A 72,089-nucleotide genomic window follows, 5' to 3' on the forward strand; every position below is an offset into this window, starting at 1 on the left:
TTAGATTAATTTAATAAAAAATCAAAAGAAAAGGTTCTGAATGTTGTGCAGGATAGACCGTTGAAGGTACGATGGTCCGTCATAAGGTCCATCGACGGACACTTAGATTAATTTTATTAAAAATCAGAAATAAAGGTTCTGACAGTGTCGACGGTTGTGTAGGACGGATCGTCGAAGGCACGATGGTCCGTCATAAGGGCCTGTCGACGGACACTTAGAAGTTATTATAAAAACATCAAAAACAAAGGTTCTGACACTGTCGACGGTTGTGTAGGACAGACCATCGTCCCTATGACGGTCCGTCATAAGATTCCGTCGTAGTACACTTGGAAGAAATTATAAAAACGTCAGAAATAAAGGTTTTGACACTGTCGATGGTTTCGCAGGACAGACCGTCGAAGGGATGATGGTCCGTCATAAGGGTCCGTCGATGGACACTTAGATTAATTTTATGAAAAATAAGAAGCAAAGGTTCTGACACCGTCAACTGTTGTGCAGGACGAACCGTCAAAGGGATGATGGTCCGTCATAAGGGTCCGTCGATGTATACTTAGAGTAAACTCGAGAAATTTGGGTTGATGGACCCTAACAATGGACCACCGCGGGACCGACTGTCCATCCCGGGACCGAGTGTCCATCGACAGGGTCTCATAGACCTTCAAGGAACACAGTTTTGCAGCCTCTTTTGTACCCAATCATACTAATTTGAAGTATTCTTAGAAGCCTAAGTTTACTAAACATTTACCCAGCATTCCATCATTCGTAGGGCATGAATTTTCCTAGTTTTAACATGCATTTTAGACAGCCTGTCAAACCCTAGGTCAGGAACACAATCATGCAGACACACACTATTTTTTTAACAATACACTCCTTTCCCTTTCAATTTCAGTGTTCTAAGGGACTTGGGACTTTTGTGTGTAAGTTTTAGCAGGCAAAATGGTCCAAAATTAAGTACCCAAAGAGTTAGACATCACATTAATTAGGAATATTAACAAAAGTTAATCTTGCAGCTCAGAATACAACCTGACAACTATAGTAGAGGAGAAAGAGTATGAACACGAGTAGTTGATCATCAGCAAAAACCACCATGAACACCGATTGACAAAGGAATTGAAGAAAATGGGAGATTTTGGGAGAGAATGGATTTTGTGGAAGTGGGGAAGTGTTGGAATCTGGTGATGGAATGGAAGTGAATGGGTCAGGAAGTGGGGGAAAATGAGAGGAATAGGGAGGGAAACGGTTATGGGAGTTATGTGAAGAGGTGGGTAACTGAAGAGTTCAAAAACTTTTAATATGTAGTCGGACGGGTCGGGCCGGGTTGGTGGGTGAGGGATCGACAAGTCCCTGTCAACGGACCGTAAGCCTGTTGACGGTCCATAGATCCTTCCGTCGATAGTTCCCTAACTTGGAAAATTTTAAAGAACATACCTGGGCACGACGGATCCTACCGATGGTCCGTCGAAGGGACAACTGTGTGTCGATGGGTCCGTCGATGGGTGCACCAGACCAATTTTGTGCAGATTTCTGTTGATTTGGTCCCTGCACATTTAACACCCATTAAGCTAATCTTTTTGTGTTTTCTGAACACTTTTTGGACACGGACCCTACTCTACGCTCTAACCAACACTTCTAAAGAAAAATAAAGGAACATTCAGACGTGACATAAGTAATAAAAGCAAAAATAATGCAACTATGCCTAGAAAATCATGAAAAACCTATAGTTGGCTAGAGGATACATATTGGGTTGCCTCCCAATCAGCGCTTGATTTAACGTTGCGGCACGATGGAGGAATCTTGATTACTCAGACTTCATCAAGATGGTATGCCTCGATCACTTCCTTCGCTGTTTCAGTATGACCTAGATAGATTTTAAGTCATTGCCCGTACACCTTGAACCTCATACCCTCCTTGTTCTCCAAATCAACCGCACCATGAAGGAATAGTTGGGTGATCAAATAGGGACCAGTCCATTTGGACTTGAGTTTGCCCAGAAACAAACGCAAACTAGAATTGAACAAAAACACCAAATCCCCACCAAAAAATCGCGCTTCTCAATCTTTTGGTCATGCTACTTCTTCATCTTTTCTTTGTAGAGGGCTGAACTTTCATATGCCTCCAAGCGAAATTGATCAAGCTCATTCAACCCGTTTAACCTCTGATCCGCAGCCTTATTCCAATCCATTTTCAACTTCTTCATTGCCCACATGGCCTTATGCTCTAATTCAACCGGTGAGTGACAAGCCTTCCCATACACAAGTTGGTGTGGGGACATACCTATGGGAGTCCTGTATGTTGTCCTGTAGGCTCAAAGAGCATCATCAAGCCTCCTTGACCAATACTTTCTCCTAGCATTCACCGTTTTTGCCAAAATCTGCTTAATTCCCTGTTTGACACTCAACTTGCCCACTATAGTTTGAGGATGGTAAGGAGTGGCCACATTATGGCGAACCCCATATTTTTCCAATAATCCCTTAAACAGCTTGTTGCAAAAGTGGGATCCCCCATCACTGATAATAGCCCTTGGGGTGCCAAATCTAGAAAATATGTTCTATTTCAAGAACGTGGTGACACTCTTCCCTTTATTATTCAAAAATGCGATAACTTCTACCCATTTTGACATTCAATCGACTGCCAGAAGAATGTACTTCATCCCATGAGAACTCACAAAAGGGCCCATAAATTCAATGCCCCACACATCAAACAATTCAATCACAGGAATGGGATTTAAAGAGAGCTCTTGCTTTCTCAAAATACAACCATCTCCTTGGCATCTATCACATGCCTTGGCGAACTCATGAGCATCTTGGTGGATGGTTGGCCAATAGAAGCCACATTTCAAGAACTTGTGAGCTGTCCGGATACCACTATGATGCTCACGTACAGGAAAAGAATGGCATGCCTCCAAAACACTCAACATCTCAACTTCTGGCACACAACGCCGAATAAGCCCATCGGCGTAACTCCTATATAAGTATAGCTCATCCCAAAATAAATTTTTCACATAATGCATGAACTTTTTCCTTTGATAAAAGAACAAGTCCGGTGGGACGATTTCACTAGCCATATAATTTGCAAAATGTGCGAACCCATGGAATCAAGTCTTGGGAGGCAGCCACTACATGCTCATCAGGGTAAGTATAATAAACTTAAGAATTTTCACCTAACTCCCTCATTGCTTCATCTTATAATCGAGACAAGTGATCAACAACTTGATTTTCGGTCCTTTTTCTATCTTTCACCTCAAAGTCAAATTCTTGCAATAGTAATACCCAACAAATTAACCTCGGTTTCGCATTCTTCTTTGCAATCAAATATCTCAAAGCAGAATGATCAGTATGCAAAATTTCTCGAAAGCAAAGACTACTACAAGGAGCTCTGGTTCAGTCACGGTGTAGTTCTTTTTGGGATTCATTAAGGGCTTTACTAGCATAGTAAATGGGATGAAGGATTTTGTCCCTTCTTTGTCCCAATACCGCACCAAGAGCAACCCCACTAGCATCACACATTACCTCAAAAGGCTTGCTCCAATCCAGATAAATGATGATAGGTGAAGACACCAACTTTTCCTTCAACTTACCAAATGCCTTAAGACAAGATTCATCAAAATGAAACTTAAACAACTTGCACAAAGTATGTGCTATCTTTGAAAAATCCTTGATGAACCTCCGGTAAAAGCCTGCATGCCCAAGAAAACTTCTCACACCTTTTACAGAGATAGGTGGAGGAAGTCTCTCTATCACCTCAACTTTAGCTTGATAAACCTATATACCCTTGTCTGAAATGTGATGACCCAAATACAGTACCTTCTTTCACCATGAAGTGACATTTTTCTCAATTTAGCACAAGGTTGCAATCTTCACACCTCTTAAGAACCTCGGACAAATTACTCAAACACCGCTCAAAGGAGTCACCAACCACTGAAAAATCATGCATAAACACCTCAATAATATCCTCCACCATATCGGAGAATATTGACATCATACATCTCTGAAATGTGGTTGGTGCATTTCATAACCCAAACGACATTCTCTTGAATGTGAAGGTCCTATAAGAAAAAATTAAAGGTGGTTTTCTCTTGATCTTCCAGTGCAATAGAAATCTGATTATAACTTGAATAGCCATAAAGAAAACAGTACCACCCCTTTCCTGCAAATCTATCCAACATTTGATCCATGAAGGGCATAGGAAAATGGTCCTTCTCGGTCCATGCATTTAATTTCCAGTAACCTATACGTACCCTCCATCCAGTCACCGGCCTCATCGGAAAAAGCTCATTTTTCTCATTGGGGACCACAGTCATTCCCTTTCTCTTAGGTACACGCTGAACAGGGCAACTACTATCGGCTATTGGATATATCACTCCAGCATACAACCACTTAATGATTTCCTTCTTCACCACCTCTTGCATAGGTGGATTTAAAAGTCTCTGGTGCTCAATACTTGGCTTATGATCGAGCATGAGTTAGATTTTATGTGAACGAATCTCGGAAGGGATCCCAATAATGTCCGCAATAGTCCACCCAATAGCTCTTTTGGACCTTTTCAACACCTCTACCAAACTCTCAACTTGATGCACATTCAAATCTGATGCAATAATTACCGGCAAAGTGTCACCTTTTCCCAAGAATACATACCTCATATGAGGTGGTAGAGCCTTAATTTCTACTTTTGGAGCCTCATCAATAGATGGTTTTGCAGGTGGAGACTCGTGATGCTTCATATCTAACTCCAACTTCTTTGATTTAAATCGAACATCACCTTGATCAAGTGTCACGACCAATGACCCATACTCTTCAATGCAATCACTACCAAAATTCATGATCACTGCCACTAGTGCTTCTACACCCAGACGCTCTTCTATTTGTACCTCAAGTGACTTTTCAACCCTGTAAGATATGGCAGATACCAATTGGTTCTCACCACTCTGCCTCATGGACCTACAAATGTTGAAAGTCACTTCTTCATTATTCAACCAAAATTTCATTTGCCCTTTCTCCATATCAACCAAGGCTCTACCCGTAGCAAGGAATGACCTCCCAAGAATAATAGGAACCTCAAAATCAACCTTACAATCCAGAATCACAAAATTGTCTAGAAATATGAATGACTCCACCTTAACTAACACATCGTGGAGCATTCCAATAGGCCTCTTCACCGTTTGATCAGCCATCAGTAGCCGCATCGCATTGGGCTTTGGGTCACCCGAACCCAACTTCTTGCAAACTAGAGAGGAATGAGATTTATGCTTACCCCAAGATCACATAATGCTTTTGCAAAGTGTAATAACCCGATTGTACATGGAATAGTGAAGGCACCTGGATCTTCTTTCTTTTGCACTAGAGACCTTGTAGAAATAGCATTACAATGCTGCATTCTATCATCATCCTCAAAACTGACTGATCTTTTTTTAGTGACCATATCTTTTATGAATATGGAATAACAGGGCATTTGTTCAAAAGCTTCTATCAAAGGGACATTGATGTAAAGTTGTTTGAGCATAGTGATAAAACGCTGATATTTACCATCCTCGGTCTTTTCCACTAACCTCTGTGGGAATGGACATGATGGTCTAGGAATGGGGGTCACCTTTTGGGTTACCTCAACTTCTTTCCCCGTTTATCATCTAACTCACCACTAACCTCCACTACCTTATGTCGCGCCCCATTTTTCGCAAAAACGGGTTTTGTGCACGACCTAACAACTCCTTTGGGATTTTGAGTTTAAGGAGTTGCCACCTAACGAATTAAGGCGCGTTAGGGCACCTATATCTGTCACGCCCCATTTTTCACAAAAATGGATTTTGTGCACGACCTAACAACTCCTTTGGGATTTTGAGTTTAAGGAGTCGCCACCTAACGAATTAAGGCGCGTTAGGGCACCTATCTAACCTAACAAAGTCTAGCTAAGGTCAACGAATAAGAGATCGGGGTAAGGGTTCAAATTACCTCGAGGGGAAGGTTTTAGGCATCCCTCGAGGTCCACAAATGTGGGTCCCGTCCATATCTCATGCAATCTATGTGAGGGTTACAAGTAGCAACTAAGGTCACTTCATTTATTAATTTTTTAAGTAGCATGCTTGCTAGATGATAATAAATATGAAATAAATAAGACCATTTTATTTTTAATTAATTAATTAATAAAGGCTAGGTGATAGCAAATATTAACAACTAAAATCATTTTTATTAAATCTAGCATGTAAGACTAGGTGATATATCAACAAGTTGAATCAAATAGCTCATTATTATCTTAATTAATATTTAAACATGCGAGTCTAAGTGATAAAATATTAAACAATTGAGAAATAAATTAATTATTTAAGCATGCAAAACTAAGTGATAATAATAAATGAACAATGAATAAAAATTTAAAAATAACCGAAGGGATAGAAAATAAAAAGGCAAATAAATAAGCAATAAGTTTTATTATTTTTATTTTAATCTTCCCCAAATAAATTACTAAACAATTAAAACTACTTCAATTATTTATTATTTGAGCATACGATCAACGTGATAAACAAACATTGCAAATATTAAGCAATTAATAGAGAGATAAACAAAAGACATAATATGCGCAAAACATATAGAAGATAGTTCGATTTTATTATGCTACACCAAACAAGAATAATATGTGCAAAAGTAAAGTTTTGATAAATTGAGCAAGTTTGCATAGAAAATTTTATTTAAAATAAATGTTTGTTTCTTTATAGGGATGATGCCACGATATTGTTAATCGCGCTACTCCACCATAAAAATCATTTTGTTTTGAGGTCGGTCTTAGAAAAAATAATAAAAGTTTATGTTTTTGAAAATGATTTAAAAGATTCAGTTTGCATATAGGCACATAAATATTTACATATAAATACACATAATTCCTTTTGAAATTCATGGGTAGGTGGTACTTCCGGGGACGCGTCGGTTTAATTTAAAAATTGGAACTAGACCTCGTAGTTCCTTTGACTTTCTCACTAACGATAGGTTAGGAGATAGTGCTTATAATATTTTTAAAAGTAAACAATGTCATAATCAATCCAAAGTTTTAAAGGAGGATTGAACAATGAATTTTAAAAAAATGTTGCAAAACTTTGTAAAGAAAAAAAGAAAAAAACTAGTAGAACATTAATGTAGTAAATTTATTAAAATGCAAAGATTTTACTATGAAATATATTCAAAAGCCAAGTAATTTGTTAAATGCATCAAACGATTTTATTTTATTATTATTATTATTATTTTAAGAAAAAACAACATATTGCATCATAAATGCGGAAAACTTCAAGAGTACAAATAAGATTACTAATTAATAATATTAGCTAATTTAAAAGGGGACAAAAATATGCACAACAAATTTTATTGGAGTTATTGATATGCTGAAAATTTACAAACCTATTGACATGATCTCTAGGTGTTTAACATACTAAAATGACAAAGTAAAGAAACAAATCAATTATGAACATGCTAAAATTAGTTAAACATGATTTCTAAGTGATATAATAATCAACACATTTAAATAAGACCTATAGGCATGATTTCTAACTCCAAATGACATATGAATGCAATAAATTCTATAGACATGATTTATTCAATGAGTAACTAAAATGCACACAAATTATTTACTTAAGATTTTAGTGAGTTTGACACGCTAAATTGAATAATATTAACTTCAAACATAAATTGGTCAAAATTAGCTAAATGATTGAGCGAATATGATTTGGTTTATTTTTATTTTTTATTTCATTTGGTTAGATCTAAATTTATTTCATCACACAAACATTTACAACCCAAATTATGCATTTAAGCATACTTTTAAACACAAAACAAGTTTGCAAATAAAAATGATTTAACACATAATTCACCCTCTAGGCGATCCCCAAATTGCTTCATATATAAGAGTTGATTTAGAGTTATACATATATTGCAATAAAAATAACAGATGAAAATATACACAAAGTTAAAATAAACGAAGCTTTGTCCGAAAATTCTTCTAGGTCACTCTTCATCATCTTGAACTTTAAGTCCAAAACCTGCTAGAATAAGTGAGGTAACACGTATACAATGGAAGAATAATTGTAATGTAAAATATTCATAGTAACAAATTTCTCGTACATCATATATAAACAATGCACAAAAGAAATAAAAAGGACAAAACATAGGCATAGACATATCAACACACATAGGGAAAAAGATAAGGAGTGTTTCATTTTATTCCCAACACACAACAATAATAATAAATGCAAAACAAAAATAAAAAAATAGAAGGCTGGCCAATAGTAAAATGCTAATCAAGAATACTAACTGATTAAGTAGAAAATAGTAGCAACGAGAACAAGTTGATTCAACCTTTACTCAAACAAAAGCAAAGTAGCAAAGTAGCACTTAAATTCAATTAATATAACATTTTTCTTATAACGAGAAACTAAATCAACAAAATTATTCTTAGCTCAATCAAATATTTTTTACTAAAATACAACAAGTAAGAATTAATTTAGCGTTAATTAAGGTTATTATAATCTATAGACAAATAGTAATAAAATAATAGACAAGATTTACCTTATCAAGGCATAAAGTCTGTCCGAATTCACTTTATTAACAAATTAATCAATACCATATAAAATTAGCACACCAAAATTATCATTTAGAGAAGAAGATAATCAGGATGACAAGATTAGGCGAATAACTTAAATCATGTCCGAATCTTATCGAACTCAATCAATGAACAAGCAATACATATTAACCTATTAAAATCTGTTTTAACAGAAGAATCAGACCCAGATCATTAGTTAAATAACTAGGAATACTAAATCACCCACAAATCAAGTTAGAGCATGAACATGATAATATTTTACACTAGCACTAATAGAATTGGAATTTAAAATCACCAAAAGTAGTAGCACAAACAGCAAACAAGAGATAATCACATATTTCAAAAAATCAACATAATAAATAAAGGATAAAAAATCAAATCAAGTGAACATACCCAGATGGAGCTGAAAAAATTCGTCTTCCAATAGATTGAAAATTTTTAAATCGGAGTTCTTGTTGTTCGATGCTTATTCTTGTTTCCAACTGCTGCCAGAGACAATTGGAGAATAGAGGAGGAGGAGGATAGCGGAGAGGGGAGGCGCGATGGCTGCCAGCGGCTGCTGGCTTCGCCGGAGGTGCGTTGGTCGCTGGTTGGAGCTCGCGGCAGCTTGCTGTCTCTGAAAACTGTTGTTGCTTTCTCGTCGAGCTGGAGAGAGGGGGAGAGGAGATATGGGAAGGGGATAGGGAAGCAGAAAAAGAGGGAGAGAGGGTAGAGAAAGGAGGAGAAGAGAGATAGAGCGACGGGAGAAGGGGCAAGCGGGGGGAGAGGGACGGCTGAAGAGGGAGAAGAAAGGGGGGCTGGCGGATGCCAAGGAGAGGGGAGGGAGAAGAGAATGACATTTTTTAGGGATTAGTCTTTTTTAGGGTATTAGAAAATAGGAAGAATAAGAGATTAGATCTTGACCGTAGAATTAGTTTAGATGAGTGGTTAGGATTTAATCTAGGATTTAACTTAAAGAGTTGAGATTAAAAGATGGAGTCTTAAAATCAAATTGGATTGGATGTGGAATGGCTAAAATTCTAATGAAAGAGGGGCTATGATTGAAATAAAATTGACTTAGAGTGGCTAGAATTGGAAGAAATTATAATAGAATAGGCTAGAATTTAAATGATTTTAAGGAAGTGTAGGAGTTGATATTTAATTAAAATATTTTTATATAATTGAAAATCATTTAAATTTTTAAAACATTTGAAATTCATTAATGATTTTAAAATATTTAATAATATTTACAATAATTTTATTAAGTGAACATACTAGAATATATAAAAAAAAATTAAAGCAAAAATTGATTAAAATTCTAAACTTTAAATAGATTTTTAAAATACATATTTAATCGAATAGTAATTCTAAAAAGGTCAAAGGTCGGTCAAAATTGGGTGTCAACACCTTATCATCGCCTCTTATCACATTTTCTATGCCAGACGGCATCGGTGGGTCAATAGTTTGCTTACCACCTCGAGTTGTGACTGTCATTCAATGTCCATCATTATTTCGATTTTGGACAGTATCGCTAGGAAGAGTGCCCAGTTGGCGTGGGTTCATAGTCAAAGACAATTGGGTCATTTGCAACTCAAGATGCTTGATCGAGATTGCATGTGCATCAACTTTTTGCCCAATACTCGCTAAGTCACTCCTAAACTCTTTAGTGTGCTCATCACTAGTATCAAACCTCCTCATCATTTTTGCAAGATATCCTCAACTCGCGCCATACTACCTCCACCATCCCTAGGAGCAACTTCACAATTTTGAGGTGGAACATAGGGCCCACTCCTATCATTTCTGTTACCATAGTAACCCTAGTTGAAGTTGTTGTTGCGGTTGTAATTCCCATCTCGAATATAATGACCCTCTCGATTGTAATTACCATAGTTTCGACCTTGATTTCCTTGACCTTTGCGCCAATTCTCTTGAGTGGAGCCTTGGGCATTTGGTCAGAAACCCCCTGTCTGCTCATTTAGCGCATAAGAATCCTCCTCATAGTAATACTCATCAGTCGGCGGTGATAGTTTAGACAAGTAGTTCAGCGCATTTACCTTTTTTGCACCCCAAGTGACGTGTTTCAACACCAAACTAAGATCAGTTCTCATTTGATCCATTTCTTCATGAATCTCATATGTGGTTGGGTTGTGTGCGGATTGCACTGCATAAGTGTTTCTCCCAGTATCTAACTTTCTAGTGCTCCAAGATTTTTTGGGGGACCCGCTATCATATCCAGTACTAATTCATTATTATCATTTTGTCCTCGATAGAAGTACTCTTTCAGTGACTCATCATCGATGCGGTGATTGGAGACACTTCTCAAGAACGAAGTGAACTGTTCCAAAAACTACTAACTGATTCTCCCGGTAGTGCCACAAAGTTGTTCACCCTATCTTTGTGTTTTAGTTTCTTAGACACCGGGTAGTAACGTGCTAAGAACACATCCCTCAATTGATTCCAAGTGTAGATTGAGTTACAGGGCATCTCGGTAAACCATATAATGGCCTCTTCCGTCAGTGAGGAGAGGAAACACTCTCAACCCAATTACATCCATATTCAAATCAGTCCTCCCTATACAACTCTTACACACCGACCTCACCTTGGCGATGTGAGCATGTGGATCCTCAGAAGGTAGCCCCAAAAAAAAACCTCTAGCGGTGAGCATTTGCATTAGACTACTAGTTACCACAAAAGTATGGTCGTGTGGTAGGGGAGGCAAGACAAGTGGCCCGTTAGAGTCAGTAATATTATAATATCCCCTATGATACTCTTGAAAGCGTGGAGCAGGAGGTTGCCTATGTATTTCACCTTCCTCATGATTTTCAGGTAATAATTGATCATGAGCATCAATCGGTGGTGGAATTTTTGGGTTGTGATCATCATCGAGAATGTCCAAATTTCGGTTCATTCTGCATAGTGTACGCTCTAATTCGGGGTCGGGTGAGAGTATGGGTTCTCCTCTACTCCGCGTACTTGGCATACACGGAAGTTACATCTGCAAAAGACAAAAACAAAGAGAAAAAGTAAAATTAGGAAAATGTTGACTAAACTTTGGTAATAAGCTTAAAGTTAATCTAAAAGCCACTTCCCCCGGCAGCGGCGCCAAAATTTGATACGCTCAAATTTACTTCTCGAAAAGAAGTATAAGCAATTGTATCAAGTAATGAACCCAACTATGAGGTTAGGGTCGATCCCACGATGAAAATGATTTAGACTTAACTTTAATCTACTATTACTTTTATTTAGTTAAGTCCTTTCCGAAAACAAGTAACAAAAAGGGGGTTTTAAGTAATGAATGTAATTAGTTATGTCTAAGTAAACAAGTGGCAAGTTCAAAGATTTGATTTTTATCAAGTAATGAAAGTAACTAGGGCTTAAGTGTTCCCCACAGGCTCATAACGCGGTGATTCTAGCAGAACAATCCTTTCCTAGTATCTTGCATGCAAAGTGATAAGCTATGTATCCCTAATTCCTTGGTCCAGCAACTAGGGAATTTCACTTCGCACCTTGGTCTTGCTATGTTTGTATGCTTTACTAAACCTTAACTTTACCTCATATTAAGCATCATAATCGATGTATGGATTAGTTGTTACTTCGCACAAATTGACACTAGCCTATTAGATAGTATATACTAAATCTACATTGGTAATTCTTTTCTTATTATCTACCTCCTTGATTTGGCAAGTAGCAACAAGGCGAGTTCTAACGCGTGCACTCGTTAAAAAGACTTCTAAATGAAAGAATTATCAATACATACAAGACACTATTTTAGGATTATTATTTCAACTAGTTTTTACCTTGTTAATTACCCATGGTTCCCACAGCCCTAGCTATGGATTTAGTTACCCATGTTAATAATCACACAATTCATATTAGTTTGATAATAATTCATGCACTTACTTTGATGAGATTGAAGAAAACCCAGAAAATTACTTGAATTAATCAATAAGCTTGCAATAAACGATTTCTGGAAAATAGAATAATTTCCCAAAATCACAAGTTCACAACTAGAACAATAAAATCTAAAAAATACCCAAGACTATTACCTCAAAAATGAGGTTTTTACAAGTATTTATAATACTAGAGTCCTAACAAAAGAGGGAAATATATTTAAGAAAAATCTGCCCAAAAACCGCGTTTGAGTCAAAAACCTAGATGACGGACGTCAAGGCCACGACGAACCGTCGTGGTCCATTGTCGTGGTCATCCGTCGTTCCAAACTTAGCTTCTTTTCAAGATGGGTATTGGGGCTACTTTTTGTTGACGATGATGGATGTGCAACACGATCCGTAGTGGAGATGACGGTCCGTCGAGAGCCTCCGTAGCCCCACACTTAGTCAGAATTCCCCAATCTTCATTCAATTCTTTTCCTTCATACGATGGTGGCCACTAACGGACCGTCGATAGCTCCATTGGTAGTCACTTCTGCAGTTTCAGCATAATTCTTTAGAGAATTCATTCTGGACAGATTTCCTGCAAACAAAGAGAAAGTACATTAAAACTAATACAAAAAAAGCTTTAGACACACACGAAACCTAAGGAAAAAGCATTAAAATTACCGTAAAACTACGGTACATCGAATTCTTCTTCATAATATTTAAGTTCTAATAATAGTGACGGAGAGGGATCCTGGGATCCTCTACTACTGAAGACCTAAAAGTTCATCATGAACAAGACTACATGTCCTCATCTGAGGAAGAATGTACGTCTTGCCAGACTGGCCAACCTTTTGATAAAGATAAGGATGAATTCTATCAGTTATACTCTCAGTTAAAGGACTTAAACATCGATGTTATAAGTAATGACAATTGAATATAAATTCTTAGGATGATTGATGACCCAACATTAAGGTCCCAAATTATCGACAAAATTGGTAATACGAGCACCTCTACTAGTAATACTAGAATTCCTAAAGAAAATCCTATTCATAATAATGTTTATACCATGGTAGAGGTAAGAAGACAACTAAAACTGAGGTCTCAAAGGGATCACATTCCTACTACAATCCAAGACTTGGTTGAGGAGATAAATAATCTCAAAAAAAAAAGAAATATCTTTTCTCAAAAATCATAATATGATTCTTGATGAAAGAATTACTTATATAGAAAGTAAGGACAAAAATCATCATAGAAAACATGTCATAGCTTAAGATGATCCTCCTATAATGTTCCAAAAAGTAATCTTCCTGACATCTCTAATGAGTCTATTGATAATGAGAATTTATTTTTAGAAACTATTGAGCTAATTACAGCACATAAACCTTTAGCAAAAATAACTCTTTTTATTGATTATAACCTAAAAATGGATTTTATTGCTCTAATTGATAGTGGAGCTGATTTAAATTGCATTCAAGAAGGATTAATTTCATCAAGATATTTTAAAAAGACTACACATAGTCTTCGTAATGCTAGTGGTCATAAAATGGATATTGAATATAAAATTCCTAACGCATATATATGTACAAATAATATATGTATACCTCAAAGCTTTGTTTTAATTAAAAAATATTTCTAACGAAATCATTTTAGGAATGAATTTTTACTGGCATATATATCCTACAACTTCATGGAATGAGACGGAATTACTGGTACTTTCGAAGGAAGAAAAATAAGAATAGATTTGATATCTCAACCATTTTCAAAATTCGTTAATGAGGTTAAAGATATGATCTCTTTACAAAATAAACAAATTGATTTTCTTTAAAATGCGATTTGTAATCTTACAATTGAAGAGATTTTACAAAATCCTAAAATCCAAGGAAACATTGAAATTTTGAAGAGTCAATCCTCTCTACAAATATGTGGAGACCACCCAAATGTATTTTGGGAAAGTAAGAGGCATGTGATGAGTCTTCCTTATGAAGAAGAATTTTTTAAAGATAATATTCCCACTAAGGCAAGACCATGCCAAATAAATTCAAAATATCTAAATTTATGTAAAAAAAAAATTGATAATCTTCTCCAAAAGGGTTTAATAAAACCCTCAAAATCTCCATGGTCTTGTACTGCTTTTTATGTTAATAAACAAGCAGAACAAGAGAAAGGAGTACCTAGACTTGTCATAAATTATAAAGCGCTAATTAAAATGTTTTAAAATGGATCAGATATCCTGTCCCCAACAAAAAAGATTTATTGGATCGACTTCATGAAGCTATCATATTTTCAAATTTTGATTTAAAATCAGGTTATTGGCAAATTCAAATTTATGAAGAAGATAAATATAAGACATCCTTTAACGTCCCAATGGGATAATATGAATGAAATATTATGCCTTTTGAATTAAGAAATGCTCCTTCGGAATTTCAAAAAATTATGAATGATATTTTTAATCCCTTTAGCAATTTTATCATCGTATGTATAGATGATATTTTGGTATTTCCAAAAACCATATAAATGCATTTTAAACATCTTGATCTATTTAAGAAAATTATTATTCAAAATGATTTGGTTATATCTAGACCAAAAATGCATATTTTCCAAACTAATGTTAGATTCTTAGGTCATAATATTGAAAAAGGAAAAATTATTCCCATCTAAAGAAGTATAGAGTTTGCATCAAAATTCCCAGATGTTATTACTAATAAAACTTAGATCCAATGAATCTTTGTAATTTTAAATTACATCTCTCTTTTTATAAAAGATTTGTCAAAAGACACAACTATACTATATGATAGACTTAGAAAAAATCCTAAAGCTTGGACTGATAATCATACTAAAGCAGTCAAAAACATTAAGACAAATGTTAATAACCTACCATGCCTCACTTTAGCCAATCCGAATTGGCAAAAGTTAGTGAAACAGATGCTCTGATATTGGCTACGGGAGAATTTTAAAACAAATTTCTCCTAATGAAAAAACAAGAATACCTCACACACTTCTATTCTGGAAAATGGAATAATATTTAAAAAAAAAATCTAATATAGCTAAAGAAATTTTGGCTATAGTTAAAAGTGTTCTAAAATTCCAAGGAGATTTATATTATCAAAAATTTATCATAAGTGTCAAGCAGAGAAATTCATCTTTAATAAATATGTAAACCATGATGTTTCAAAAGAAACGTTTGTAAGATGGCAAGCTTTGTTAGCACCTTTTGATTTTGAAATACATTATAAAAAGGGAACATATAATAGTATTCCCGATTTTTTTACTAGAGAATATTTAAGTTAATAAATCTTTATCTATTAATACCAGGAGCGATGCGACCATCGGGAAATTTTTCCTCTAATAGAGGAAGGAAGAGGAAAAGCACTCATGGGAAGAAATAATATCTTGGACTAAATACGAAACCAGAAGCTAACAGCTTCAAACATTGCAGGAGCATATATGAGCACATTGGGAATTAACACTGAACATCAAATGTACAAAGAATTCATGAATTTTATACAATCCAAACAAGCTCAGGGTAATAATCCACCATCCTATTCTTCAGCTGTAACTGACGAAGGAAATGAAAATATTGAAGTATATGATAAAAATGAGAAAGATAAAGTAATACTTCTTCTTGAGCCCATATATTTACAATGGAAAGACGATCCATGACAAATAATGACCAGGTATTTTGATACAACATCATATGTTGTCCCAACTTATAAATACAGAATATATTATGAGATAATACTCTCATCTATTAGGTCAGCTGAATTTGAGAACTTTTACCTAGCCAATACTAAAAATGTTTATAACTTTTCAAAATTCATTATAAAAATGATATTTACCCCAGAAGAATGGGGAATAAGCACGATGAAAGAAAGAGAATGCACCCATCCATAACAAAAAAATTGCACTCAAGTTTAATTACTGGGATTATATTGAGAACTTTAATAATACCTTGTTATATGAAAACTCTGATAGAAAACATTCATAGTTTATAAAAATATGCTCTCACGTTTATAAGCAGACTATACCAAATTGGTTTTGCCAATGGTGGATTTTATATGGTCCATCTATAAATATATTGTCAGAGGAATACAAAATATTATATGTTGAATGGGTTGACGTATCACCCAAATTGATAAAATTACAAAAAGATGATATCATTTTTAAAGAGATGCCATTGATGTAATTTTTTATATAATTCTCTATTCCGTGGATAATGAAATAGACAGGAGATTATAAACTTCATTAAAGACTCTATCGAGATGAACAAGCGTTAATCAAAAGTCATACAAGGTCGTGATGATATCAGTTCTTTCAAATAAATAACCAGAAGGCTGCATATGAAGAAAGGAGCCATCTCAAAATCGGAACTTCTTACTTCATACATGGAAGAAGTCAAAAAAGATCTAATAAAAAATATGGGCATGAAATTTTATATATCTATGGCTACCTCAAATGAAGAAGAAGATACATTTATAGCTGGAGAATCCCAAAGCATTCATAGCACAGAAGAGATGGACATTGAAACATTTCTTCAATAGTCCAGGAATCAGATAGAAGAATCTTCTAGTTCGGACACGCTAAAGGGGAAGGAGACTAGAAAAGACTAGTTGATAAGACTCTAACTTTTACAAAAGTTAAGATAATTGTAAGCTTTTATAAAGTTAGGACCCCAATGTCGGTTCAATAATGTAACATGACGTAAGCACTTACGTCATAAATTTTAGACTTTTCTTCAGGTCCATCCTATATAAGGAACTTTTAGTAGAAGGTAGAGGGCAGACTTTGGTCAACCTCTCTGTATTACTACTCTTGTATTTCCACTACCATATAAATAAAATTGTTATTGTTTCTACTTAGAACATTTATTGTTGAGAGTCTACTCTAATTAAGGTATTATATTTCTCTCTTTTATTATTAATTTAAATATTTTTAATATTTAAAAGCCTAAATGATAGGCTAAATACTTTGTGTTGGACTAACAACAACTTGAACTATAACTACATGATAAGTAAAGGAATTTTCCGATGTATTTTAGGTCAAAGTAATGTAGTCCGGTAATAGGAAGATCTTGACTTAGTCCGGTGTTCCTGGTAAGACCCATGTTACCTGTGAATAAGGCGTTGTTAGGACCGTGTTGGAACCGTAAAAGTTCTTTCCATCCTTAGGTGTCATGAACTTTATTATTATTATTAATTGTTAAAACCCAGAAGAAACTATCACTGTGGATTCTGATCATGGCACCTTCAGATTATTATCTGAAAATGATTTTGCCCCTTATAGGGATAATTATAAATTTATGCATATTGGCCTGGTTCAAGTTGCTTTTAAACCTCTTACTTTAAGAGGTCTACCGGAAAGCTTTATAGCAGCTTTAAGAGATGGTAGAAATCAAAATTGGAAGAAGTCTCTAATAGGGACTGTGCAAACCAGCTTGGCCTATGGCCCTGTATATTTTAATGCTTATCCTAATTTGCAGATATCTTTAAATGATGAAAATTCTTTAAATACTTTAATATTAAGTATTAAATTACATGGCTATGATTATTTACCTGGAACTGAAGTTATATATATTTGTTATAGAATCTATTATAAACCACTCTATACTTTGAATCCTATGTGTAAAATTATGGATCTAAAAAATGAGACTATTTTAATAGAAACTAATTTTAGTAGATCTAAAGTTATTACTAGACGACCTATTAAATGGGATGAAATTGATTTTCCTAAAGAATGGATTATAGAAGAAGCCGTTGCTCCTAGAAATAATATGAATTTTGATATTTCTGATATTGAACAGGCTCCTGATGGAACGGTAAAAATAAAATTTACGGATCAAAACCTGTTAATGAGCTATACCGATAATATCGGACTGCCGACAAGAATGCCTAGATCAAATTATTCTTATATTTCTCCAGCTGATTATGTGGTTAATATATCCTCTAGAGCCTCTACATCTCAAATAAGAGATGAAGAAAACTCTAGATCTTCTATCTTTGATATAAAGGAAAATGAACGAATTGATAATATCAAAATAGAAAATCATATTGTTACTCCTGATATGGATGAACCTACTCTCTCTGAGATGAATTTTCCAAATGGTTTTGATGGATCAAGAAGACAGACTTGATTTTAGACCGGGATCTCCGGTAAGAGAAAAGATTTCAAATGAATTCTTTGAACCTAAATGGAAACTTTTTAGAGAATGGTTCTTTAAAAATTTTGATAAAAACCAAAGGACCATTTTACAAGATGAGTTTTATAAAGATCTTTCGCAAACTAATAAAATTATTGCTTTTATTCCTTGGTTTAGGACTAAATATATTTATAAATATATTTGTATGCTTGAAAGAGATTATAAACTGACTGATGGGTCTATTACTAAATTAGTTTTACCCCCCCAACAGTCTTTTCAAATTGAGAAAGATAATAAAACTGTTCATTTTACAGCTTTTGCAGAATTATTTAATGATGATACTGCTTTAATAACTGCCAAGCATGTTAAAATCCTTATACAGCAAAATAATTATACAAATGTTTATATGGGCATTCTAGGAGATCAAATCCTCTCTTTACATGATAAGATCAATCATATATATTCTACTATTGAAAAATCTAAAGCTTCTGATAGAGGTTAGGGAAGAGCCTCTACGAGTATCCAGCCTCCACCTGAAATCAAAGATTTTAAATTATCAAAGCATGATAATATTGAGAGGTGGCTAGAAGAAAAATATAAAAAAGATCTGGAACTTAGTCCTCTTCATATAGAGGAAAATAATAAGGATAATAATACTTATAAAAAGAGTAATACTCTTGATGAGATTAATAAAATCTCAGAAAAATATGCTAGAAAACCGGTCCAAAGGATGTACTATTATCCTAGACCAACTCCTCAAGATATACTCTTAGAGGAACAAGAATTTGTTGTTTCTAATAGTTTCAGTGGTACTGAGATTTATGAATGGAATATTGATGGTTTCACTGATAGACAGATTTATACACTGGCTCATAGAATTCTTATGTATAGCACTATATGCAAAGCTAATAAGAATTCAGAACAAAATACAGCAAGCATGGTTATTGCCGGGTTTACAGGGCAATTAAAAGGATGGTGGGATAATTATCTCACAGAAGAACAAAGAATGGCAATTCTAAATGCAGTGAAACAAGAAAATGGTAGTTCAACTCCAAATATAGTTTATACGTTGGTTCTGACTATTATAGAACATTTCTCTGGAAGATGGTCAGATAATAGTGAGACAATTAGGACTCTTTTACAGAATCTTAAGTGTAGATCTCTTACTAATTGGAGATGGTACAAGGACACATTTTTGTCCAGGGTAATAGAGTTACCAGAATGTAACAGTTCTCATTGGAAATCCAAATTCATAGATGGACTTCCAAACTTATTTGCAGAAAGAATTAGGAGAGTCCTTAGAGGGGATGAGGTTAATATTAAATATGAAGATTAATACTTATGGAAAACTTATAGCAGCCGTGATTCAAGAAGGGCTAGCTTTATGCAATGAAATACAGTTGAATCAACAAATCAAGAGATATCATATAAATGAGAAGCAGCAATTGGGAGAATTCTGTGAACAATTTGCTATTGACATCCCAGAATCTTCAAAAAGATCTTCTAAAAAGAAGAAAGATAAGGACTATACAGATAGGCCTTATAAACCTCATAGGAAAAAGAAACGTTTGGATAAACGTGAAAATAGAAAATCCAAAAGATCTGATAAAAAATCCTTTAAGCATAATAATTCGGATGCTTGCTACAAATGTGGAAGGATAGGCCACTATGCCAGAGATTGTAGAGTTAAGGACAAAATTAAGAATCTTAATTTAGATGATAATCTCAAGGATTCATTATGTAAAATCCTGTTAAACTCTTCACCTGAAGTATCAGGTCCTGATGATAGTAGGGGAGAAGAATCCCATACCAGTGAGGACTTAAGGGTTCTCCATGATGAGAGTTATATCTCTTCGTCAGATGGAGAATGTATGCCTTGTCAAATAGGAGAAACCTGTGAAGACAAGCAGAATACAGATGAGTTTTATAAACTCTATTCTCAATTCAAAGATCTTAATCTTAATGTCATTAGTAGTAATGATTGGATAGAGATGATCAAATTAATAGATGATCCTATAATAAGATCTCAGATTATTGACAAAATGGGAAGTACTTCTACTAATAAAGTAGAGTCTCCTAGAAAAGAAATTCAGAATGAAAACACTACTTATACAATGGCTGAATTAAAGAGACAACTTCATAAGAGGTCTCAAAGGAATAATATTCCAACTACAATTCAAGATTTATCTGAAGAAGTTAATAACCTTAAAAAAGAAATTAATGATTTAAAAAATAAGAATATTATTCTTGATGAAAGAATTACATTTATTGAGAGTATTAATAAAACTCAAGAAGGTAAGCAGGCTACTGATAATTCTGTAGATTCTCTTAATAATTTAACTCCTGAAGATTTTACAGAAGAAAAGAAAGAATCATTTTTAAAAATTATTGAGTTAATTACAGCTCATAAACCTCTTGCAAAAATTTCTATAGTTATTGATTATAATTTAAAAAGAGATTTTATTGCTCTTATTAATAGCGGAGCTGATTTAAATTGTATTCAAGAAGGGTTGATCCCTTCAAAATATTTTAAAAAGACTACTCATATTTTAAGAAATGCTAGTGGTCATAAGATGGATATTGATTATAAAATTCCCAAAGCTTATATTTGTACAAACAATGTTTGCATTCCTGAAAGTTTTGTTTTAATAAAAAACATTTGAAATGAAATTATTCTTGGAATGCCTTTCTTTTGGAAAATTTATCCAATTACTTCTTGGGATCATACTGGTATTACTGGAAATTTTGAAGGGAAAAGGGTTAGGATTGATTTTATATCTCCACCTTATTCTAAATTCATAAATGAAGTTAAAGATTTAATTTCTTTAAAGAACAAGCAAATAGGCTTTTTGAAAAATGAAATTTGTAGTCTTACTATTGAAGAGACTCTACAAAATCCTAAATTACAGGAAAAAATTGAATATTTAAAAAATCAATTTTCTTCACAAATTTGAGGTGATCACCCAAATGTTTTCTGGGAGAGAAAAAAACATATTGTTAGTCTTCCATATGAAGAAAATTTCTCAGAAGATTATATTCCTACTAAGGCAAGACCTTGCCAAATGAATTCAGATTATTTAGAATTATGTAAGAATGAGATTAATAGTCTCTTACAGAAAGGTTTAATAAGACCTTCAAAGTCACCATGGTCTTGTACTGCTTTTTATGTTAATAAACATGCAGAATAAGAAAGAGGAGTTCCTAGACTCGTTATAAATTATAAACCTTTGAACAAAGTTTTGAAATGGATCAGATATCCTATTCCTAATAAAAAGGATTTACTAAATCGTCTTCATGAAGCTATTATATTTTCAAAATTTGACTTAAAATCTGGTTATTGGCAGATTCAGATTTCTGAAGCTGATAAATATAAAACAGCTTTTAATGTACCCATGGGACAATATGAATGGAATGTTATGCCATTTGGTTTGAAAAATGCCCCATCGGAATTTCAAAAAATAATGAATGATATTTTCAATCCTTTTAGCAATTTTGTAATTGTTTATATAGATGATATCTTGATATTTTCTAAAAGTTTAGAAACCCATTTCAAACACCTTGATTTATTTAAGAAAATCATTATTCAAAATGGTTTGGTTATATCTAAAGCAAAAATGCATATTTTCCAAACTACTGTTAGATTTTTGGGTCACAATATTGAAAAGGGAAAAATCATTCCTATTCAGAGAAGCATAGAATTTGCATCTAAATTCCCTGATATCATTACGGATAAAACACAGCTTCAAAGATTTTTAGGAAGCTTGAATTATATTTCTCCTTTTATAAAGGACTGGGCAAAAAATGCTGCTCCATTATATGAAAGGCTTAAGAAAAATGCTAAGCCATGGACAGAGGATCATACGAAAGCTGTTCAACAAATTAAAAATAAGGTTAATAACCTTCCATGTCTTGTTCTAGCTAATCCCAGTTGGAACAAGATTGTTGAAACAGATTCCTCTGATATAGGCTATGGAGGAATTTTAAAACAAATCTCCCCAGATGATAATAAGGAATATCTAATACAATTTTATTCAGGAAAATGGAATAATAGCCAAAGAAATTATGCTACCATAGCTAAAGAAATCTTGGCTATAATAAAAAGTGTTCTAAAATTTCAAGGAGACCTTTATAATCAAAAGTTTATCATAAAAACTGATTGTCAAGCTGCTAAATTCATCTTTAATAAGGATGTAAAACATGATGTTTCTAAACAGATGTTTGCTAGATGGCAGGCCTTATTGGCACCTTTTGATTTTGAAATACTTTATAAAAAAGGAATAGATAATAGTCTTCCTGATTTTCTGACTAGAGAATACCTAATCAAATAATTCTCTTTTGCAGCATGATGAGGCCATCTTGGCCCTCTTCCTCTAATAGAGGAAAGGGGAGAGGACGAGGAGGAAGGACGAACAATAATGTCTTAGCTCAAATCGGAAATCAGAGGCTTATAGCCGCAAATATCACAAAAACATCTGCTAGCACATCTACTGGCATATCAGGGATAGACGCAAGAAATCCAATGTATAAAGAATTTATGGATTTTATAAAATTCAGACAACAAGAACAGCCATCATACTCAGCAGTGGCCAATGAAGAGGTCATTGAAAATATTGAAGTCTATGACCAAAATGATTTGGATGAAATAATATTAATTCTAGACCCAAGGGATCTACAATGGAAGGATGAACCTTGGCAAATCATGACAAGGTATTTTGACACAGCATCATATGCTGTCCCGACTTATAAATTCAGAATGCATTATGAGATTATACTCTCATCCATGGGATCAGCTGAATTCCAACATTTTTACCCAGCAAATACTAGAAAAGTTTATAACTTTTCTAAAATAATCATAAAAAAGATAGTTACTCCAGAAGAATGGGGAACTAGTACAATGAGGGAGAGAGAATATACTCACCCAGAACAGAAAACAGCAGTAAGATTTAATTACTGGGATTATGTGGAAAGCTTTAATAAAGCTCTGTTATATGAGAACGCTAATAGAAAGCATTCATGGTTTATCAAGATTTGCTCTAATAATTTTAAACAAAACATCCCAAATTGGTTTTGTAAATGGTGGACTTTATATGGTCTCACAATAAATATTCTTCCTGAGAATTATAAACGATTATATGCAGAATGGGTGGATATATCCCCCAAGATCTTACAATTACAAAAAGATGATATTTATTTTAAAGGGATTTCAATAATGTATTTCTTTATAGAATTTTCAATTCCATGGATAATGAAATGGACAATTGAATTCCAAACAGATGGACAAGAATTTCCTTGCCTCAAGAGGAAATTTCATACAAAGTTTTGGAGTAAATTACTCCACAAAAATCCAGAAGGACAATTACATGGAAAGGAGATAATAGACTCCATTAACATTTCCATTGAAAAAGGTAATAACCAGAATGGTTCATCAACAGATAGGGGATGGGAGTATAAACGGTCAAATTTTGAAAAGGGGTCCAGCCGGGTCGGGTCGGGTTAATTTCATTAATCGCGCGACGATACCCCGACGACGGTCCATCGCACATGCGACGCCCCGTAGTGGTGTCCGTCGTGTGTGCCCTAATTTCAAAAATGACAGAAATACGTACCTGGTGTGACGGTGTATACGACGGTCTGTTTCACACGCGACGGTCCGTCGTTGTATCCGTCAGTGGCTACTGCGGAGTAGTTTTCTGAAGAATTTCCTGGTGATGTGCCTGCAAATTTAAAACCCATTTATAGAAAAATGCTACCATTATTAAAAAGACGACAAGTATTGGGTTGCCTCTCAACAAGCGCCAGATTTAACGTCGCGGCACGACTGGGGCCACTTGATTACTCAGACTTCATCAAGATGGCATGCCTCTATCACTTTATTCCCCGATGCTTTATGCCCAAAATAGAGTTTTATTCTATCTCTATTCTTCTTAAACCGCACTCCCTCCTTGGCTTTTAACTCAACTGTCCCCTGAGGGAATACTTGGGTAATCAAGTAAGGGCCAGTCCATTTGGACTTGAGCCTACCTGGAAGACAAGGCACCCCAGAACTGTCTACAAGTACCAAATCCCCAACCACAAACTCTTGTTTTGCAAATTTTTGTTCAGTCCCCTTCTTCATCTTTTCTTTGTGGGATATGGCAGATACCGATTGGAGCTCACCACTCTGCCTCATGGTCCTACAAATGTTGAAGGTTGCTTCTTCATTATTCAACCGAAATGTCATCTGTCCCTTCTCCATGTCAACTAAGGCTCTACCTGTAGCAAGAAATGGCCTCCCAAGAATAATGGGCACCTCGAAATCGACTTCGCAATCAAGAATCACAAAATCTGCTGGAAAGATGAATGACTCCACTTTTACTAGCACATCATGGAGTATCCCTATGGGCTTTTTCACAGTCCGATCGGCCATCAGTAGCCGCATCGCAGTGGGTTTTGGATCCCCCAAACCCAACTTCTTGTAAATTGAGAGGGGCATTAGATTTATGCTTGCCCCCAGATCACATAATGCTTTCGCAAAATGTAATGACCCAACTGTGCAAGGAATAGTGAACGCACCCGGATCTTCTTTCTTTTGTACTAGGGATCTTGTAGCGATAGCACTATAATGTTGCAATCTATCATCATCCTCAAACGTGACCGATCTTTTCTTGGTGACCAGATCTTTCATAAATTTGGCATAACCGGGCATTTGTTCTAGAGCTTCTACCAAAGGGACATTGATAGAGAGATTCTTTAACATTGTTATGATGCGCCGGTATTTACCATCCTCAGTCTTTTTTACTAATCTCTGAGGGAAGGGTGGTGGTGGCCTAGGCATGGGGATTACCTTGATAGGTACTTCTGCATCTGTTCCATTACTTTCATCTGTTTAACCACTACCCTTTACCACCTTATTATTATCCTTTCTTACATTTTTCTCAGCAGATGGCATGGGTGGGTCAATGGTTTGCCTACCAACCCGAGTAGTAATTGCCATACAGTGTGCATCATTCTTTTGGATTTTGGACAGTGTTGCTAGGAAGGGTGCCCGGTTGCCGTGTGTTCACTGTTGTAGATAATTGGGCCACTTGCAATTCGATCTGTTTAATCGAAATTGCGTGTGTGTCCACTTTTTGCACAATACTAGCTAACTCACCCCTTAATTCTTTAATGTGCTCATCACTAGCATCGAACCTCCTCATCATTTTGTGCAACATATCCTCAACTCGCGCCATACTATCTCCACCATCCCTAGGAGTAACTTCACGATTTTGAGGAGGAACATAGGGTCCACTCCTATCGTTTCTATTACCATAGTTACTCCTGTTGAAGTTGTTGTCGCGGTTGTAGTTACCATCTCGGACATAATGACCCTCACGGTTGTAGTTACCATAAATCCGACCTTGGTTACCTTGACCTTGGCGCCAATTATCCTGATTTGAGCCTTGGGCGCTTGGTCGGAAACCCGCCATTTGTTCATTGACTGCATAGGAATCCTCCTCATAGTAACATTCACCGTTAGGGGGTGGTGGTTTATCCAAGTAGTTGACTGCATTAAGCTCATGTGGTTTTATTATCGGTTATTAGTAGCTTCCACAGTTAAGTCAGACTCTATTGCATTGACCATTTGTCAGTATATTCACTATTTAGTTTCAACATGTTATGAATTGGTCATGGAATTCAGTTATCTCCTCATTCAGTATATCATGTTTAGAAAAATTTTACTTGCTTTTTTTCTTGTTCTGTTATGTCAGACTCTATTGCATTGACCATTTGTTAGTATATTCACTATTTAGTTTCAACATGTTATAAATTGGTCATGGCATTTAATTATCTCCTCATTCAGTATATCATGTTTAGAAAATTTTTACTTGCTTTTGTTCTTGTTCTGTTATGTTTTAGTTCAGCTTTACTCTATAGTTTATGCTCAGTACCTTTCAAGTACTAACACATACGTCTGCTACATCTTCTCGTGATGTCGGTTAAGGTTCACAGCATCCCGATCACGCTTAGATCGACTTCCGATCTCTATTTTAGCAGAAGTAGTGGTGAGTCCTCATTCTGCGATGACAACGGTCATGAGTTTCGTTTTAGTATTTTAGCCTTTAGTTTTACTTTTTCTAAACTTAGCTAGAACTCTCCTAGCATTTCTAGTCAATTTAGAGGTTAGTTTTAGACATAGTTAGTTTCAGCTTAGCATTGAGTTAATATTTTCTTGTATTAAACTCATTTGGTTTCAAATAAATATTTCATCTATATATGAGTATTCCCCATATTTTCATTTTCAGTATGATTTAGCTTCCGCATCAGTTTATATTCATTAGTATTCTCATGATCATACCAGTAGGTTTAGCTTGAGATCACTTGTGGTCTTAGGTCTCGTGTCTGCGTCTCAGGGGTAGCTCGGGGCGTGATAATTTTATTCCATTTCTATACTTAATACCTTTAAATTAACTTATACTACTAATGTACAATGTCATGTAAACTTTAAACTCAAATGCCACCTGATGATCTCAAGTTTTATAAACTTCCATTGGTTTCAATTTAATGAGGTCACATTAAAATATGCATGAAGTTCACTTTAAACCTATTCTATTGTCACTAGTTGCACATGAAACTGAGTCCATAACTATACCACAAGGAAATTTATAAGTGTCATATAAATAGAACTATTACACGCAGAATAAAGGTGTTACACTCAAGACTTTGTGAATATATGTGGTTGTGTTGATATAGTATATCTATGAAAGACTACCTTAGGTGACTTCAAGGTGATACATTGTACTAAATACACTTCATGGTTGCTTATGGAATGATGTTGAGGTAAAAAGAAGAAGTAATATGTCATATGTAATGAATGTGCCTCAAAATGTGATAAGTGGTTTTTATGTGTTGTTATAAATCGCATCCATGTCTACATTATGTATGTGAACTATGTTGTGGTTATTATGCCAATGTTCATGAAGTTTACTAAAAAGGCATGATGCATAGTTTCTAACTAAATGTCCTCTTTAAATGCATGTTTTTGCATGGTTGTCATACTTAGTGCATGCTTCAACTAATATCATTCTTCTTCATCTTTTTATACAAAGTGTAGATGTTGATGACTAGAGGATGTCTCCTAAATGAAGGGCTTGGATAGATCTCCCAATTTCAAGAAAAAGGAATCTTATGGTAAGAATTTCCCATGTCAATTTTTTATTCAAATGATGTAATAGTTTAGATATTAGTTTATGTTGTTAAGGGTCGTGTCTCTATTCTATTCTATTGATTTTTGTCTTCAGATGGTGTAACACCTTGAAAATCCAAGACTTATCGTAAAGCGTAATAGGTGTCATAAGGTCTAAGTACTATTTCTAAGTCCATTTTAATGAATATAGGTCATTTAGGAGGTTTAAGAACCAAAACATCCAAGAACATCCATGACTTCCGGGAAGTTGGTTCAAAGGGGTGTTCGTGTATCTTAGCCTATTTTACTAACTTTTAGGAGTCAAAAAAGAACGAAAAATTGGTGGAAAGGTAGCTAATAGGTTTTTGAGTTGTTTCATGGTTGAAACGTCTGGGTATGACCCCCCAAGGACCAACCAGGGGCCCTTGAGGTGGACCCTTGTAGTTTGATGCAACACTGCCTGGTAGTGTGCATCGACGGGACGTAAGAAGGCTCGTGTGAGGATTGACGTGGCGTCGAAGCCACCGTCATCCCAAACTTAGGTTGTTTGAGAAGGTCCATTCACCTGCACCACCTCTGAACTCATCGATTTAGTGCAGAGGTGTAGACCATAGTTCGTGTGTGGATCGACGGGGCGTCGATGCCACCGTCGTCCCACATTTAGCCAATGCATGGAATCCCCTTTCTTGCACAATCTCTGAACTCATTGATGGAGTCTAGGACAAAGGGTGAGGGACCTTCGACTCACAGATGGCTCGTCGATCAGGGTTTCGTCTGTGAGGGTCGAGTTTTTTGCCTAATTTAAGTTGGTCCTCATTTAATTAGTTAGAAGGTTAGGCAGTTTAATTAGGGGTTAAGGGAGTCTAATTAAGTGGATTTAAGACCCAATATATATACTCCCAGCTCTCATTAATCTAAAGACAAATCTCAAATAAACTCTCTCTCTCTCTCTCTTTGATCTCTCTACTTGAACTCACCATGTGAAGGCTAGCAAGGATTAGGGTTTGGGGGCTGAAAAGGGACGAATTAACCATCAAATTGTTGTCAAACGTTAAGGTATGGATTCTATTCACCTTTGAGACTCTTTTCTCAAAGGGTTCTTTCAAAATAGATTTCAAAAGTTGAGTTTTTTTATGGGTTTCATTCAATTACGAAATTGAAGTTATGAATTCAGTTGTTAATGATTACTTTAGGTTACATTGAATAGAGAAACATGTAATTTAACTTTTTTATGGTAATTGTTGATGTTTTGGTCTAAATTGAAGAACATGATCCTCAATCCCTAACGCTAGGTAGTGATCTTGACCTATATTGTATTGTGATCATTCAATTGACTTTGTTATTGATTAGATTAATATCCTATGGTGTTATTATGATTAAAATTAAGATGAACTATAGGACTATTATGCTAGTTTTTGAGATGTGATTTAGGTTATGAATTGTAATGTGAAATTAGCCAATGTATCTTGTCTTAAGTTGTGAGCTAGTGTTGAATTATCTTATAGAGATGCAATTGGCCTTATATCACACCCGGATTCTGGAATTCGGATGCGACCGACGTCGTTAACCTCTCAGAGGTCTCAGACTCACAATCATATAGTTAAATTTCCGAAAAATTCAAAACTTTTTAATACTTAATGAAGTGTACATAGACTTCATATAACTACTATATATAGTGATATTCTAATAAGCTCAAACTAAACAACCATCTATCAATAGATTAAACAATTGAAATAAATGATCGTAATAATAATAATAGCTTGCGAATCGACATTATTACAAATGCTTGAACAAATGTTTGAAATAAAACGCTATGGACAACAACCACTAGCTATATCTAATGTATTAAGATAGAATAATAAATGTAGCATCCTCGAACTTAAGAGGACCTACCAAAGTCTAGAGATCGCTAGTCCAAACCGCTTCTTTGAGTCTTCAATCTTCTCTAGAAGCTGCGCCTATAAAAATAGTAATAGTATATGGGGTTAGTACACACATGTATTAAGTATGGGCGTATGAACATAACACATCAAGGAAAGCTTTTCCTAAAGCAACATGCCATTTCTTGAAAGTTAAGTCTCTTTACTTTCTTAAATCATTACTTCTTATTTATTATATGAATATGACATGTTCTCATGCAATCAATCCATACAACTCATTTTCTATATGAACATATGACCTTGGAATCATGATCATAATTTTAGAACAACTTAAACGGAAATTTATATTTTTGCTCCCTCTAAGCCGAGAACTCCTTTCCGTCACTTTAGATTATTTTTCAGTCTTTTCTTCTTTCTGTTGTGTAGTTCGATGATCTCCTTTAATCTTATGTCAAACTTAATAGTGCAATGATTCATTATAGTCCCATACCTACAATGAGTCGAGTAAGTAATCCAAAAGACTCAAGAAATGATTTGGCTACCTTACTTACAAGTTATATCTTCTATTCTTGTTAAATTGACATAAGTCTTTATAAGCCAATCTTTATTACCTATGCCCATTATGTGGTTGTTTGCATAGTATAAGGATATTGGAGCATTGATTAGCCATTAATTTTTGCTCCCTTTTATTGGTATAATAGAAGAAGTCATTATAAGTCAATCTTTATTGGCTATACCCATAACTTGTTGAAACATCATTCTTATCGAAATTGGTAATTGATAGTCTTGAGCTCATACTTCTTAGTTCACTTTGAACTTACGTTTCTACTTCTTTGATTTGTTGTTCACTGTGAACATGCTATTTTCATTCTTTATTAGTTTCATTAAAGAATTCTTTAGCATTAATGGAAGTAGATCATGCGAGCTAACATTTAATCTAGTGTCTCCCTCACACCTAAATGAGGTGATTCACCGGTTAAGGTGAACCAAATTCTTTGTCTACCCCACACTGAGAAAAGGGGGGTTCACTAGCTAAAGTGCAACCAAGTTAGTGTCTTCCCCACACCGAAAAGAGGGGTTCAGCTAAAGTGAATTAGATACTTTCCTAAGCTATAACCGACATTGATCATGTGAGATAGACATGAAATCCAGTGTCTCCCCCACGCCGAAAAGAGGTGGAATCACCGGCCAAAGTGAAACCTACTGCTAGCCTTCTTAGGCTAGTACCCCTATGCTGGGAAACATAGTTCGAAGACTAGGAGACATACAGAGACTTACATGTTCTAGCACAAGCTCATTGATAGTCTATCTGTGCTAAACTCAGATTTACATTACTTTCTTATCTCTTAGAGTATGACTAAACATTAAGGAAGCTTGCTTCTAGTTATGAGATTTACTTAACTCTATGGATGACTGGTCATCCCTTTCTTTGCTTGATGAACATTAACTTAGGTCTTACATTATCATCATGGTGCAAGTGAGACTTGTCTCATGGACTCTGGCACACTTTTATGTTAGTATTTTTGACGTAATATATTGACTGTAATTGCCACTTGTCTCACTTCTTTTAACACTCTATATTAGGTCAATTTCATTACTTAAGATTTTAGTTACTTCATTACTCACCTTAACTTGTTCAACATTCATTGGTAGTTTTGTACAATTCTCTATGGAAGTTATAATAACTACTTATACAATGCTATTGCGTTCACAAGTTCGTGTGGATAGGGTATGTTGGGACTTGTCCCATAGATTGGCATACCCTATATTATGAGTTCATTAATGTAGTGATTGGTATGCCTTTACACGTTTTGGAAATAATAGGTTGGACATAGTTTTGCTAGCCAATTTGTTGACATAAATTACAATTTCATAGATACTTGTAATAACAATGTCTCTATCCATGCCAATCACTTCATAAATACATTATAATAAACTTTCATGATAAACAAGCCAACTTTTTTTAAACTTATATTATCATATGATAAAATTCAATGAACACTTATAACAATTTCACCTTCTCGAACACAAGTAGACATTACAACACTTCAACGTTCATGTAGATAAAACTCTAAGTATGCTGATATAAATTGTAGGTTTTGTTTGACAATAAAATCATGGAAACATACACATAATAATCAGTTAACACCATATACCAACAACATGCTCGAAATTCACATCATACAACTTCCAAGAATCGGAAATCGGGAGAACTAGGGAGATGAACATGCAATTCATTGGGAACAACGCTAGTTTTGATATTCTTGATTGCAAAAACGTTTGGAAGTACTCTTGGAGAAAGAATTCCAGGAGATAAAACAAATACCTTATGTAGAATTGAATCTACAAAGATCACCTTGCATGAAAACCTTGAAGAATACCTTGAAATCGCCTATGAGAATCGAGATATATTTTCTGTTTTCATCAAATTTGTTTAGTGTTTTGCAGTCGAGAGTTTTCTAGTGTTTGAACATGAGTCTAGGTTTTAGAAACTGAATATTTAGTAATTTAACTTAGACTAATTAACTTAATTAATAAATCAATTAGCTAATTTACTAAAGAAACCCTCCTAAATTGACTAGAATTAGAAGAACACTTGACTTAACCAAATCTAGACATTGCTTAGTGGTTTCGGTTTTGACTAATTAAATTAATTAATTAAGTTTCTAATTTAAATAAATAGGTACCTATGGTAATTACTAAAGTACCCCTAAGTTGTTAGGGCCATAAGCAACCCTTTGGAACATCCTAGGTTATGTAATAGGATGTTTCTTATTTAGTTACTTGTCTAGTGTAAGGGTTTCGATTTGACCATTTGAATTAATTAATTAAGTTGTTATTTTAATTTATTAAGTGACCTAGGGTAACTACTAAAGAACCCCTAATTTTTTAGTACCATAACCAACCCTATGGACCATCCTAGATTAGGTACTAGGATGTTTCTTAGTTAGTTACTTGTCTAGTGTAAGGATTTCGGTTCGCCCATTTAAATTAATTAATTAAGTTTTTAATTTAATTAATTAAGTGAGCTAGGATAATTACTAAAGTACCCCTAAGTCATTAGGGCCATAACTAAACCTTTTGGACAAACCTAAGTTAGGTACTAGGATGTTTCTTGAGTTAGTTACTAGGTTAGTGTCACCCGGTTAGGTCTTAGGTTGTCGGGTGCACTAGTTAGTTTATTTCGGTTAGTCCTTGGTTATTTAGATAGTTAGGTAAGTTAGTTCGAGCCTAGAGTTTGTTAGGAATCTCAGCCCCACATTTCTTGACCCCCACATGTGCGCCTAACCCTAATTGCCCTAACCACCCTAATCGAATTCTTGCACAAGTGCTTGCACATGGATTGCACATCGATTGATGCTCATTTCTTGTTGTCCCAAGGAATCTCACTATATCATTGGGGACAACTTACTCTACATAATCATTTTAAATAATAATGTTCTATGGTACCTAGGCTTGACACTTGGATGCCTCGTACCTAATATGTGTAATATATAGTCAAAAAATTTAGCTTAGGGTCTTCATTGTAGGTACAATTCCCGAATAAGCTTGGATTGGAGCAGTTTAACATCAAAGTATATCTTAATATATAGAAATTGACTAACTCCATAAAGCCAATATTTTATATTATGTCCAATATTACTCAATATTGGGCATTGGGATTCCTATGTACCCACAATACCTATTCTTAAAACATAATAGGCTCTTCACTAGACAAGTACATTTTCTGGAATGTTACATTATCCCCCCCTTAGGAACATTCATCCTCGAATGACACTACCATTATTTTTAAACAAGTAGGGTATTTTTGAAAAACACATCGCATACTTGAAACTTTACTCTTTGTGAATATCTGATCAACAACTTACTTTGGATGATGTACATCATGCAAAGCTTATCTAAAGCTTTATATATGAGATTGAGAAATTTCCTTCTCAATCGTACTTAAACTCAACGCACATCACAACTCATGCAACACAAAAAACATGTCAACGCTATACAAAAACAACAACATGAATGCAAGCATGAACTCATATTAACTCATATAGTGCAAATATAAAACACATAGTTATGGACTTAAAACACTAAAACCGACTAATGCACTAAAATTTAAAGTTTCATAAACAAAACAAGACTTGAGAAGAGTATATCTAACGTCAAGAACTGAATAAGTGAGGGTAATGGGATCTCAATCGATCGACTGGGTAAGACCTCCAAGCTTAAGATGTTCGGCCTTAAACTGTTTGGCAATTTGGGCACTCCTCCACAACATAGAAACATATCGCTTCATACCTTGCCACCAATAAATCTCCTTGAGACCATGATACATCTTGAAACTTATTCAATATGGACACAGAGTCTATGGAAGGAACTTCATGTTCTAAGTTATTGACTCTAACTAAGTGGTATAAATACCCTTAGATCTTATTGCCTTTAAGATCGGAAACTATTTGTCCTGTTGGATTTGAACTACGCCCTTCTCATTCAAGCTCTAACTCATTAGAAACTGAAATCTTACTACCTTTTTTCGACAATCTATAGTAGCATAACACCTATGGAGCCAATCCATACACAAAATTATACTAAAGTCAAGCATGGTTTCCCCAGCAACTGCTTCTCCAACACTCCTGCCTGCTTTCTTCTTGTGTTCATTCTCTACACGCACACACAAGAAGGGAGTTCTATGCTAGAATGACAAGATGTCAAAGATTTACATGGAACGATAAAGAGTAAAAGAAGGGAAGATTCCAAACATCACTTAGTCTCTAAGTCATGGTTGTGGTGCACTTCACAACCAAAAGTTAGAAACTACGCAACGTGGTTGTTTTGAGGCTTAGTTCCTAGGTAATTTAACATCATGATCTGATACCAAGTTTGTCACACCTGGATTCTGGAATTCGGATGCGACCAGCGTCGTTAACCTCTTAGAGGTCGCAGACAAGCCTCTTCTTAGCTTGTATCACAATCAAAAAGTTAAATTTGCAGAAAAGTTAAAACTTTTCAATACTTAATTAAGTGTACATAGACTTCATGTATTACATAGCTTAAACTAAAAATCCATCTATCTATAGCTTAAACAATTGAAATAAATGATCGTAATAATAATAATAGCTTTCCAATCAGCCTTATTACAAACGCTTGAACAAATGTTTGAAATGAAACGCTAGGGACGACATCCACTAGCTATATCTAATGTAATAAGCTAGAATAATAAATTTAGCATCCTCGAACTGAAGAGGACCTAAGAAAGTCTGGAGATCGCTAATCCAAACTGCTTCATCGAGTCTTCTATCTTCTCTAGTTGCCGCGCCTATAAAAATAGTAATAATATATGGGGTTAGTACACACTTGTACTAAGTATGGGTGTATGCATATAACACATAAGGACTATCCATGATCATAGAAAACTCTTCCTAAAGTGACATGCCATTTCTGGAAAGTTAAGTCGCTTTAGTTTGTTAAGTCATTACTTCTGATTTATGCTATGAATATGACACGTTCTCATGCAATTAAGTCATACAACTCATATTCTATATGAACATAAGACCTTGGAATCATGATCATAAATTTAGAACAACTTAAATGGAAATTTATATTTTTGCTCCCTCTAAGCCGAGAGCTCCTTTTTCACACTTAGATTATTTTCAGTCTTTTCTTCTTTCTGTTGTGTAGTTCAATGATCTCCTTTCTTATGTCTTACTTACAAGTGCAATGATTCATTATTGTCTCATACCTACAATGAGTCGAGTTAGTAATCCAAAAGACTCAAAAAATGATTTGGCTACCTTACTTACAAGTTATATCTTCTATTCTTGTTAAATTGGCATAAGTCTTTATAAGCCAATCTTTATTAGCTATGCCCATTATGTTGTTGTTTGCATAGTAGTATAAGGATATTGGGGCATTGATTAGCCATTACGTTTTGCTCCTCTTTATTGGCATAATATAAGAAGTCATTATAAGCCAATCTATATTGGCTATACCCATAACTTGTTAACACTTCATTCTTATCAAAACTGGTGATTGATATTCTTGAGCTCTTACTTTGTTAATTCACTTTGAACTTTCATTTCTACTTCTTTGATTTGTTGTTCACTGTGAACATGCTACTTTCATTCTTTCTTAGTTTCTTTTTAGCATTATTGGAAGTAGATCATGCGAGCTAACATGAAATCTAATGTCTCTCCCACACCAAAAATAGGTGATTCACCATTAAGGTGAACCAAGTTTTGTGACTACCCCACACCGAAAGGGGGGTTCACCATCTAAAGTGTAACCAAGTCGGTGTCTTCCCCCACCCGTAAAAAGAGGTTCACGCTGAAGTGAACCCAGATACTTCCCTGAACTATAACCGACATAGATCATTTGAGCTAAACATGAAATCCGTTGTCTCCCCCGCATTGAAAAAAAAGGTAGAATCACCGGCCAAAGTGAAACCTACAGCTAGCCTTCTTAGGCTAGAACACCTATGCTGGCAAACATAGTTCGAAGACTAGGAGACGTACGGTGACTACTTCTCCACCTTGGTGGTAGCCTCGTCTCATGAGACTTACATGTTCTAGCACAAGCTCATTGCTAGTCTTTTGGTGCAAAGCTCAGATTTACTTTACTTTCTTATCTCTTGGAGTTTGACTTAAACACTAAGGAAACTTGCTTCTAGTTATGAGATTTACTTAACTGTATGGATTACTGGTCATCCTTTATTTGCTTGATGAACATGAACTTAGGACTTAGATTATAATCATGTTGCGAGTGAGACTTGTCTCACGGACTCTGGCACCATTTTGTAGTATTTTTGACGCAATAGATTAAGTTTAAATGAGACTTGTATCACTTCTTCTAACACTCTATATTAGGTCAATTTCTTAACTTTAGCTTCTAGTTACTTCTTTACTCACCTTAACTTGGTAGTTTTGTACAATTCTCTATGAAAGTTATAACTACTTATTCAATGCTACTGCGTTCACAAGTTTGTGTGGATAGAGTATGTTGGGACTTGTCCCATAGATTGGATACCCAATGTTATGAGTTCATTGATGTAGAGATTTGTATGATTTACATGTTTTGGAAATATTATGTTGGACATAGTTTTGCTATTCAATTTTTTAGCATAAATTACAATTTCATAGATACTTGTAATAACGATGTCATTATCCATGCCAATCACTTCATAAATACATTATAATAAACTGTCAGGATAAACAAGCCAACTTTTAACCTTATATGCTAATATGAGACAATTAACGAACACTTATAACAATTTCATCTTCTCGAACACAAGTAGGCATTACAACACTTTAACATTCATGTAGATAACACCCTAAGTATGCGGATATAACATGTAGGTTTCGTTCGACAATAAAATCATGGAAACATACGCATAATAATTAGTCAACACCACATACCAACAACAAGCTTGAAATTCACATCATAAAAATGCAAGAATCGAAAATCGTGAGAACTATGGAGATGAACATGCGATTCATTGGGAACAACCCTAGTTTCGATATTCTTGATTGCAAAAATGTTTGAATTGCCTCAAGAATAAATAATTACAGGAGATAAAACCAATATCTTATGTAAAATTGAATCTACAAAGATCACTTTGCATGAAAACCTTTAATAATACATTGAAATCGCCTAAGAGAATTGAGAGAAATTTTCTACATTTCTCACGTTTGTTTACTGTTTTGCAATTGAGAGTTTTCTAGTGTTTGTGTCACGACCCAACCCTATGGGCCGTGACTAGTGCCCGTTTTGGACACCCACATACAAACCTGCTAAGTATAACCAACTGAAACTAAGACAATATGGAATTTAATCAAATCAAGCCAACTTCAACGTCATATATATATATATATATATATATATAAAGAGGACCTGTCTCATAAGGATTCATAACCATTCAACCATAACAACATACGCGAGCCGACAAGGCCGCCACTATTCAAAGCATAATAACATACGTAAGCCGACAAGGCTGCCACTACACAATACACAATGATGTACGCAGCCAACAAGGCTGCCCCTGTACAAGCGGTCATCCTAAACAAACCATGTCCAGACCATTACCCAAAACATATATATACAACCCACATAATGTCCACAGACCTCTAAGAGTACATTAGTGAAACTCGCCATACCCATAGACGAGCAAAAGACTACACAAAAGTTATGTACCAAAACGACTGGGCTCCGGAACAGTGGAGCTCTCCCAATCAGCAGAGTAGATATCCTAGGCGGGAGGATCACCGAACTGTGCATCAACACCTGCGGGCATGAAACGCAGCCCCCCGAGGAAAGGGGGGTCAGTACGGACAATGTACTGAGTATGTAAAGCATAAGGTAAAGATGACAGGATACCAATATGGCAAGTCGAAACAAAATATCGCTACACATGTACCCTTTTAAGTGAAAATCATGCATATCTTTAACATATAAGGTGCCCAGCTTCCCTAGTAAGGGGCTCGACAAAATAATCATCACGTCATCTCCGTCATCATCATCATCATAACCATCCTCATCACCAATCATATATATAATATACATACCCGGCCCTCTAGTGAGGAACTCGGTGACATATGCAAGAAACTCCGCACGAACGTTACCAGCCCGGGACTCGGTGAAATGATAAATGACTCTATGCACGAGCAGAATATTATGAGCAACCATATGCAATTAAAATCATTTCTTATAACTGAATAGAACAATCTACGTGAACCAGCAAGGAGTATTACCAAAGATTAATGTTTTATCAAGATTATGAACCTTTAATACGATATGGAAACGTAAAATCTCAATGACTCTAAGAAGCACTACCATAGATATGAGAGATCATCATAGCCTTAGACATAGCCGATATATAGAGGAATAATTGTGGGAGCAAGAACATACGTCACCTAGACGCTCTAGAGGTAAGTATCAAATTTGTCTGTTATTCACTTATTTTTAAAAGTCATGCCAAACAAAGAAAGAAGGGACAGCGTTACATACCATATAATCGAGCCACACGTCCAATATTTACTGCTCAAGCTATTAATCTATAACAAGCAACAATCGTGCCGCAATTAGATAAACATCGCGCTTTATTTTCTTGTAAGCTAGCTAATAATCTAACGAAAATTCGGCAGCACTTCCCCTATTTTCCTTACTTCGTCCCAATCCGACAACAACCCAAATTATCCACAGCAATACCAATAACACATATAACCCAACGAATCATATTAAACAACCCCCTCCCCAAAACAGTTTCGTCGCGGCAACCATAGCAGCGAAGCAACGACACACCGAGCGATAACTCGTTTTATATTCGCAACACATCTACCTTATCGTATTCATCCTTTGGAGTATATACTCATAATCACATTCAACGTATACATAATGCCAAAACAGATTTTTCCCGGCCTTGAGGTATGAAATGAACCTGCCTTTATGTCATGCACCCGAATCAGATGGTAAATATAGCCTTTTCTAACCATCTTGCCGGCCTTGAGGTACAAAATGAACGTACCTTTCGGCGATACTGTACTTCCTTTCCACTCTATAATCGGTTCCCTTGGAAATTGATATCGAACTATCTTTCCTCTGCAATCAACATTAGCATAACGAGCAGCCAACCAATCCATGCCCATGATAATATCAAACTCAATCATATTTAACTCTATTAGATCTGCTACGGTACGACGACTATATATAACTACTGAACAATTCCTATATACTCGCGTAGCTATGACAAAATCTCCTACAGGTGTAGCTACCTCAAATGGTTCTATCAACTCAGACTCTATTCCGATCCTACTAGCAACAAAGGGAGATATATATTATAAGGTGGAACCTGGGTCTATCAATGCATACACACTTCGGGAGAATAGTGATAATATACCTGTGATCACATTAGGTGACGCCTCCTGATCCTTCCTATTAGTAAAAGCATATATACGGTTTGAGGGACCGTTAGAACGAGAAGCTCCACCACGTCCTCTACCACGGCCTGCTGGCGCCTGAATACCCTGCCCCGTAGGGCGCATAGCCACAGAAGAAGATGAACCAGCAACAGACCCTGTAGGTTGTGCCATACCACCTGCACTACCTCTAAGGTGACACTCCCTCAGAGTATGGCCCTGACAGCCACAAGAAAAACACGCACCTGTAGCCCAACGACATTCTTCAGGATGGGACTTACCACAACGAGAACACTAAGGCAAAGGTGGCCTCGACTGGCTCAAACCCCTGCCCATCTGTGACCCTGACGCCCTAGAGCTCTGACCAGCTTCCGAATATCCCATACAATCGAACCCCCTACCCATGAAACGTGGGGGGTGCACTCTGTGCTGGCTGGGAAGAAAGTCTAACAAGCTGCTGAGACTGCCCGCTTTGAAACTCGTCAGGATAACCTGCTGATCTAGCCCTCTTATGCTGACCTCTATTATAATCTCTATCTGGCTGACGTCCCCGGTGCTGATCCTCTACCCCCTGTGCATATGCCTGCACCCGAGCAATGTCCATACCTGGCTGAAGAGTCACTGCCGTACAACCGTCAATCAGATAACGATCCAATCCCATCACATAACGATGTACCCTGTCTGCCATATCAGCCACAATAGTAGGCGCATGCCTAGCCAATGAATCGAACTCGAGGCTATACTCTCGAACGCTCCTGCCATTTTGCTTTAAACGCAAGAATCTATCGACTCTAGCTCGCTTCATCTCTGGAGGCAGGAAGTGGCCATGGAAAGCCTCCACAAATTCATCCCATACCGCTGGAGGAGCACCCTCACCCCTAGATAACTCCCAAGACTCATACCAATTAATAGCTACATCCCGCAAACGATACGTAGCCAACTCAACAGACTCGGTCTCTGAAGCCTTGATTATCCTCAATGTACGCTGCATCTGACGAATAAACTCTTCCGGATCATCCTGGGGCCTTGACCCAAAGAACTCTGGAGGATTACAACTTAAGAAGTCACGAGCCTTTAAGCTATCAGATCTGTCCGCATGATCAACTCCTAGTCCATGACTGCGAGCCTGATCTGCCACTAATCTAGTCAGCAATTGCACCGCATCTCTCATGGCCCTATCCTCCGCCCCTGACTGAGGAGCTGGAGGTTCAGGTGTTGGGGCCTCGGGGGCTGGTGGTGTCCCCCGAACTGGAGCTGCTGCTGCTCTAAGCTCCTCTGGCGGTGGCGGTGTAGCAGAGCTCTCCGACTGGAGCATAATACCAGGCATAGACTGGGCACGGTCCCTAGTAACTCTCCGGGTCTGACTAGTACCTTCTGCTACCGATTTTCCCTCCTGGGAGACTGTCGCTTTCTTTGGAGGCATAGCTGAAAATACACGGATTCGTTAGAGAGAGATTATCCAGTTAATATAGCTCTATCGCACGATCTAGAATAAGAAGAAAGAATGACATCCTAAATGTTCGGTAGCTTCCTATTTATAGATGTGGTGCACAACACACCGATAAACAAGACTCTACTAGACATGGTCTGTAGACACTTCCGAGGAAGAACCGCTCTGATACCACTCTTTGTCACGACCCAACCCGATGGGCCGTGACTAGTGCCCGTTTTGGACACCCACATACAAACCTGCTAAGTATAACCAACTGAAACTAAGACAATATGGAATTTAATCAAATCAAGCCAACCCCAACGTCATATATATATAAAGAGGACCTGTCTCATATGGAGTCATAACCATTCAACCATAACAAAATACGCGAGCCAACAAGGCTGCCACTATTCAAAGCATAATAACATACGTAAGCCGACAAGGCTGCCACTACACAATACACAATGATGTATGCATCCGACAAGGCTGCCCCTGTACAAGCGGTCATCCTAAACAAACCATGTCCAGACCATTACCCAAAACATATATATACAACCCACATAATGTCCACAGACCTCTAAGAGTACATTAGTGAAACTCGACGGGACAGGGCCTCGCCATACCCATAGATGAGCAAAAGACTACACAAAAGTTATGTACCAAAACGACTGGGCTCCGGAACAGTGGAGCTCTCCCAATCAGCAGAGTAGATATCCTAGGCGGGAGGATCACCGAACTGTGCATCAACACCTGCGGGCATGAAACGCAGCCCCCCGAGGAAAGGGGGGTCAGTACGGACAATGTACTGAGTATGTAAAGCATAAGGTAAAGATGACAAGATACCAATATGGCAAGTCGAAACAAAATATCGCTACACATGTACCCTTTTAAGTGAAAATCATGAATATCTTTAACATATAAGGTGCCCAGCTTCCCTAGTAAGGGGCTCGACAAAATAATCATCACGTCATCTCCGTCATCATCATCATCATAACCATCCTCATCACCAATCATATATATAATATACATACCCGGCCCTCTAGTGAGGAAGTCGGTGACATATGCAAGAAACTCCGCACGAACATTACCTGCCCGGGACTCGGTGAAATGATAAATGACTCTATGCACGAGCAGAATATTATGAGCAACCATATGCAATTAAAATCATTTCTTATAACTCAATAGATCAATCAACGTGAACCAGCAAGGAGTATTACCAAAGATTAATGTTTTATCAAGATTATGAACCTTTAATACGATATAGAAACGTAAAATCTCAATGACTCTAAGAAGCACTACCATAGATATGAGAGATCATCATAGCCTTAGACATAGCCGATATATAGAGGATCAATTGTGGGAGCAAGAACATACGTCACCTAGACGCTCTAGAGGTAAGTATCAAATCTGTCTGTTATTCGCTTATTTTTAAAAGTCATGCCAAACAAAGAAAGAAGGGACAATGTTACATACTGTATAATCGAGCCGCACGTCCAATATTTACTGCTCAAGCTATTAATCTATAACAAGCAACAATCGTGCTGAAATTAGATAAACATCGCGCTTTACTTTCTTGTAAGCTAGCTAATAATCTAACGAAAATTCGGCAGCACTTCCCCTATTTTCCTTACTTCGTCCCAATCCGACAACAACCCAAATTATCCACAGCAATACCAATAACACATATAACCCAACGAATCATATTAAACAGCCCCCTCCCCAAAACAGTTCCGTCTCGGCAACCATAGCAGCGAAGCAACGACACACCGAGCGATAACTCGTTTTATAATTCGCATCACATCTACCTTATCGTATTCATCCTTTGGAGTATATACTCATAATCACATTCAACATATACATAATGCCGAAACAGAATTTTCCTGCAGTTTGCTTTAATCAAAATAGCCCAAGCACCAACACGACACCACTAATAATCCGATTATGGTTTCCGTTCATACTTAGCACATTCAATAACTAAAACAAACTTCCTAAGCTGTAGGTCACGCCCCCTTCTTAAAATTAATGGATAATTAACAAAGGTATTCTAAAGGATTAACACACCAAACAAGGACATTTCTAACAAAATTATTTGCAGCTGCTGGCCAAGAGTTGCAGGGTTGGTTTCTCCATTTCCATGGCTGCCTAAGACAAGTGGTGAAGAAGAAGATGATATGCACCAATGCATTTCACCACTTTATTTAGCATGGAGTGGATTTCTCCACCTCATTTAATAGTATGAAGTGGAGGCAGCCCCCTCTACACCTGTCCACTAAGGCCAGCTCACAATCTGATCCCTTTTAAAAATTTTTGCCTTGAGTGGTGGGGTCCACTAGATTAAATTAATCCTAATCAGCCACCAATTATGAGTGGTGGGGTCCATTGGATTAAATTAATCCTAATCAGTCACTAATTAATTCCTCACTTAAAGTTAATTGCACTTACATTAGCCAACTCATACTTAATATCACATTTGGAAATAACATCCTTGCCTAATATTTCTTTAATCACTTGGAACTTAAAATAAAATCTCATTCCCCGGACTTACGTCTACTAGATCATGATGCGCACTACGTATAAAAAAAATACGAGGCATAACAGTTTCAACGTGATTCTAGGTCTTAGAAACTTACTATTTTTAAAACTGAATAGGCTCTTGACTAGGCAAGTACATTTTCTTAGAATCTCTATCTTTATTTTTCAATTGTGATTAATTGTTGTTAAGTAATAATGTTACATTGGAGTATGCCTTATATGCTAATAGGGTGATATGATGTTGAATTGAAATGTCTTGACTATGTTGTGAGATTGATTAAGATGTATGTGATATAAGGATGGTGGAAACCATCAATGTGTCTTAATATGCTATGTATATATATACATATATATATATACATATACATATATATATATATACATATATATATATATATATGTATATATATATATATATATATATGAAATGCTAATATGTTGACATCACTCATATGAATTGTGATGAAAGAACTTATACTCATACAATTCTTATTGAGCTATTGATGATGATGAATATACAAGGGATAGACCCTATGACCTAAACTAAGGTATGATCGATAATTAAAGTCTTCAAGACATTTCAATGAAGGGACTTAGCTTAGCACCGAGTGAACTTGACAATGGAAGGTGATGACTTCAAAGAGGAAGATTTTCCCTATAGTTCAATATGATATGTTGACTTCCCAAAGAGGAATACTAATCTAATGGATTCCCATGTTAGGAGGATTCAACTACCAAGTGGTATCAAGAGGGAATATACTATCTCTTAGTTCTTGAACTATGTTGCCCCCATAGGAAGACTAGCTAATGGATCCACCTAGAAAGTTATGTTTGTGTTTGGTTCTACTTTGGCCGGTACACCACCTTTCATCAGTGTAAGGGTTTACAACACCAGATTCCATACTGAGCTCATGTGGTCTATGTCAGTTAAGGTAAGTGTTCCCTAAAGTAAAATAAAGTAACGAAGTATATACTAACTAAGGTTTCTTGAGAGGATTAACTTAACCCAGGTAGGCGTATGGGACTCTACCTGTGCCTTGCACTAGTTGAGTTTGATGGAAGATTTAGGAAGTCGATATCATGTAAACATATGATAATGATGTATATGATGATAATATATTGATGCTACAATCTAAATTTCTATATATGATGATGATTATCCTCTTGATATATCTAGTTGGACTATATTGTTAAAGTTGGACATTGGTTATGTTCTCTTGTTGAGTATACTTGGTTGGGCAAGGTTATGGGTCTTTGCTTGGTCATTGCACTTGTTGACTTGATAAGTATTTATGAGTAGTTGTCTTGCTTATTATGATATGATTGACTCTTATTCATTCTTGTGAAAATACTCCTTGATCATAGGGTTATAGTAAATCATTGTTTTAACTGTGTTGGGATAAGTATTACTTGTGAGATAGAAAGCATGTTTGGTTGCTTGACATGACTTGCGTGACTTTGCATTAAGTTCCTAAAAGGGTAAAATGGCATGTTTTAACTAAAAGTCCCCTTTTAGCATGTTTTGGTTGTATATGTGCATAAGGTTTCGTAGTTAGTACATGTGGAGTACTAACTCTATTTTCTTCCCTTTTTCCCAAACATTTTAGGTTCCGTCGTTGAAGAATTTGGAAGGCGGCATTGTTGAAGGCTTGAATTCTTCCTTTCATCCAAGTGAGGTAGGTCCTCAACATATGTGGTCAATGCCATCATCTAGCTTACAGACTTTTTATGAGCTTAATGACTCTTTCATATCTTTTCTTTTCAATTGAGTACTACACTTTTTTATGACTTATATGTAGTCTTGTTGGATTGACGTAAGGGCTATTCCCATATTGTAATAATTGTTTAGATGGTATGAGATGAGACAATCGTTGAAACTATTTCTATATTTTATATATTTATATGTTCAATAAAAGTAGAAGACTATGTAACCTTCCTATACGAAGGGTCTATGTATACTCGATATGAATTATGTCTCTCTTTACCACGTCTATGTAGGTTTGTATTCATTATTATGAAATGCGCCACACTTATGAGTAGGAACCTATATGATGCTTAGGAATCACTCTCTTTCTCGGAAATCTTATATCATGCCAATAGAGTATACTTATGTGTGCTTTTACATCTAAACGTATTGTTGTGATTATAGGAATCATGAATTCGAGAAGGAATACGACTTGAAGACTTAAGGAGGAAGTTGCTAATGTGGGAGCTCCTCCCTGTGGTGACCAAGTTCCTCCTCTTAAGGAAAATGCTAACGTTGACCAAGCCCCGGCTAACCCTCTACCAATGACGGAGGCTGAGATGAGAGGTATTGTTGCTCAAATGTCCCAAGCCATTATTACTCAAGCACAAGCTGCGACGGTTCAAGCCCAAGCTATGACGGCCCAAGCCAATCGAGAGATTGTTCCCCGTCCTCATCAACAAGTCACTACTATGGCTTCCTGTCTAAGGGACTTCACTCGAATGAATCCTCCTACATTCTATAGCTCTAAGATTGATGAATACCCCCAAGAATTCATCAATGAGATCTATATGATACTATATGCAATGGGGGTGTCTTAAAGTGAGAAGGCCGAGTTGGCCACATACCAACTCAAAAATGTGGCTCAAACTTGGTATATACAATGGAGGGATAATAGGCCTTTGAGTGGTGGTTCAGTGACTTGGGAGATCTTTAAGGTTGGTTTTCTAGATCGGTTCTTCCCTAGGAATATGAAGGAGGAAAAAGTGGTGGAGTTCATCAATCTTCGCCAAGGAGGACGGAGTGTCCATGAGTACCCTTTGGAATTCATTAAGTTGTCCAAATGTGCTCCTTCTCTGGTCTCCAATCCCAGAGACCAAATGAGTCGTTTTATGCCGAGGGTGTTGAAGGACCTACAAAAGGAGTACCAATCGGCCATGCTACATGACAACATGAACATTTCCCGTCTTATGGTGCATGCAAAAAGGATTGAGGAGGCAAGGACTAAGCGAAAAAGTAGAGATGCTAATAGAACAAGGTCATATGATGGTTGTTCTTCAAAGAATAAGCTTGAATACAAGACAAGCCTAGATTAGAAGCGGATTTCTAATCAAGTCCTTTCTAAATTTCCAAAACCTGTGGGTGATAGGGTGTCTAACCCTAAATTCAAGAGGGGAAAAGGTACTAATTCACCAAATGAGAATCCTACTTGTGCCAAGTGTGGAAAGGGCCATCTTGGTGAGTAATTGGTAGGAACGGGGATTAACTTTAGTGGTGGAAAGAGTGGTCACAAGATGAGAGGTTTTCCTAACTTGAAAAGTCATGACAAGGGTAGTTTTTCAAGTCAAGCAAGTGGTTCTAGTGATGATCCAAAGAAGAACCATTTCTATACTCTCCGCTCTAGTGGTGAGCAGGAGACTTCTCCCGACTTGGTAACCGGTATGTTGAAAGTTTTCTCTCTTGATGTATATTCCTTACTTGATCCTGGTGCTACTTTATCATTTGTTACACCTTTAGTAGCTAAAAAGTTTGATATTTTACCCGATATTTTGCATGAACCATTTATAGTGTCTACTCCGGTGGGTAAGTCGGTTATTGCAAAAAAGGTGTATAGAAATTGTCCAATAATGTTGCCCAATAGAGTTTCTTTTTTTTGATCTAGAAGAACTCGATATGTTTGATTTTGATATTATATTGGGTATGGATTGGTTGCATGCATGTTTCACATGCATTGATTGTAGGACGAGAGTGGTGAGGTTTAACTTCCCAAATGAACCCGTTGTTGAGTGGAAGGCGGTTCTTTCATAGAGGTCGTATTATTTCTTGTATAAAAGCATGCAAAATAATCTCAAAAGGTTGTCTCTATTATATAGTAAGAGTCCAAGATCTAGACTCCGAAGTTCCTCCCATCGAGTCAGTACCCGTAGTGAGTGAGTTTGCGGAGGTCTTCCATAATGACCTTCCCGTTATTCCTCCTGAACGATAAATTGACTTTGGCATGATTTGATGCCTGATACAAATCCCATATCAATTCCTCCTTATCGGATGGCTCCGACTGAGTTGAAGGAGTTGAAGGCTCAACTCAAGGATTTACTAGATAAGGGTTTTATAAGGCCTAGTATTTCTCCGTGGGGTGCTTCGGCTTTGTTTGTGAAGAAGAAAGATGGGTTCTTGAGAATGTGTATTGATTACCGCCAACTCAACAAGGTCAGTATTAAGAATAAGTACCCTCTCCCTCAGATTGATGACTTGTTTGATCAACTCCAAGGGGCGAGTTACTTTTCAAAAATTGACTTGAGATCGGGGTATCACCAACTTAGGGTAAGAGGTGAGGATGTACCAAATACGACCTTTCGAACTAGGTAAGGGAACTATGAGTTCTTGGTCATGTTTGTCGGTCTCACCAATGCTCCAGCGGCGTTTATCGACCTAATGAATAGAGTGTTTCGAAATTACCTAGATTCATTTGTGGTCTTTAGTGACGATATCTTGGTATATTCAAAGAATAAGGGTGATCATATAGGTCATTTGAGAGTGGTATTGCAAACTCTTAGAGAACATCCATTGTATGCCAAATATACTAAGTGGGAGTTTTGGTTGAGGTCGGTGATATTTCTTGGGCACATTATCTCTAGTAAGGGAGATGAGGTATACCCAAGGAAAATCGAAATAGTGAAAAATTGTCCTAGACCATTGACTCCAACAAACATTAGGAGTTTCGTGGGTCTAACGGGTTATTATCAAAGGTCCAAAGATGGTTTTGCGTCTATTGGGTCTCTTTTGACCCAAAATAGTAAAAAGTTTGAGTGGTCGAAGGCGTGTGAGAAAATCTTTCAATTGTTGAAAGATAGGCTTACTTCCGCTCCGGTGTTGATTTTAACGGAGGGTACAAAAGGTTTTGTAGTGTATTATTACGCATCCCGAGTGGGGTTGGGGTGTGTGCTTATGAAACACGACAAGGTTATAGCCTATGCCTCTAGGCAATTTAAGGTACATGAGAGAAACTATCTCACTCATGACCTTGAGTTAGAGGCTGTGTTGTTTGCTTTGAAAATTTGGAGGCATTACTTGTACGGAGTTCATGTTGATGTCTCTACCAATCATAAGAGTCTCCAATACTTGTTTACCTAGAAGGAGTTTAATCTCTAACAAAGAAGGTGGCTAGAGTTGTTGAAAGATTATGATATGAGTGTCTTTTATCACCCTAAGAAGGCTAATGTATTTGTGGATGCCCTAAGTTGTATGACTATGGGTAGTGTATCTCATCTTGATGAAGCCAAGAAGGACCTAGCAAAGAAAGTACATAGTTTGGCTAGGATGGGGGTGAGGTTGAATATTTCTCAAGATGGGGGTTCTATAGTTCATCATAACTCCGATCACATTAGTGGTTGAGGTGAAGTACAAACAACAACACCTTGATCTAGCCTTAATAGAGTTAAAATAATCGGTTATCGACAAGTTGAATGAATCATTCTCCTTAGGGGGATGGTGTGTTAAGGTACTAAGGGAGATTATGTGCTCCCGATGTAGATGGGTTGGGGATCAGATCCTAGAAGAAGCACATGGGTTCCACTACTCAATTTATCCGGGGTCGACAAAAATGTACTATGACCTAAGGGAGATATATTGGTGGGAAGGTCTTAAAAGGGACATAGCGGAGTTTGTCTCTAAGTGTCTAAATCGCCAACAAGTAAAGGCCGAACACCTAAAGCCGGGTGTCTTACTACAAAAGATCCAAATTCCTACTTGGAAGTGGGAAGATATCAATATGGACTTTGTAGTAAGTTTACTTCGGACTCAAAAGTCATATGATTCCATATAAGTGGTTGGGGATTGATTGACTATGTCCGCTCAATCTATATCCGTCAGTCTGTATATTCGGCGGAGGATTATGCAAGAACCTTCCTAGATGAGATTTTGTGCTGCCATGGCATTTCTTTATCCATCATATCGGGTCGGGGCGCAGAATTCACATCTAGATTTTGGAGGTCGTTTCAAAAAGGGTTGGGTACTATGATGAAGTTGAGCACCGCTGTTCATCTCCAAATAGATGGTCAAGCGGAGCGTACGATACAAATCCTTAAAGATATGCTTAGGGCATGCATTATTGATTTTAAAGGGAATTGGTATAAACGTTTACCTTTGGTGGAGTTTGTCTATAATGATAGTTTTCGCTCATCCATTTCCATGGCTCCCTATGAAGCCTTGTATGTAGGAGGTATAGGTTTCCTATTGGATGGTTTGAAGTGGGTGAGCCATCACTTCTTGGTCCCAAGTTGATCTATAAGACTTAGTGAAAGGTTCATATCATAAGAAATCGGTTGCAAACGGCCTATAGTCGGCAAAAGTCTTATGCCGATCATTGGAGAAGGGATTTGGTGTTTCAAGAAGGTGATAAGGTGTATTTGAAAATTTCACCAATTGAAGGGGTAATTAGATTTGGCTAGAAAGGGAAGTTGAATCCTCGTTATGTGGGTCCCTATGAAATCTTGCAGGTTGGTAAGGATGCCTATGAATTGAAACTTCCTAGTGAATTGGCTTTAGTTGATCCGATTTTCCATGTTTCTATGTTGAAAAAGTGTATCGTGGTCCTGAGTCCCTTCTTCCTATTGAGGGTCTTGGTGTCAAGGATAACCTCTCGTATGAGGAAGTTCTGGTTCAAATTCTTGATAGGCAAGTCAAGAAGTTAAGGAATAAAGAGGTGGTTTCCGTAAAGGTGATATGGAAAAATCGTCTAGTTGAGGGTGCAACATGGGAGGCTGAGGCCGACATGAAGTCTCGTTATCCTCATCTTTTTGAGAATTAAGGTTAGTCATTCTCTTAAATAACATAAATATGACTAGAAGTTAAAGTATCTTGATTTTTGGGTGAAGCTTTGCATATTATGCATTTTTGAAAAACTTACAGTGAAGTTACGGTAGTTTTTTTTTAAGAACTTGAAATTTTTGTTTTTGCTAGTTTTGAGTCATGTTGTGCATTTTGATATGGTGAGTCTTCATTAAATGATATGTAGCATGTTGTTAAGTTAAACTTTGTGCTAATTAACTCATGTAATGTATGTTGAGCTCACAAGTGTTGTGAGAAGGAAATGCCTCATGATGAAGGGTTTTGAGCCTTATGTGTGGTAATATGAGTTTTGGTATTTGCCTTGTTGAAATGGTATGATTTATGTTGATTTGATATTGTTGATTTGTTGGGCTACTAGTCTTGAGTCTATTCCTTCCTTCAAAAAGAGTTTTGGTTTCATTTGGGGACGAATGTTCCTAAGGGGGAGGGGATAATGTAACACCTTGAAAATCCAAGACGTGTCGTAAAGCCTTACATAGGTGTCATAAGGTCTAAGTATTGTTTCTAAGTCCATTTTTAATTCATATAGGTCATTTAGGAGGTTTAAGAACCAAAACGTCCACAAACGTCCATGACATTTGGGAAGTTGGTTCAAAGGGGTGTTAGTGTGCTTTAACCTATTTGATTAACTTTTAGGAGTCGGAAAAGTACGAAAAAATTCATGGAAAGGTAGATAATAGGTGTTTGAGTTGTTTCATGGTTGAAATGTCCGGGTATGACTCCCCAAAGACCAACCATGGGCCCTTGAGGAGGACCCTTGTAGTTTGATGTAACACTGCCTGGTAGTATGCATCGACGGGAGAGAAGATGGTTTGTGTGTGGATCGACGGAGCGTTGATGCAACCATCATCCCACACTTAGGCTGGTTGAGAAGGTCCTTTCACCCGCACAGCCTCTAAATTCATCGACGGAGTGCAGAGGTGCAGGCTAAGTCTATGTGTGGATCGATGGGGCGTCGATGCCACCGTCATCCCACACTTAGTCAATGCATCGAAGCCCCTCACCTGCGAATTCTCTGAACTCATCGACGGAGTGCAGGACGGAGGGGTGAGGGATCGTTGACTCACAGATGGCCCGTCAATCGGGGTTTCGTCTATGAGAGTGAGTTTTCTGCCTAATTTAAGTTGGTCTCATTTAATTAGTTAGGGGGTTTAATTGAGGGTTATGGGAGTCTAATTAAGTTGATTTAAGACCCAATATAAATACTCAACCCTCATTAATCTAAAGACAACTCTCAATTAAACTCTTTTCCTTCTCTCTTATTTCTCTCTCTACTTGAACTCACGGTTGAAGGCTAGAAAGGATTAGGTTTTTGGGTCTGGAGAGGGCTGAATTCACCATCAAATTATTGTCAAATGTTAAGGTATGGGTTCTATTCACCTTTGAAACTCTTTCCTCAAAGTGTTCCTTCAAAATAGATTTCAAAAGTTGAGTTTTCTTATGGGTTTCATTCAATTACGAAATTGAAGTTATGAATTGAATTGTTAATGATTTTTTAGGTTACATTGAATAGATAAACATTTAATTTAATATGTTTATGGAAATTGTTGATGGTTTGGTCTAAATTGAAGGGCATGATACTCAATCCGTAACTAGGTAGTGATCTTGACCTATATTGTATTGTGATCATTTAATTGACTTGGTTATTGATTAAATTACTATCCTATGTTGTTATTATGATTAAATTAAGATTAATTATTGGCCTATTATGCTAGTTCTTGAGATGTGATTTCAGTTATGAATTGTAATGTGAAATTAGCCTATTCATCTTGTCTTAAGTTGTGAGCTAGTGTTAAGTTACGTTATAGAGATGCAATTGACCTTATTATCTTATTGGTTATCATTGTGTGATGATGTTACTCCCCAAATTTGTTTGAGTTATGAGTTGATGGTAAGACCTTGATGATAGACTATGAGAACGAATTGGTAAGTCTTAGAATCTCTATCTTTATTTTCAGTTGTGATTAATTGTTGTTAAGTCAGAATGTTACATTTGAGTATGCCTTATACTAGAATTATAGAGTGGTATGATGTTGAATTGAAATATATTGACTATGTTTTGAGGTTGATTAAGGTGTATGTGATATAAGGATGGTGGAAACTATCGTTGTGTCTTGATATGCTATGAAATGCTAATGTGTTAACCTCACTTATATTAATTGTGATGAAAGGACATATACTCATACAATTCTTATTGAGCTATTAATGATGATGATTATACAAGGGGTAGAACCTATGACCTAAACTAAACTATGATTGATAAATAAAGGCTTAAAGACATTTCAATAAAGGGACTTATCTTAGCACCAAGTGAACTTGACAATGGGAGGTGATGACTTCCCAAAGAGCAAGTTTTGCCCTATAGTCCTATATGAGATATTGACTTCCCAAAGAGGAGTACTCATCCAATGGATTCCCATTAGAGGATGCCCCAATGACCAAGTGGTATCAAGAGGGAATATAGTATCTCTTAGTTCTTGAACTATATTGCACCCATTTGAAGACTAGCTAGTGGATCCACCTAGAAAGCTACGTTTGTGTTTGCTTCTACTTTGGCCGGTAGACTACCTTCCTCGCTATAAGGGTTTACAACACCGGATTCCACACTTAGATCATGTGGTCTATGTCGTTTAAGGCACGTGTTCCCTAAAGTAAAATAAAGTAATGAAGTATAAACTAACTAAGGTGAATTGAGAGGTTTAACTTAGCCTAGGTAGGAGTATGAGACTCTACCTTTGCCTTGCACTTGTTGACTTCGATGGAAGATTTAGGAAGTTGATATTATGTGAGCATATGATAATGATGTATATGATGATAATATGTTGATGCTACAATGTAAATGTCTATATATGATTATGATTATCCTTTTGATATATCTAGTTGGACTATATTGTGAAAGTTGGACATTTGTTATGTTATCTTGTTGAGTATACTTGGTTGGGCAAGGTTATGGGTCTTTGCTTGGTCATTACACTTGTTGACTTGATAAGTATTTATGAGTAGTTGTCTTGCTAATTATGATATGATTGACTCTTATTCATTCTTGTGATATTATTCCTTCATGATAGGGTTATAGTAAATCATTGTTTTAACTGTGTTGGGATAAGTATTACTTGTGAGATAGCAAGCATGTTTGGTTGCTTGACATGACTTGCGTGACTTTGCATTAAGTTCCTAAAAGGGTAAAATGGCATGTTTTAACTAAAAGTCCCTTTTTAGCATGTTTTAACACGTGTAGTACTAACCCTATTTTCTTTCCTTTTTCCATAACATTTTAGGTTTCGGTCGTTGAAGAGTTAGGAAGACGACATTGTTGAAGGCTTGGATTCTTCCTTTTATCCAAGTGGGGTAGGTCCTCAACATTCGAAGGCAATGCCATCATCTAGCTTATGGACTTGTTATGAGCTTAATGACTCTTTCATTTCTTTCCTTTTCAATTGAGTAATATACTTTTGTATGACCTATATGTGGTCTTGTTGGATTGATGTAATGGTTATGCCCATATTGTGATAATCGTTTAGATGGTATGAGATGAGAAAATCGTTGAGACTATTTCTATATTTTATATATTTATATGTTCAATAAAAGTAGAATATTATGTAACGTTCCTATACGAAGGGTCTACGTATACTTGATATGAATATATGTTATGTGTATGTAGAGGTCAATGTAAACCTCCAAGTAGTTATAATGAAAGTTTTAAATTTTTCCGTATTTTTCAACCTATGAATGTAATGACATGAGAAAAAGTGGCTAGTCTTAGTCCTTAAAATAGACGCCGACGCCGGTTACGTCTAGGGGGTAAACCCGGATGTGACAGATGGCAAGCAGACTTAGAGTCGATATATATATATACATATATATATATATATATATATATACACACACACACACACACATATATATATATATATATGTGAAGCAATGTTATGCTATGAATTTTTTTGTTGCTATTTTTATGATTATGCAATCAAAGATGTGTAAGGGCTTGTATATGACCTATGAGATGTCAAGTTTGTCGTGTTAGTTCTAATGTGTTCCCCGGTCGTGACAAACTTGGTATCGTATCATAAGGTTATAGAAAATGGTTAAGGGTCAAAAGTCTCATATTGCCACGTCTAGTTGAGTCTCATTAATCGGTGGTGAGTCAGGACACATCTATGAGTGAGAGGCAATAGGACGATAGAGTTTCACTTACTTCACTACACTTGTGTTATGCCATAAAAATTAGCTCTATATGATTTCTCTCTTATATTTCCTTATCCGGTGGTCTTTTAGATGTGATTGCTTGGAAAGGATTATGTCTCAAAGCTTGAGGGAGAAAAGGTGAGTCTTAATGCTTACTTTGATTTTGTGGCTTAATGAGTATGTGTGATGGTGAAAATTGGTGTGTCTTGATATGATCCCATTTATGGCTATAGATAATTTATGAGAATTTAGGTGATATTTTGAGAAGGTATGGTATGATGTGAACATAGATTGTTAATGGTTTCTATAGTGGGATGGAGATCCCTTTTGAATGATAAGTTGATTATGGTTATGTATGATGGTAGTGAAATGTTATGAAATAGGCTTGAAGAGTTTTGGAGAAAAGTGGTAAATAGTGAAAGATGAATGGTTCCCTTATATATGTGTAATGCCTCATAGTTCCCTTATGTGGATTGGAGTCTTTTGTATAGACTTGCTCCTAAGGATGGAAGATAAGTGTTGAACCTAGTAAGGAAATTGTGGAGTATGCTAGTAAATGGGAGAACCCTTATGATTGGTTGATGAGTCCCTATATGAACCTATTCTAAGATTCTATGAGTTGGGATTATGTTTTATCCCTAAAGTGACTTAGAGGGTATTATGTAGCCCTCAATTCTCAAAGAGAAGGAGAGAATTGATGTTGACCTACGTTTAAGTGGTTAGTTGAATTCTAAGATTGATCTTAAGGATGGCAATTTGAGTATGTTCTTGGATGTATCTACGCATGGTTGGTTGGAAATTTCCACCAAAGCTGATGACCATTGTAGTTCTGGTCTTGACTTGCCTTGCCCTGATGTATAAGGGCATGAGGATATTAATAATTGATTAGGCTTACCCCAAGTGGGGGATAAAGTGCCTACATTGTCAGGTTATGAGCGCCCTTAATGATCCTACTTTGAGTTCCCTTGAACTTCCCTAGGTTAAGAATCCCTTTGAGTGATGGTTATGGAAGGGAGTAATGTAGCTACTCATTTGTGGTCCCTTGAATTGCTTGACTGGAAAGAGTGATAAGTCCAAGTTCTCTTGGAGGAGATAAGTTTCTCTTAAAGGTATTTACCCTATGTGGGGGATGATGATGTGAGTAGTAAGGTGGTAGATATCCCTATCTATTCCTTCTATTCCTACTCAAGATTGAAATAAAAAAGTTCCTAAGTAGCTTAATTATGATGGGAGTCTTGCATATGAGTATGAGTTGCATGTTCCCCATATGTTATGCATGTCTTGAATGACACTATGTTTTCCATGTTATGAAAGGTCATTGTTGCTAAGGGTGTGCATTAGTCGGTTCGGTTTGGTTTTACGTATTATCGGTTCAATCTATCTATTTTGGTTTATAACATGCTAAACCAAGAACAAACCAATAAGATATTCTTATCTGTTTTTGGTTTATTAATTTTTTATTATTATTGATTCGGTTTTTGGTTTACTCAAAAAGAAAATGTCCATAAAAAATTATATTTCTTCTCATTTCTCAAAATGTTTTGATATAGTGAAACAAGAAAGATATTGAGAAGTTGCATCAAAAAGAATATATAGTACAAAGGCTATAATTTAATTACATGTTACCACCAAAACATAGTATGAAATTTTTTATGGTTTTTCGATTTACTCAATAAGAAAATGTCCATAAAATATTATATGCCTTCTCACTTCTCAAAATGTTTTGATATAGTGAAACAACAAAGATATTGAGAAGTTGCATAAATAAGAGAAACTAAAGTACGAAGGCTATAATTACATGCTACCACCAAAACATAGTATGAAATTTTTTATGGTAATTAAATTACAGACATTTACAAACTTGCAATTGCTACAACCTACAATTGCAAACTAAAACTAAAATAAAATAGTCCCACAAGAGTAAAACTAAAACTAAAATCAAATAGCTATAATTATGAATTCTTTTACTTTTAGGTATCGAGTAAATAGTAAAAACTAGTAAAGTGGACTAGTCTGAAGTTGGTAGGGTACTAATAATTTGTTATAGTTATAGTTTCTAATTATAAATTAAATTTATAATATTTAATAATTAGAAAGGGTGAAATAATAAATTATTATCGTCTGATTATATTATCGGTTTACCCAATAACCTAATAGTAAAAACTGATACTGAATTAATAAGTAAATAACTTTTTTATAAACCCATTAAAAACCCAATAACCTAATAACATTTTTTCTATTCAGTTTATCGGTCGATTCAATTTTTGCACACCCCTAATTATTTCATGAAAAAAGGATTTTGATCAAATTGCATTTTTCTCATGTTAGTGTGCTCCTTGATATGTTAAATGTGCATTTAACTTCATGAGATGGCTACAGGAACATGCTTGATAACACTTTTGATATGAGAGTGTTTTGACCCAATAATGAGGTGTTAAGTTTTCTTTAAATAAGAAATGATGAGACCTTTAAAAATGTATGACTTTTATTACTTAGAAATTATTTTTGTAGGCTCACTCTTGAGAAGTGATAATATGTCTATGCAAAGTCATCAATGTGTTCCTTTTAATTGTAATAACTTCCCTAAATGTTATACGTTTATGAATGCTAGTGTCATGCTAGAAACTGAAGTTGTATGAAATAACTTCCTATTGTTGTAGTGTGATTTTGATTTTTACTTCATAGGAAGAGAGTATGAGCATATATTGATTTGGGGTAAAAAAAACCTCCTCAAAATGAATTGACTCTTGTGCATTGCTTTTATGTGAACTTTATGATGTCATGTGCGTATGTTGTTACTAAGAGAAGGTAGTTCCTCCTTGAAAAAAAGTTAAGCATTGTAATGTTAAGTATGACCTGATGGTATTATGTCTAGAATATAATATTGAAGTTGAACTACATGATTCATGATTTTTGTGCAACTAAGTAAATTGCTTAATTTTTCATGAGTTGAAGTGTGGATTATGCCTATGTGTGCAAGTGAAATACATCGTATGTCTAACTTTATGATGAGATAATGAGCATGCCTTAAGTTTGAGAAGGCAGTTCCTTCAAATGGCAATGAGTATGAAGAAGCATGTACGCATGGAAAGAAAATGCAAGAGTAATCCATATTTGATTATGTTGCTTTAGTTGCATAATCGTATGAAGTTGGTGTTCCTTCTAAGTTTGGTGCATTGATTCTTATGTGGTAACTTGTTGAATGTTGTGAGCTGATCTATAGTTCATTTAGTCCTTGAAAGTGTTTTAAAAAGTCCCAAGTGTCATTCGAGGATGAGTTTCTAAAGTGGGGGATATTGTTAACACACTCAAAATGAACTAAGATGTCTAGAGTCTCACATGTGCCTAAAAATATTTATTAAAATGTTAATGAAGTGTTTTAGAGCATATTTAATTTGAAGTGGTTTGGAGGTCGAGCGTTCAATAACGACCAAGATGTTCTATAGTGGGACTTTAGACGTACTACTGTGTTCTAGTGTGCCTATGCATGTTTTAAGTGTTGTTTCGGATCCAACTCGATAGGTAAGGATCCAAACTTGTAAATAGATGTATTTAGTTAAAGACTCCCCAAGGACCACCCTATGGGTCCTTGAGGAGGACTTAAAGGCTGGCCAAGGACTGGCTTGGAAATGTTCAAATGACATCGTAGCATCGTGTTCGGTTCCTTGATCGACGCCTCATCGGTTGGGAGTATTTCTACACACTTAGTGTGGGAGTTCTGCCCCCCAAAATGAAGCCTCAGTCACAAACAGTGGAGCATAACGATGGCTCGTCGATCAGACAACACCCCGTTGCTAGCTTCCTTCAATTGGACTTGCAATTCTATCTGCTCCATGCTACCTTGTTAGGGGTGAATCGGGAAATTCACTCCACTTCATAATTAAACTAAGAACGGTTAATTTAGGTGTATATAGGTAATTTAAGTTAGTATATAAGCCTTAAAACTAATTAGAATTCACTCTTCCAAATCCAACCTTCCCATTTTTCAATCTAGTCATGGGTTCATTGTTAATATGATTTCAAAAGCATTCTAATGGTGTATATGTGATTAATCTATGGTTTAAACATGATTTTCAATCAAATTCCATGAAGAACCCATGATCCCTAAATCTTTCAAATTAGCATTTGATATGGGTCATGTGATCTTGATTAGATAATGATCCAATTATGGTATTGAATATATTGTATTGAGTATTCCGAATTTTATCTATGTTAATTGATACAATTTTTGGGAATTGATCTATGATGATCATATCTTGGAGATCCGGTAAGTTGGCCTATTTCTTCTAATTAGATTAGAATTTATATTGAATTGTGATGATTGGTATGGTCCACTTATGGTGGTGGTGTTTACCTTATGGTACATCTTTATGTGTTGATATCATGGCCTTGAAGGTATTATATGCAAGGTGAATTGATGTGATGATTTCATGTCTATGAAGTTGATGGGTGTAACCCTTGATTCTAGTGTCATGTCTAAGTGAATTGATGTTATGTAAAGTTATATGGATAGTCTTCCACACTAGTTTCATGATCTAGGTGTGTGGATGAAGTTGTATATATGTGGATGATCATGTTAGGGTTAGGTGTGGTCTATGTGGCTAATGATGATGAATACTCTTATAGCATGACCTAACTATATGAATGTGTGATCAAAGTATGCTAGGAGTATTCTATTCTAATGTTGGATATGCTCTTGTGTCCTATGATGTAATATGAGTGGTGTAGTCTATAGTCCATAATACTCTAGATGTCTAAGGATAGTTCTTCTATGCATCATTACATATTACTATGATTAATGAAATTATGAACATGTGTGGCTAGAGGTGTTTATGTGACGGTAGATCTCACATTTGTATGCACACACACATTATTGTATGATTGGTGACTTACGTGAAAGGAAATTCTCACATGAAGTAGGTTCTATGATGAAAGTACATTCTCATCTTAGAAACCTTTGAGCTATATGATATATGAAGGAGCAAGCTCCAAAAGCCTTCTTTATGAACTAATGTACTAAAGGTTTAAATATGTTTAAAAGGGGAGTGTGATCTTAGCACCGATTGAACATGACAAATGAGAGTAGGAGCTTAACGTTTAGTAAGTCTCCTTCCCACAAGAAAACTTTCCCATTTAGCAAGTCCAGGTTTCCAACATAGATGTTGTCTCATGAGATGGAAACCTCCATGCTAGCAAGTCAATGTTTCTAGTATCAATCTTTATGTTCCATAACTACGTGCCCATAGGTTTTAGCTTAGTGGATACACTAGAATATCTATTATGTATGAAGGTCCTACATTGGCAAGCAGTACCCTCTCTTTTCGGTGTGGGAGTAGAACATTGGAGTCCATGCAGCTCACATGGTCTATGTCGGTTATTCCTACGTCTCCCGAAAGTTAAGAAATGAACTGAGATAAAAATATGGACCTAATAATAACTACTTGAGGAGGTTACTTAGTATAGGTAGGACTATGGACCATACACATAAATTGCACTAGTGAACTTCAAGAAAGGATAAGATTAGTATTCTTATGAAATGAAGACTTATGTTTTGTATGAATTGTATGAATTCATGTTAAAGTAACTTTGCTATGTCAAGACATGAAATATGATTATGCTTGTGAGTTACACTTATGTCTTCTAAGTGAGTTTACATAGTATATGTGGGGGTATGGGACTCCATGTGTTAATTGCACAAGTAAGCTTGTGAAGGGGTTATGACGGTGGTTTATCTATGATATGAACTAAATAAATTATGACTAAGGTTGTAGTAAGGGACGAGTCCTTATATGATGCTATGAAGTATGTGGACTTATGTCTAGTGATAAATGAAGGTGTTATGACTTGTTGAGTATGTTATGTCTAGTCTAGTGTGACTTCTTAGGGAACACTCTGTGTAAGTAGTATTGGTAGATGTTACCTACACATTGCACTAGTGTGACGTGGGGGTTGTCTTAGGTGATGGTTTTTATGTGAAGCTTATTTCTATGATGTGCTCATGACTTTATGAATATATGTGGTTGTGTTGATATAGTATATCTATGAAAGACTATCTTAGGTGACTTCAAGGTGATACATTGTACTAAATACACTTGAGGGTTGCTTAAGGAAAGATGTTGAGGTGGAAAGAAGAAGTAATGTGTTATATGTAATGAATGTGCCTCAAAATGTGATAAGTGTCTTTATGTGTTATTATGAATAGCATCCGTGCCTACTTTATGTATGTGAACTATGTTGTGGTCATTGTGCCAATGTTCATGAAGTTTACTAAAAACACATGATGCATGATTTCTAACTAAATGTCCTCTATAATGCATGTTTTTGCATGGTCTCATACTTAGTGCATTCTTGTACAAATACCATTATTCTTCATCTTTTTACAAAGTGTAGGTGATGGCTAGAGGATGTCTCCTAAGTGAAGGGCTTGGATAGATCTCCCAAGTTCAAGAAAAGGGATGCTTATAATTCAAGAATTTCCTATGTCAAGTTCTTATTAAAATTATGTAATAGTTTAGATATTATTTTGTGTTGTTAAGGGATGTGTCCCTATTCTATTCTATTTAGTTGTGTCTTAAGATGGCAACGAGTTATGATACTTTATATATTTATGTATGAAGTGATGTTTCTAGCATATCCAGTGCTATGAAAAGTTTTAAATTTTCTGTTATTTTTAAGATTATGCAATGAAATATGTCTACGGACTTGTATAAGACCTCTTAGAGGTCAAGTACACCTGTTACTTCTAGGGGGTGCTCTGTGGTTGTGACACATTATTTCTCATAAGGGCTGCATTTGTGCATGAATTGTGTTTCTGACACTGTCTATGCTTTTAAGTGATTGATCATAGAACATTGAATACTTAAAACCTAATTGCAATATAGCTTAGTAACTTATTGTGTAGAGATATTTTAACAAATATAACACTCCCTTTGGTTTAATTTATTTGTCCTACTTTTTTTTTGTCTGTTTCAGAAACAATATTTCTTCTCTTTTTTGGAAACTCTTTAATTTCATCTTTCCTCATGGCATGTTTAAGACCACAAGATTTAAGAATATTTGGTACAATTTACATATCTTTAGTAAGTTCACAAGATTCAGAAGTCTTTCTTTACTTTCTTAAAATCCATGCCAAGTCAAGACAAGACAAATTGATGTGGAGGGAGCAATGAACTTGAAAAGCTGCACCAATTAGAAGTTACAGCAACAAAGATATCTTAGTTAGTGAACCTAATATTCCAGAATTTGCAAGCTCAACCTCAAAAAAGTAGAGTGATGAATCAACAAGCCAATAAGTGAAGAAAGTTAAGCACGCAACAAAGAAACCTTGGAATCACGAAACATTTTGAGAAGAAACAATGCAATTGACCCATTGGTCAAGATGTTTGTTGGATCAACATTGCTGCTCTAACGTATTCCTCCGCTAACAATACTGATGATTCTACCATTCTAACTTGTCTTTTGACATTTTGACAAAATCAAATAGTTGAGGTGCATCAAATGAAACTAAAGGCATTGCATCTGAACCTTTATCTTATTTTCTGCAAGACATTACAGGTTTGACTGAGAGATCAGATGGATGCCGAATAATATCTGAAAGGTTCATAGATGGTTTTTAGATATAAAAGAAATCAGATTTTTATAAGAACTAGAAGAAGAGGAAAAGGAAGAATGATTGAACTTCTACGTCATATAATTGGTCAAAAGCACTTCCAATCAGTGTACCTTTAATGAAATTCCAATAATCAGATAACAATAATTAAAATTTTGAAATATATGCAAATTAGAGGAAACAATTTTCTACTATGAAAGAAAGTTTACCAGCCATGAAATCACTATAACCAGATATGAACTTAGTAGCTGAATTCACCAAAATATCTACAAAACTATGGACAAGTAATCTAGCATTCGATGCATTTTATTGGAGAGTATTCCAATTAGCAGAACAAAAATTATTTGCAAAATACCTTCTCTGAGCTCCAAAGGATAGGAACAGTATTGTGGACATATGTTGACTCCAGCACAAGAGCCCCATTGCATGATCCATCTTGAAAATTTTCTATGATAAATCAGAAAAGATAACAGTTGGAGAAAAAAAATCATAATCTTTTGAAGATTAATATATTACTATCTATCAGCAACAAAAGCTGAAAATTATAAGTGCAGATTAAACAAATGCCACTGTCAATCACCCACACGAATATGACAAATTGGTTTATGAGGGTTGGTTAGACTTTATAGCCAAACAAGCTTTGTTCGTGTCTAATCACAGAAATAACCTCATTTAATTTATAGTGGTATCCACTCTCCCATAGAAATTAGATGATAATCACGAATCTAGTAACCTCATTGAAAACAAAGTTACATCGACAATAAAGATTCTAACCAATGTCTCATCCGCGTTCACGGTAGACTGCCATGTTAAGTGTCATTTTGGGTACATATTGGATTACCTACTAGTGGATTGTAGTAGGTTTAATCGTAACTTGGGAAGTCAGGTCGTGACAAAAATGTACTTTAGTTAAGTTGGATATTGTAACACTTCGAAAGTCCAAGATCTAATCTAGAGCCTAAAATGAGTGTATAAGGGTTGTAACACTATTTTAAGGTCATATATAATGTATATAAGTCATTTATGAAGTTTTAGAATCAAAGCGTCAAGAAACATCCATGACGTCCGGAAACTAGTTCAAGAGGTGCCAGTGTGCCTTAGCCTAATTGACTAGGTTTAAGCAGTCGGAATTCAATGGAATTTTGTAATAAGGTGTCTAATACTAATTAAAGTTGGTTTAGGGTCGAAAAGTCCAGGTAAGACTCCCCAAGGACCAATCAAAGGGTACTTGAGGAGGACCCTTGCATTGTGGCTAAAAACTGTCTTGAGACAATAGCCATCGACGGTTGCAAGCTACGAGGCATGGCCTGATCGACCAGGCGTTGATGGTCACTTATTCATTTTCATGAAAGGGTCATTTGTCAAATAGCTTACCAAAACGATGGACCTGCAGGACGATTAGTCTCAAGGTCGGTCAACTGACCTACGGCTCGTAGGTCAGGGTCTCGTAGGTTAGGGTCACTGGTTGCTGTAATGTTTTAAGTTAGTCCACTAAATTAATTTTAGTTGGTTATTTAATTAGTAAGTGGCTAAGTTAGGTCTATTTAAGTTATTTAATGACTTATATAAAGACCTAAACCGAATTAAACTAACCAAACTCTCATATTTCCCAAAACCCAATTGCTCTTCTTTCTCTCTCTGAAAGAAACACCATAGAAGACCAATTAAAAGAGGGTTATAGGAAAGAAAGAAGACTAATTTTATCCATAATTATTCATCAATTAACAAGGTATGTGATCCTTTCACCTTTGGGATTCTTTTCCCCAAAGGGTTCTTCCGAAATTGGTTCTCAAAAAGATGATTTCATATGGGCCTCTTTCCAATACGAATTTGATCTTCTAATTTGCTTTGTTTATGATTTATTTAGGTTATTATGATAAGATTATGATGCATTATGATTAAATTATGCTAGTTCTTGATGAATTAACCTAGTTTGTGTAGTAGATCATGAATTTGACCCAAATCACTAACCCTAGGTTATGAACTAGTGATGAATTGATGTGTAATGATTTAATTGAATTCATTATTTTATTAATTAATATTGTGTGATTATATTAAAACCATTGTTGGGTTGTATTGGATGGTTGATGGTAGACCTTGGATGATGGCTTGTGAAGGAGATGGGGTAAATCTTTGTGATCTCAAACCTTTACTTTAATTATGATTACTTGTGATTAATGATGATCATGTATTGAAGTATACCTTATGATGAGATTAATTAGGGTTGGTACGAGTTTAATTAGAATTTCTTGATATATGGCTTGTGATTCGTTGGCTAAGATGTAATGATACAAGGCTGGTGATGATTTGCATATGTGCCTTATTATGCTATGGTGATGTATGTGTGAATTGTAATTTAAAGGACAATACTCATGAAATTGTCTTTGAGCTATGACTATAACTACAATAGGGGTACACCCCTATGAACTAAAACTAAGGTATGATTTGTTAATGAATGACAATTTAAAAAGGGGACTCTAGCTTAGCACCGAGCGAAAGAGATTGAGGAGTGTCCGTTCCCAGATATGGAAGGTAGGAGCACTAATGTACTCTTAAGATTGGATACTATAATGCATATAGCATAAAGAGGGTCCCAATTGTATCTCCAAGTACTTGAACTATGTTGCCCCCATAGGAATACTATCTAATAGATCCACGTAGTTGCTGTGTATTTATGTTTTGGTACTACCTTGGAAAGTAGTCCGCCTTCCTTCGGTGTAGGGCTGTATGACACCAGATTCCACACTAGCTCATGTGGTCTATGTCAGTTAGGTCAAGATGTTTCCAAAAGGTAAAATGAACTAAAGGATTGAACTCTAACTAAGATTCCTAAGGGGTCTGACTTTGTCTAGGTAGGGGTATGGGACTCTAGCTAAGCATTGCACTAGTTAGCCTTGAGGGGAGTCTTGGGAGGATGTTCTTATGTATGAATATGCTTATAATGTTATATGACATGTTTATGATGAACTTGCATATTGTGGATACTATATGATGACTAGTTTCACTTATGTCTATATGTTGGTCTACATGGTTAACAGAAGATGATGTGTGCTCTTAAATGCTATGTTATGTGAAGTTGACTGTTAGTCATGATTCTTGTTCGGTTACTTGATTTAGTAATGTTATGGGGCTTTACATGGTCATTGCACTTGCTGACTTGATAGCGGTTCATGGTTAGTTGCCTTGCTTTGGTTATGTTGAAAGGTACTCTTATTGATGTTTATTGTCAATATGACTTGATGATAAAGTTACATTGAGTATGTAGTTACTTGTATGATATGTATAGTTGACTTGACTAGGCTTGATGTTGTAGTCTTTGTAATGTACATGCCTATGACTTAAGGAATATGTAATATTGATTGTTATAATTTTGGTCAATATGCATAAGGATTTAAAAGTTCATATTTTATGAAATATCCTTTTCTTATGATTTCAAGGTATGTGTGCATACGGTCTCATACTTAGTATAAGTGGTGTACTAACCCCATTTCTTCATTTTCCTCCATTATTATAGGTTTCGGTTGTTGAAGTGTTTTGAAAGGCGACTTGAAGAAGGCTTGGATACTTTGATCATCCAAGTAGGGTAGGTCCTCATTGTGCGAGGCCGATTCAATTATCTAGCTTATAGAGTTGTTTAATCTAAAGACTCTTATGTTCGTTCTATTCCCATTTGAGTAGGATTTGTATAAGCCTATATCTTGCTTCTTTACATTGATGTAGGGCTATGCCAAAATTCCTATGGTCGTTTTAGATTGTTATGAGATGAGATAATCTTTGAAGACTATGTTCTATCTTATATATATAATTATGTGCAATATAACTAGAAGGCTATGTAACATTCCTATACGAAGGGTCAATGTATACTTGATATACATATATGTTATGTGTATGTTGAGGTCTATGTAAACCTCTAAGTGGAAGTAATTAAATGTTTTAATTTTTTTGCTAAATTTTACCTATGAATGTTATAATGTAAGACTTAGAGGCTAGTCTTAGTCCTCCAAGAGGAAGACGACGCCAGTTACATCTAGGGCGTAAAACCGAATGTAACAAACTTGGTATCAGAGCATGAGGTTGAGTTATTTTTGAGTCAATGTCTCTCTCAACCACATCTATGTAAGTTCGTGTTCATCATTGTGAAGCGCGCCACACTTATGGATATGAACTTACGTGATGCCTAAGAATCTTTCACTTTCTTGGAAATCCAATATCGTGCCATTAGAGTATACCTATGGTGTACTTTTGTATCTAATCCTATTGTTGTGATTATAGGTAAATCAACACTCAAAGAAATGCGGCACGAAGGCTTGAAGAGGAGATTGCCAATGCGGGAGCTCCTCCCATGTTTATCAAGTTCCTCCTCTTGAGGAAGGTGAGAATGATGACCAAGCCCCTATGAATCCTCCTCCTTTGATGGATGAGAATATAAGTCCCGCTCTTTTTCAAATTGCTCAAGCCATCACTACTCAAGCACAAGCCGCCACTGCTCAAGCCCAACCTATGACGTCCCAAGCTAACCGAGAGGTTGTACCCCATCCAAATCAACAAGTGGCTACCATGGCCTCCCGTCTAAGGGATTTCGCTAAGATGAACCCTCCTACTTTATACGGGTCTATGGTTGAAGAAGACCTCCAAGAGTTCATTGATGAAGTCTATAAGATACTCTTGGCTATGGGGTTATCCACTAGTGAGAAGGCCGAGTTAGCCACTTATCAACTCAAGGATGTGGCTCAAGCATGGTATGTCCAATGGAGGGATAATAGGCCATCAAGAGGTGGTTCGGTGACTTGGGAGATCTTCAAGAAGGCTTTTCTTGATCTGTTCTTTCTTAGGGAGATGAGGGTAGCTAAAGTGGTGGAGTTTATCAGTCTTCCCCAGGGAGGTATGAGTGTTCATGAATACTCCTTGAAACTCACTAAATTGTCAAAATATGCTCCTTCTTTGGTCTCCGATCATAGAGATGAAATGATCTGCTTTGTGACGGGGGTGTTGTAGGATTTGCAAGAGGATTGTCATTCGGCTATGCTACATGAAAAATGAACATTTCTCGTCTTGTGGTGCATGACAAACATGTGAAAGAGGCAAGATAATAGGAAGAACAGAGATGCTAAGAGGGCAAGATCTTTTGATAGAGGTTCTTCAAATAATAGGCTTGAGATACAAGACAAGCCTAGATTTAAAAAGTAGGTTCCTAATCAAGTTCCTTCCAAGTCCCCTAATAATAGTGGTGATATGGTAGCTAAACCTAAGCCTAAGAAGGGAACTGACACAAGTTCACCAACCGAAAAGCCACCTTGTAGAAAGTGTGGCAAGAAGCAATAGGTTGATTGTCCTAAGGGAACGAATAATTGTTCTGGTTGTGATAAAAGTGGGCACAAGGTTAGGGATTGTCCTAATGTGAGAGGTCAAGTCAAGGGTAGTGGTCAATCTCAAGCAAGTGGTTCAAATAAGGGTCCAAAGAAGAACCGCTTTTCTGCTCTTTGCTCAAGGGGTGAGAAAGAGACTTCTCCAAACATGGTGACAGGTATGTTGAAAGTCTTCTTTATTGATGTATATGCTTTTGATCCCAGTGCTACTTTATAATTTGTTACCCCTCTAGTTGCCAAAAAGTTTGACATTTTACCCGATATTTTGCATGAACCTTTTATAGTGTCTACTCCGGTGGGTGAGTCGGTTGTTGAAACAAGGGTGTATAGAAATTGTCCAATAATGTTGCCCAATAGAGTTTCTTATGTTGAACTAGTAGAACTCGGTATGCTTGATTTTGGATATTATTTTGGGTATGGATTTGTTGCATGGTTACTTTGCCTCTATAGATTGTAAGACAAGGGTGGTGAAATTTAACTTTCCAAATGAACCCGTGGTAGAATGGAAGGGGGAAATTCTATTCCTAGAGGTCGTATCATATCTTGTCTGAAAGGATGCAAAATGATCTCTAATGGTTGTCTATACCATATTGTAAAAGTCCAAGATCTTGACTCCGAAATTCTTTCCAATGAGTTTGTCCTCGGAGTGAGTGAATTTCCAGAGGTCTTTTTTAATGATCTTTCCGGCATTCCTCCAGAATGAGAAATTAATTTTGGTATCGATTTGTTGCTGGATACAAATCCCATTTCAATTCCTTCTTATGAAATGACTTCGAATGAATTGAAAGAGTTGAAGGCTCAACTCAAAGATTTACTAGACAAAGGCGTCATTCGACCTAGTATTTCTTCATTGGATGCTCCGGTTTTGTTTGTGAAGAAGAAATATGGGTCCTTAAAAATGTGTATTGATTATTGCCAACTCAATAAAGTCACTATTATGAACAAATATTCTATCCCTCGGATTGACAAGGTAGGGGAGGGATTTGGGGGCTTAAAAGGGACGATTTCACCATCAAATATCAAACATTTAGGTATGGGATCTAATTCACCTATCTGACTTCTTTCCTCAAAGGGTTCCGTCAAAGTATTTCCAAAAGTTGAGTTTTCAAGTAGGTTTCATCTACTCAAATTTATGTTATAAACTAAGTTGTTTATGATTTCTTTAGGATATAATGAATATATTAACATTTATTTTAACTTGATTATGATAATTCATGATGGTTTGTCCTAAATTGAAAAACATGATCCTCAACCCTTAACCCTAGGTTGTGATTTTGATATATATTGGTTAGTGATCGTTCAATTGACTTGGTTATTTATTAAATTGCTAGCCTATGATGTTATTATGAATAGATTTAAGATGAATTTTAAGCGTATTATGCTAGTTCTTGATATGTGGATTTAGGTTATGAAGTATATTGTGAAATTGACCTAAGTATCTTATCTTAAGCTATGATCTAGTGTTGAATTGTGTTATAGTGATGCAATTGGCCTTGTTTGTGATGATGTTACTCCCCTAATTGGGTTACCTTTATGATAAACTATGAAGGAGATTTGGTAAGTCCTATTATCCTTATACTTCACTTCAAAATTTGGTTAATTGTGATTAAGTCATGATGTTATGCTGGAGTATACCTTGTTTAGGATTGATATGGTGGTATGATGTTGAATTGAAATGTCTGGACAATGATTGTGAGGTTTATTAAGATTAAATGTTATAAGGATGTTGATGACTACCAATGTGTCTTATTATGAATATATATGTAAATATGCTAACCTCACCTATCTAAATTGCAATAAAAGGACTTATACTCATGCAATTCTTATTGAGATATGATGATTATAATGTTATAAAAGAGTTAGACCCTATGAAGTAAACTAAGCTATGATTGATAATAAAGGCTTAAAGAAACTTCAAAAAGGGACTCTAGCTTAGCACCGAGCGAAAGAGATTGAGGAGTGTCCATTCCCACATATGGAAGGTAGGAGCACTAATGTACTCTTAAGATTGGAGACTATAATGCATATTGCATAAAGAGGGTCCCAATTGTATCTCCTAGTACTTGAACTATGTTTCCCCCATAGGAATACTATCTAATGGATCCACGTAGTTGCTATGTTTTTATGTTTTGGTACTACCTTGGCAAGTAGTCCGCCTTCCTTCGGTGTAGGGCTGTATGACACCAGATTCCACACTAGCTCATGTGGTCTATGTCAGTTAGGTCAACATGTTCCCAAAAGGTAAAATGAACTAAAGGATTGAACTCTAACTAAGATGTCCTAAGGGGTTTAGCTTAGTCTAGGTAGGGGTATGGGACTCTAGCTAAGCATTGCACTAGTTAGCCTTGTGGGGAGTCTTGGGAGGATGTTCTTATGTATGAATATGCTTGTAATTTTATATGACATGTTTATGATGAACTTGCATATTGTGGATACTATATGATGACTAGTTTCACTTATGTATATATGTTGGTCTATATGGTTAACGTAAGATGATGTGTGCTCTTAAATGCTATGTTGTGTGAAGTTGAATGTTAGTCATGATTCTTGTTCGGTTACTTAATTTAGTAAAGTTATGGGGCTTTAGTTGGTCATTGCACTTGCTGACTTGATAGCAGTTCATGGTTAGTTGCCTTGCTTTGGTTATGTTGAAAGGTACTCTTATTCATGTTTATTGTTAATAAGACTTGATGATAAAGTTACATTGAGTATGTAGTTACTTATATGATATGTATGGTTGACTTATCTAGTCTTGATGTTGAAGTCTTTGTATTGTACATGCCTATGACTTAAGGAATATGCAATATTGATTGGTATGCTTTTGTTGAATGTGCATAAGGATTTTAAATGGAAACTGCATATTTTATGAAATGTCCATTTCTTAGCATGATTTCAAGGTATGTGTGCATATGGTCTCATACTTAGTACAAGTGGCGTACTAACCCCATTTCTTCCTTTTCCCCAACATTATAGGTTTCGTTCATTGAAGTGTTTTGGAAGGGGACTTGAAGAAGGCTTGGATCCTTTGATCATTCAAGTAGGATAGGTCTTTATTGTCTGATGGTGATGCCAATATCTAGCTTATGGAGTTGTTTAGTTTAAAGACTCTTATGTTCCTCCTATTTTCATTTGAGTACGATCGTATAAGCCTATATGTGGTTTCTTTACATTGATTTAGGGCTACTCCCAAATTGCTATGGTCGTTTTAGATGGTTATGAGATGACACAATCTTTGAAGACTATGTAATTATGTGCAATAAAAGTAGAAGGCTATGTAACCTTTCTATACGAATGGTCTATGTTACTCGATATATATATATATATATATATATATATACATATATGTATATATGTGTGTATATATATATATGTGTGTGTGTATGTAAATATTATATATACATATATGTATATATATATATATATATATGTATGTATGTTATGTGTATGTAGAGGGTATATGTAAGCCTTCAAGTAGAAGTAATGAAAAGTTCTAAATTTTTCGCTTAATTTGACCTATGAATGTAATGATGTAAGACTAAGACGCTAGTCTTAGTCCTGAAAGAGGACGACGACGCCGGTTACGTCTAGGGGGTAAACCCGGATGTGACACTAATACCTAAATCAACCCACTTCTATGGATCAATTCTCGACTTATTATGCTCCAAACTTATTATTGAAAAGATAAAACCCGTAGTTTTGTCATTTAAGCTTGAGTCACCTTTCATCATCTCCGTAAAGGGCCTAAATACCCCCACCCCGCCTTCCACATGCATAACATCCTAGGAGGTTTCTAGCATCCCCGCCTAATGTCCAAGAGTCATTGGACTACTTCTAGGGAGGTTTTAGACTAAAATAAATTAGGGGTTTATAATTAGGCCTCTAGACACCAAGAAAATAAATTTGGACGAGCATTTAGCATCAGTCTCATATTGACCTCTAGGTTTTAATTAGCATGCTTGCAAACACAGAAAAAGGTGAAATGTCTCATGCGAAGTGTGAACATACAAACAAGCATTATAATAGTATAATTACTTAATTAGGAGGGGCAAAAAATAATAGCAGATGCAGAAAGCAATTTTAACTGATTTTAAAGGTGACGAAAAAATGAACACAAATGGAAAACATGTTTTAGAGCAGTAGCAAAGCTGATTATTAAATGCAACAATTTAATTTTAAGCAGATTTGGATCAGGGCAACAAATAGCAGGTGTAGAAATGATTTAGTTGTTGATTTTAAGTGGCAAAACAGCTTGCAGAAAATAATTAATTTCGAGCTAGATTTAATCAGGTAGTTTATTTAAGAAAATGATTTATTAATTTTATCTTGAGTGACAGAAAATAGTCATTTGCAGATAGTAATTATTTGAGCAGCCAGAACAACTTTTAATTTGAGACAGTGATTTTAATAATAATTATTACTATGCAGATTTTATTCGTAAATATGCAAAATTTTTGAGCATTAACAAATGCAAAAAATATCATTCAAAAAATTTGTTGTCTTTAATTATAGCATTCTGGAAATTACAAAATATGCACATAGATAAAATTTATTAAAATTGAAAATGACAAAATATTTAATTCCTATAGGCAAGATTTCTAATTGTTTAACCTGGTGAAAACTCAAGGTTAATTAAACATGATTAATTAACTAACAAGCT

At 35.9% G+C, this 72,089-nt stretch overlaps 3 protein-coding genes and 2 long non-coding RNA genes across 5 annotated transcripts; 3 read left to right on the forward strand and 2 right to left on the reverse strand.

Annotated features, from left to right (window-relative positions):
• Nucleotides 1–2,068: 2,068 nt before the first annotated feature.
• Nucleotides 2,069–3,064, reverse strand: LOC138340318 (uncharacterized). Its single transcript, XM_069292032.1, has 3 exons — nucleotides 2,646–3,064; nucleotides 2,340–2,534; nucleotides 2,069–2,297 (listed from the first exon to the last, which is right to left on the reverse strand). The coding sequence occupies exons 1-3, from the start codon at nucleotides 3,062–3,064 to the stop codon at nucleotides 2,069–2,071; spliced, it is 843 nt and encodes a 280-aa protein (XP_069148133.1).
• A 4,780-nt stretch (nucleotides 3,065–7,844) lies between these two features.
• On the reverse strand, nucleotides 7,845–9,391 carry LOC138340610 (uncharacterized). Its single transcript, XR_011213289.1, has 2 exons — nucleotides 8,971–9,391; nucleotides 7,845–8,017 (listed from the first exon to the last, which is right to left on the reverse strand). It is a non-coding gene; the product is annotated as an uncharacterized lncRNA (long non-coding RNA).
• Nucleotides 9,392–18,377: 8,986 nt separating this feature from the next.
• Nucleotides 18,378–24,064, forward strand: LOC138340319 (uncharacterized). Its single transcript, XM_069292033.1, has 2 exons — nucleotides 18,378–18,580; nucleotides 22,909–24,064. Exon 2 carries the CDS (start codon nucleotides 22,910–22,912, stop codon nucleotides 24,062–24,064), a length of 1,155 nt encoding a protein of 384 aa, XP_069148134.1. The 5' UTR covers nucleotides 18,378–18,580; nucleotide 22,909.
• Nucleotides 24,065–26,101: 2,037 nt separating this feature from the next.
• LOC112940473 (uncharacterized) lies at nucleotides 26,102–53,821 on the forward strand. Its single transcript, XR_003244695.2, has 4 exons — nucleotides 26,102–26,591; nucleotides 27,641–27,717; nucleotides 45,066–45,134; nucleotides 53,548–53,821. It is a non-coding gene; the product is annotated as an uncharacterized lncRNA (long non-coding RNA).
• Nucleotides 53,822–66,461: 12,640 nt separating this feature from the next.
• Nucleotides 66,462–67,061, forward strand: LOC138340320 (uncharacterized). The gene has a single exon (XM_069292034.1). The coding sequence runs from the start codon at nucleotides 66,462–66,464 to the stop codon at nucleotides 67,059–67,061; it is 600 nt and encodes a 199-aa protein (XP_069148135.1).
• Nucleotides 67,062–72,089: the final 5,028 nt, after the last annotated feature.

The sequence above is a fragment of the Solanum lycopersicum genome, chromosome 12 (assembly GCF_036512215.1).
Source record: "Solanum lycopersicum chromosome 12, SLM_r2.1".
Taxonomy (NCBI): domain Eukaryota; kingdom Viridiplantae; phylum Streptophyta; class Magnoliopsida; order Solanales; family Solanaceae; genus Solanum; species Solanum lycopersicum.

Excerpts from the sequence above, each read along its gene's own strand:
- LOC138340318 (XM_069292032.1), bottom strand. The coding sequence starts at position 3,064 with ATGGCTAGTGAAATCGTCCCACCGGACTTGTTCTTTTATCAAAGGAAA. Across the intron at positions 2,535-2,645 it reads GTGAGTTCTCATGGGATGAA|ATTTGGCACCCCAAGGGCTA; the intron begins GTACATTCTTCT and ends CATATTTTCTAG. Across the intron at positions 2,298-2,339 it reads ACGGTGAATGCTAGGAGAAA|GACAACATACAGGACTCCCA; the intron begins GTATTGGTCAAG and ends TTGAGCCTACAG.
- LOC138340319 (XM_069292033.1), top strand. The coding sequence starts at position 22,910 with ATGATGAGGCCATCTTGGCCCTCTTCCTCTAATAGAGGAAAGGGGAGA.
- LOC138340320 (XM_069292034.1), top strand. The coding sequence starts at position 66,462 with ATGAATCCTCCTCCTTTGATGGATGAGAATATAAGTCCCGCTCTTTTT.